General features: G+C 51.7%; 1 protein-coding gene and 3 long non-coding RNA genes across 5 annotated transcripts in view; 1 reads left to right on the forward strand and 3 right to left on the reverse strand.

The window, feature by feature from the left end:
- Positions 1-2,369, reverse strand: part of LOC130684025 (uncharacterized) — an 11,339-nt gene extending 8,970 nt beyond the window's left edge. The window contains exon 1 of the long non-coding RNA XR_008998122.1: positions 2,081-2,369. This is a non-coding gene — a long non-coding RNA (uncharacterized LOC130684025). The remainder of the gene's footprint in view (positions 1-2,080) is intronic.
- Positions 1,287-3,150, forward strand: LOC130684026 (uncharacterized). The gene is made up of 2 exons (XR_008998123.1): positions 1,287-1,882; positions 2,759-3,150. It is a non-coding gene; the product is annotated as an uncharacterized LOC130684026 (long non-coding RNA).
- A 13,220-nt stretch (positions 3,151-16,370) lies between these two features.
- LOC130684217 (uncharacterized) lies at positions 16,371-19,363 on the reverse strand. Its single transcript, XR_008998403.1, has 3 exons — positions 19,010-19,363; positions 16,682-16,845; positions 16,371-16,428 (listed from the first exon to the last, which is right to left on the reverse strand). It is a non-coding gene; the product is annotated as an uncharacterized LOC130684217 (long non-coding RNA).
- A 20,834-nt stretch (positions 19,364-40,197) lies between these two features.
- On the reverse strand, positions 40,198-50,807 carry ACKR3 (atypical chemokine receptor 3). 2 transcript variants are annotated; one of them, XM_036901076.2, is made up of 2 exons: positions 50,681-50,807; positions 40,198-42,283 (listed from the first exon to the last, which is right to left on the reverse strand). In XM_036901076.2, exon 2 carries the CDS (start codon positions 42,255-42,257, stop codon positions 41,169-41,171), a length of 1,089 nt encoding a protein of 362 aa, XP_036756971.1. In that variant the 5' UTR covers positions 42,258-42,283; positions 50,681-50,807; the 3' UTR covers positions 40,198-41,168. The 2 variants fall into 2 exon arrangements, with proteins under 2 accessions (XP_036756971.1, XP_036756972.1); XM_036901077.2 differs by lacking the exon at positions 50,681-50,807 and adding an exon at positions 47,383-48,260.
- Between the last annotated feature and the right edge of the window lie 20,011 nt (positions 50,808-70,818).

The raw sequence follows: 70,818 nt of genomic DNA on the forward strand, positions 1-70,818 counted from the left end.
AGTTAGGGCCACCCAAATTCAGGACCACCTCTTCTCCAGACCCTTCTAACTAAATCTACATAGGCCCCACTTCCAAATTAGGCCACTATCACAGGTACTAGGGGTTGAGAAATAGACATATTTCCCAGCTGGGGGAGATACTCTTCAACCAAGTTCAAGGGGCTTACCATGCCTACCCCGTTAGGGATGAGGACCTAGGGCAGAGAGCTCAGTAACTGTAGGAGTCCACAAGTGGCAAGAAGCAGAGCCTGCAGCCGCGGCATGTGCACACAGGGGTACCTGTGCTCTAGAGAAGAAGGGAGCCACATCTTAGATTTCTGACGACTCCCCACAGCAAAGGTGAATGCCCAGAAATGGCATTGTTTTGACCCTTCTGGAACCAGAGTGCTTGAGGAGACTGTCTGTCCACGGCACACAGGCCACCCACCCACAGAGCGGCCTGCAGCAGGCAGCTGCCCACCCAGGCTGGCTCTGTGACATTGGCACCAGCAACAATTGCCATGAAAGAGAGATGCATCTGTAACAAACGCACTCACTGGCTTTCTTCCATGAGTAAGCCAGGGTGCCTCCCATGCTAATTAACAGAGACTCACAGGCAAGATCTCTCCTTGGGCTCACAAGGCAGCCTTAATTTAGGAGGATTGATCATAAATCCTCATTGAATGCGAGTCATTCTGCAGCTTGTGGGGAATATGTCAGCTGTCACAAGCACCTGGGAGCTTCACTTTGCTGCCTCTGGGGAATTGGGCCTGACGCTTGGAGAAAAAGCAGAGGAACCAACCTCTGGAAAAATCATAGAAATCTGGGAAGAGACATCTGAGGTCTCCAGATCACTGAGCCAAGACAGACAGAATCACAATAGAAAATGTCACAGTAGCAGGGCAGATGCCTCAGTGCACCCTTGCCACTTACTTAGAGGAATAGGGAGGGGAGAGAGAGAAAAATACAGAAAAATTAACCTGCCAAATTTATAATCCTTCCCCTGTATTTCAGAGCTAGTAGGAGAATGATGGAGAAACCATTGCAAGGGGCACTCAGAAGCCGCCCTCCAGTCCCAGTACTGGACATGAGAACACGGCCAGAGGAATTCAGAGATGAGCTAAGTCATCAGTCCTGGCTGCTGCTAAGTCTGCGCCCTGACTCAGCTCACGGTGGGACACCAGAAAAACAGGTTTCCCTTCAAGGGAGCTGCCAAGCTTCCTTCAGACTTTAATCGACATCAGCTGAGGATTGCTTTCCTCCAGAATCAGGAGTAGCTCACCGCACATACTCGTGCAAGGGTCGGGCTGAATGGTGTCACACAGAACTTAGGGTTCAATTGAGGTGGTGCAGCTTCTTCTGCAAAGATGCTCAAGCCTGAAAAGGCAAAGGCCCTGACATGGGTCTTCAGAGTTTCGGAGTTAGCTTTACTCCCATTGAGTGAATGTTCCAGAATTTTAAAGACATGGTGATGATATCCATCCAGAACATCCGAATCATTGGTGCGGTTGCGTATTTGTGGATCTTGTTGGTTCTCCAACTCTGATGCCCCCTGGGATTCAGTCCTCTGGGCTCATCCTCCCTGACACTCTGTCTGGGTCTCCCTCACTCTGACATGTGCAGACCAGTGACCCCCAGATCCTCATCTCCACCCCAGGTCCACACACATCCTTCTCCAGCCCCATCTCGCCATCCTCTCATGCACACAGCATCCGGGACGTGCAAATCCACCCTGGTCCCCACCCACCAGGCTCTCGGGCCCCACACCTGTCCACCTGAGGCTCCCTGCCCCACCCTGCCTGCACTGCCTTCCTCCCCATCACCTGTCTGACTAACCTCATCCTTTACAAACCCCTTTGAACAACATTCTTGTGAAGTCTTCTCAACAACTCCAGCACCACAGGTAAGCTCCCCACCCCCCTCCCTACCCACCCCACACCAGGGTGCTGCACATCTCACACGCCACGCTCGCTTGTCATTGTTTCATGCATGCCTCCATCCCGTCTACACCGTGGCTCACAGGCCTGTCTTGTGCCGTTCCAAGTCCCTGGAGCCCACCACTCACCCCCGCTCAGGGACATATCGTGTGGACAGCAGGTACCTTTGACATGATGTGATGAGATGACTCTTCAGCTCTGTGGGCTCCTCCAAAACCCCCAGCCCCTGTCCATCAGTGAAAACAACAGACAAATCCAAATTGGGGGGCATCCTACAGGGCTCCTGAAGCTCCCTCCAAACGCAAAGATGAAAAGCACAGAGAGGATACCACAGTAAGTCTGAGCCCTTGCTGTGCAACCTGGACATGATTTCTGCACCATGGGGCCATCCTGGCTGCGAGGACTCTGATGCGTGGTGGAGACCAGGAGGTACTGTCACCCCACTACCTCCCGCCTCCCGCCGCAAGGCACGTGGTTCTTTTAATAGTGAGTCATGCAAGTCACTCCCCCATCTAAAAGCCCAGGGCTTTTCTGCCCTTGGAAAGAAGCCCAAAGTTTTCACCCTGGTCTGAAAGACTCTGCCTGGTCTGGCCCCGCCTCTGCCCCCAACTTCCTCCCACTCTGCTCCTCGTCTCCCCACAGGCTAGCCGCACAGGACTGCTTCCTGTCCCGCAGACACCCCAAACTCCGCGTGCGTTGGCCTGCCCTTCCCCCATCCCAAGATGCCCTCCCCTCCTGACTCTACAAGTCTCTCTTAAACACCCTGTCCTCGGAGCAGGCTGCCTGCACACCTCAGGCTTTTGCACACGTCAGCCATCCTTGCTTCTGATTTTTGCTTACAGGGTGCCTCCCCCACTGCACCGCCAGCCTCCTGAGAGTAAGGATTGCATGTGACCCTGGCAGACCCAGGGCCAAGCGCTCATTAGCACTTACCGAGTGGATGAAGGAATGATGTTGTGGATAGTCAGGCACCGTGGGAAGACGGTGCAGACTCTGGTGCCGGGTAGGGATGTGACACAGGGACACCCTTTTTGGAAAGTGTGTGTACTGCAGAGCCTTCTTCCCTGTAGAAGCACAGACACAGTGGCCACTTCATAAGGCTGCAAGGGTTACATAAGATAATGTTTTTGAAGAGCCAAGTGCGTGTCTGGCACGAAGATGCTCATGACCGCCTATTTTTTTAAAGGTATCGCGAAACAGCAGTGTATGTTATTTAAATCCTTTCCAGAACCAACTCCATGGCTATCATTCTTCCATATGTGCAAAAAGGCCTCAAGTTTTATCTCGACCCTAAGTCATAAAAACAGTCAGTTAAAAAAAATGTAAACTTAAACCTTTCCCACGTATCCTGAATTCCAAAAATATTCTCATATGTTTTGAAGCAAATGTTCCTGTTCCTGATGCTAGAAAAATGAAAGGTAAATGTTTGCCCAGGCAAGCTGCAGCCCAAAGAATAAAAAGAGAAAAGGAAACCGAACGGAGAATGAAAAGAAGAAAATAAACCCGTGCGGCTCAGCCCTCAATCCCGTCTTTGCTGTTAAACTTGCCCTGGTCAGACTTTTAAAAGAAAAAAAAAAATCCCTTTTTTTTGTGATAATTAGAACACTTACCCCCCAAAACATATAAAATGGTGGGGAAAACATAATTTATTGTAGTAAAGACAAATGTCTGTCAAGGAAAACAATACACAAAGAGGGGAAGAGAGACAGAAAACCTAAAACAATGGGCAGCCCTGGTGAGGGCTTGAAAAGGGACACTGGGCCTGGCACAGCCGTGCCCAGAAATAAAAGTAGAGTCACACAGCTATTTGCCCCAAGAAAGGGTACATAAAAGTGGTGAGAACATGGCCCTGCCCGGGGGATGTGTCACGGCTTTGTGCCGGGGTGCAGGAGACTCCGTGATGGATCATTGCTATGTGAGGGGGCATTGTGTGCGGCAATAAAGGGCCATCTGCTGAGTTCCCTCTCCTGAGGGTCGGGTCCTTACTGCTGCCCAGTACGTGCAGACCGAAGGCCCACTGTGGGCTGCTGTTAAACTTGCCCCACCAATAAGTGGGGCCAAAATTGAGCAAACCTGGGGTGCACCTGGGGAGCAGGAGAAAGGTTGGGGTTTCTCTCCTCAGGCTGCAGGCAAGGACAGGGAGCTCAGGGCCAAAGCATCTGACCCCTGGACTTAGGAACCAGGGCCCCTTGGACACACCACACTGCCTGACTTCTGAGCAAGGCTGGCTCAGGAAATTTCCAAAGATAGCGGTGCCGCCAGACAGTCTGACCTCGATCTCCTCAGAATGGTGGCTCTGGGCTCGGTTCTGAAACACCAGAAAACACACCCCTGCCAGGGGAAGAACAGTTCACCAATCCCAGCAGCCTGGACTCCAGAGAAGGCAGGCAGCATAGCGCCGGGCATGGAGCGCAGCCAACCCTGCTAGGCGCTGGAACAACTGCTCACTGGGGCAGCCTCAGCAGAGCAGGCCACGCTCCCGGCCAGAAACCCCTGCCTTCTGGGTCAGGCTGAGTGGTGTGGGTTGAATAGTGGCCCCGCAAAATATCTGGCCACATGGCAGAACTGTGACCGGATTTGGAAAAATGGGTCTTTGCAGATTAATAATCCTATTAAGGACCTGGAGATGAGGAATCACCCTGGATTATCTGGGTGGGCCCTACATCCAGTGACAAGGGTCCTCACACAGAACAGAAGATATGGAAGGGTGTTTTCTCTTGCCACGTGAGGATGGAGGCAGAGATTGATGGGTGCACCACGAGCCGAGGGGTGCCTGGAGCCACGAGAAGCTGGACGAGGCAGGAACAGAATCCCCTGGGACACCTTGAGAGGGAGCACAGCCCTGCCAACACCTTGATTGCAGGCTTCTGGGTTCCAGGACTGCCATAGAATAAATTTCTGCTGTTTTTAGCCACCCCCTCTGTGGCCATTTATCACAGAAGCCCCAGGGAACTACCGCTGCAACCAGAGTCTAACAGGTGTGAACTGCTGAGGTCACACAAAGGACACCCCAGGGCCCAGCCCACGGCCCCACCACTGGGGACCCAGGCCCATGGAAGACACACTGGTTTTGGGACGTCTGAACAGGAAGGAGACAGAGGCAGGCCCGCCCCCTCTGCCAGCCTCTACAGGCCAGAGGCAAGCATACAGGAGAAGCAGGCAGGTGAGAAGTGAGAGCAGTTATGACCACCACGCCCACCTCCCTTCTTTCCCACCAGGACCCCAGGGTGTGCAGCATCCCCCCACCCAGGACCCCAGGGTGGGGGCAAGGTGACAAGGGGAAGGGAGGCCACCCAAGGGGTCGGCCACAGACACGCACTGCGGTGCCTTACCTCACCTTCTCCATTAGGAAACACATCCCTTTCACACACCCCGAAAACTTGGTAGGTCGGGGTGGGGAGCCTCACCCACGTCCCCAGGCCAGCAAACACTCTGAACATCTCCATTCACGCTGGGAGCCCATGACCTACTGGATGCCGAGCATGGGAGAGCCATGGACACCCAGTGGGCAGCCCATTCCGGCCCCTGGGGGCTCCCAGAAGCACAGGAGGCTCCCTGCTAATGGCGGCCAGGGAACAATAAAACCAAACGGAGAATCATGCTCTCAGTCACACTGGCTTCCTGGAGAAGGTGACCCTGGAACTAAATCGTAAAGGATGAATAGGAATTAGGCACAATTAGTAAATGCAAAAGGTCGGTGGACAATGATGGGAGGAATTGAAAAGAATCTTATTTCCCAGCACTGTTTTCTTCTCTGGGTCACACTGGAAGAATCAGGATGAAGTTTACAGATTGCAAAGGGCTCTTCTGCACCCCCAGGTCCTAAGCCCAGTTTCCCCAGGCTCTCTCTCAGGGCCCCGCAGGCTGGCCTTGCTTCCCTCCCTCCCCAGCTGTCGTCCTGAGAGTCCAGCCCCTGTCCCCCCCACCCAACCTGCCCCACCTGTCCAGAGTATCATGGCCACAGGAAATGGCTCACTTCACATGGGAGGCTGTGCTGGGCTGGGCTCCGAGACTGTCTCAGGGGGACAGCAGCACAGGTGACACAATAAAGGAAAGGTGTGGAAACCTCTGGAAGGAGTTAAGTCAAACAGGTTTGTTTCTTACCTGACTTCTCGGAGTGCACTAAGGAGCATGGGGCCTCTTGGGAGGGGACAGAATGGGTACACTGGGCCACATAGGGCCCCTCAAAATTCATGTCCACCTGGAACTTCAAAACGTGATCCTATTTGGAAATAGTCTTTGCAAATGTAATTAGTTAAATTAAGACTTGGTCATATCAGATTGTGGTGGGCCTCACGGCCAGAAGAGGACAGAGACACAGGGACGGGCCATGTGACCACAGAGACTGGAGTCGTGCTGCCACAAGCCGAGAGAGGCCGGAAGCCCCCAGAAGCTGGGAGAGGCAGGGACGGGCCTCCACTAGAGTCCCAGGAGGGCGCAGGGACCTGCCAGCACCTGATTGCACAGTTCTGGCCAGAACTGTGAGAAAACAAGTTTCCGTTTTCTCAGCTGCCCGGTTCTTTGCTAGGGCAGCCCGGGAAAGCTAATACAACGGCCGACATCTGCCCACTCTGAACAGGGAAGCCTGGGCCCGGGGCACCTCCCAGCTCCAGGATTCCACCCACGCCCTCTGGGGTGCTCAGAGGGAGGGACCGCCACCTGACTCAGTCGCCCTTGTCACTTCCTGTCCTTGCGGCCTTGGGAAAGGCACCTGCCTGCCTCAGTTTCTCCATCTGCAACATGAAGTAATGGCACCCTATCACAGGCGATGACGATGAAGAAGGTCATGATGCGTAAGGCCTTGGGAGCAGTTCAGGGCCTACCCAGGCGGGACACCCATCACTGCCCACTGGCTGCTCCCTTCCCGTTCTCTGGCCCAGACGCTCCTGGCCGAGGACCCAGGGAATCCCAGGACATAAGAGCCACTGCCCACGTCTGGCTATCCCTCTGGCAGCCCTTCCTGCTGCTGGGCTCCGGGTGCCCTCCGCCCGGAAGAGTCACAGCCCCTCCCACATCGTCCTGTCCCCGCTGGGACCTTGAGCACTGATGGCGGCTCCATCTGCCCCCCACAAAGGTCACGTTCAGCACAGCCGTGCGGCTGGTGCTCTCTCCCAAGGTGCTGTGAGCGGCTCTCCCAGGCCCGCGCTCCTGCAGGCGATGAGTCCCCCTCAGCCTCCTCACTCCAGGGGCCCTGCAGCTACCCGCAGAGGCTGCGGGCTCAGCACTCACCTCCCGCGACTGAGGGGCCCCCAGGAGCAGGGCTCCAGCGAGGTGCCCGCTCAGCAGCTAGCACGGTGGGGCCAGGCGCTCACCCTCCCTCCAGCCTTCTTAGGGGGCCTGGCCCTCCAGAGAGAAATTCTGCTCTGAATCTCAGGGTCCCAGGGAGACACCTCGCACACACACACACACAGCCCAAACCCTCCCCAGTGTCGTCCCATCTCCCTGGGCCCGCATCCCGTAACCAGCTCTGGCGGCATCAGGAGGACGTGGTAAGAAAGCAAATGTTTCTTTTCACTAGTCTGGAGACTTCCGTCTCCTGGGTCCATCTGCTCGCGTATCTCCCCATTGGCAGGTGGCTTCTGGAGAGCCCGCAGCCACCAGCACAGCACACAAAGCCCCTGGGCAGAGCGGCTGCCCCCGAGGCCTTGGTCCCCCCAACAGCCCTTAGGCGAGCTCTTCCTCCCCCATACCTGCCCTCGGGGACCAGAGAAGCCCCCCCATGCTCAGTCCTGCCTCCGCCACAGAGAAGGGGAGTGGAGAGGTGCAGACACGCCAGGAGGAAGCGCAGCTGCTGGAGACGGGGAAGCAACTGGGGAGGGGGCAGAGGCCCAGGCAGGTCTGACCATGCCCCCCTCAGATGGCAGCATCTCAGCCAGGCCCAGGGCCACTCCCCCAATTCTTGCTTTGAAAGCCACTTCCCCTCCCCCTGCAGAGGGCTGTCCCCAACTCTAGGCCTTGCCTTACCCCATCCACCCCACCCCCAGAGCAAGGGGTTGCCTCCCAGGAGCCTCCACAGAGGCAGGTCCTTTGTCCTCAGCCTCCCCCTGGGCCCCCTGGGTGTCCCCAGCAAGCATGGACCCTGGATGCACCTTGCTTCCCAGACCCCAGCAGGTGGCACGCCTCTCTGGGAATCTGGCTCAGAGGTCCCGCCTTTCTGGACAAGCACTGTCAGCGGGTACTAAGGTGACTTTTCGGGTCTGACAGTGGAACCTCACATTACGCAGGGGGTAGGCCCCACTGCCCTGGGCACCCCCTTTTCTCTGAGACCCCCAGGCTGTCATAAAGGATGGGAAAGACTGAACAGGGTGGAGAAAGCATGTCTAGATAAAGGCTTGTGATCGGGACAGGAAAATAAAGTGAAACCCAATGAGAAAAGGTCACCCAGTGGCCCAGTCACCCAACTTTCAAACACACCAGCTCGCTGAAGGATATCCAGGATCCGTGGGGTCCATGGCCTCCAAAGTCTAGGACCCAACTAGTTCACACAGGCAGGAATCTGCCCCTTTGCTGAAGCTCCCGACCGGCCTGCAGCAAGCGCTGGGGGGTCCCCTCACTCTCCTGGTGACCCACTGGGTGCCTCCAGCTCGGCTCAGCTCGGCTCCCTCCTGGCTCACCAGGTGGTGACACTGCAGGGACGCGCTCAGCTTCTAAGATGCTTCCAGGGAACACCAGGGGCAGGAGAGAAACTTCCTTCCTGGCCTCACCCGCGGTGTTTCTCTCTGCCGATTAATTAGATCAACGGCTCCCTTTCTGGGACACCGGACTGAACTCAGAGAAAATCACCTCTGTGCATGCGGGGGCTTCGCGAGCACTGGGGTCGTATCCTCTGCAAGGGCAGCGGGCTGGCTCTACTGCCAAGCCCACGTGGTGAATGCCACAGCTGAGGCTCGGAGACGGGAAATCATTTCATCAAGATTTATCCCACAGGGGGCGGGCTTCACCCCTGGGGGTCCTGACTCCCCTTCCAGCACTTCATCATCCATTTAACCAATACCCATCGAGGGCCGACAGAAGCCAGGCCCTGCGTTAGGCTCGGGGGACACAGCAATGAGCAAACCAGGCAGAAGCTCCCGTCCTGGGCAGGGGCAGGGGGCAAGTGCAGGTCAGCCGTGGAGAAGAGGCGCAGGGCAGGCGCAGGGCAGCCAGGCGGGGTCCTGAAAGCCTTGCTCCTACACGGATACATTTCTTAGTAAAAGAAAACCTGTCCTGGATCCCCCAAGCCCCTACATCAAATTGCAATACGTAAAACTGATCCAGTGGATGTCCAGTTGAGATGGGAGTGGGGAAGATCCTCCCAGGGACCCCCCCTGTACCCCAGCCTGCCTCTCACCCCCCCCCCCCACCAAGGCCCCTCTTGGAGAACATTTAGGTCCATGGATCCCAGAGGGAAATTCAGTCCAATGGCTGGGACTCTTGCATCGCCCGCAGCTGGAGCACCCGCCCCGCCTGCCAGCCTCCGGGCCCCCATGTCCCTATCCACCTGTCGCATTGTCCATCAACCAGCGGTTCCTTTGTTTAAATATCTTTGCTGTCACCTTGCTGTCTGCAGGAGGAAGAGACTTAGGGCTTGTGTCACCAACTGCCTTGCTGCTTCCCCCTCAGCCCTGCCCTGCCCAGCAGGCTCCCTGAGGTGACCTGTGAACAAAGTTTTAGGCAGAGTTCAGAGGCTGCTCTCCCCCCCACAGGACCCAGCACCCCACCCATCACTTGCTTCCTCACCTGGAAAACCAAACCGCTGCTCCTCCTGCAAGATCCCCCCACATGCAGCCGTCGGAAGCTTGCATAACCTCCCAGGCTGACGTCACTCCATCCGCTGTGCCCCCGAGTCCCCTGCACGGAGCCGGGGAGGCCGTGTGCCCGCCTGTCGTCCCCGCTCCGGCCGGGAGAGGCCAAGCCCTTCTCATCTTTGTGTCCTCAGAAGACCCCTCAGGCACTGGATAAACAAATGAATGATGGACTCAGTGAAGAAAACCATAGTCTGGGGTCTCCTCTGCTAAGAGTAAGCAGTCTTACAGAGAGCTTATTTTGCACTGACTTGCAGGCTCTGAAAAATAAACAACTTTCTCGGAATTCCAAGGAACCAAATATCAAAGCCCTTTGGCAGGAAGCTGACGTGCATGTCACGGACCCGGCAGAGGAGTTTAAGGAGCTCTGGGTTTCGCTGCATCTGCTGCCTGGGCAAGCCTGGAAGCCCTCAGAACATTCTGCAGGGAAGTGGCATCATCTCTGCCCTCCCCAGTGCCCACTAGGGGGGCGCTGAACCTTTCATGCCACGTGTATTTTGCAAGCAAACATTATTACAAGTGAAGGGCTCCAGCAGTGCCAGTGAATAAACAGCACGGGCAAGCTGGCCCCCATGTGCTGGGCAGGGAAGCAGGAAAGATCATCGGGACGCAGCCCACCCTGTGGGTTTCCAGGTCCTGGAATCAGAGGCAAGTCTTGGGTCACACTGGGAAGCAGGGACACGCAGTTTTGCCTCAGAAATAGGAGAGATTGTCTGCTTTGCTTGTCAGCCTGGACGCAGTCCTTAGCCTGCGAGTGCTCAGGGCTCCGTAAGTGTCTCATCTGCTCCTCCAGAAAGGGGGACAAAACCCAAAGCCGTCATCCTCAGAGTGCTGCCTCTTGTGCAGCCGGCCCCCCATCAGGATCCCCATGACCCTAACCGTTCCTCTGGGTTCCGGGCAGCCCCTCGTGCAGCCCGTGCAGGAGGCGGCTGGAACCTCTGGCTCAGAGCGGGTGGCGGGCCAGCCTCTGGGGCCCGGGCCTGTCCTGCTGCATCTCGGCCCCCCCGGGGTCCTCAGGGCCCAGCAGACACTGGCCCCGGAAGACAGCTCGGCCCTTCCCACGGCAGGCGGCAGTGTCTCCATTTATGTGTTCATTTAGCCGTTCGTTCCAAGCTCATTTATTGAGCACCAACTGTATGCCAGGCACAGCCCTAGGCACTGAGGTCACTACAGCAAACAAGGCCAGACCCTGGTCTTTCTCCACCTCGGCCACCACCTTCTCCTTCCAGCTGTCCCCAAGCCCTGCCCTGGGCTGCTGGCCACCACGCGCTTGTGCGTCCCCTGAATTTGGTGCCTTCCCCCTTCTGCCTCCTTCACTAGCTCCACCTTCCTCCCTTCCCCCAGCTGGAGGCGCCTCCAATGACCCATTTCAGTCTTACTCTCTTACCTGGGGGTAAGCTAAAAAATGCCCATCGCTCCCAAGAGAGATGCCCACGTCCTGACCCCTGGGACCTGTGAATGGTTCCCCCAAGGCAAAGGGACTGGGGCCAAAGTGATTGAGATGGAGAGGTTTCATCCTGATTACCTTCCTGGGCCCTGAGTGTGATCACAAATGTCCTTAGGAGAAGGGAACAGAGGAGGGTCAGATGGCAGAAGGGAGATGGTGTGTGATGAGGAGGAGAGAGTGGAGGAGGGGCCCTGGGGTGGACAAGGGGCCGCCAGCCATGGAATGCAGGCAGCTCTGGAAACAGAAAAGGCAAGAAACACTCTCCCCAGAAGCCTGCAGAAGGAACCCACTCTGCCAACATCTTGACTTTGGCCTCATGAAACAGATGTCAGACTTCTGACCTCCAGGACATTGAGAGAATAAAGGTGTGTTGTTTGAACCCACTCCGTTCATGGTGACTTGTCACAGCAGCCCTAGGAAAGTGATGCACACCCATCCCTTTGAGTGGAGATCGCACGGGGCCATCGCGTCAGGCCTGCAAGGAGCACCCTGGGTCCTCTCTGACCTCTCCAGATTTATCGTATCAGTTCACTAACTGGGCAGATATGCAGCATGTCTGAGTCAGGCTGGTGCCCTGCCAGGAGAGCTGATGACAAGAATTGCCCAGGCACCTGGCCGGGTGGGGGTGCCTCCCTGCCACAAGGCTGCTTGCACACATCCAGTGACAGGGAGCTTAGCCTCATGCAAGGAAGCCCATTTTATCCTGAGACAGCTTTTGCTGTTAGAAAGTTCTTTCTCTGAATAGAACAGGACTCCTTAGAAATTACTTCTTCCAACCAGTTCTGAGAAAGTGAGCTGCCCAGAGAGGGACTCCGTGTTGCAGAGCCTGTTCCTGCATCTTCCCTCCACATCCTACACTTTTGTGAATAGAGTCTGCAGCTGATTCACTCACCCCGCGAATCCTTACACCATCCTGCCAGGTCCCTGGCCTCTCTACACACCTGCCGTCATTCAGACATACATGCCATGAACCTACGCACTTGGGTTTTTTGAGGCCAAATGAATTTTGTTTATAAAACTCTGTCTTTTTGGGTACAATCTAGTATCTGCCCCTGACTATGTCATCCAACCCACTTACACACTTCTCAGCTTAGGTCATCAGAAAACTATTTCTTCTAGTCTTTCATCAAAGTGAAAACTTCAACTCTAGCTCTGTGCGGATCACTCCAGGCCTGTGCGTCCTGATTCCCAGGCCTGAGGAAGGACCAGTGGACATGCATGCGGTGTCCTGCAATCAAATGCTCACCACCATCCTCATTATCTGGCTTCTCAAGGCAGTGCCAGCTTCTCACCAAGCAAGAAGTGGTTAATGCGTGTCCTCACCCTCATCTGTCTGGAGACCCAGACGTCAGCCCTCTGGCGTTTGCATTCCATGAGCTTAGGGTACCAGGCAAAACCCTCCCAGAAGGATTCCACAGAAGATGCATGGAGGCAAAGAGCATGCTAATCAGGACACTGGCCTCCAACAAAGGCTGGCGAAGCCTTCCTTATCAGGCCTGGAGCTGCTGTTGGCTGCCCAACACACTGCTGATCCTGCCAGCAGAAAACAGATATCTGTAACGGGGAGCTTGCCGTTTATGAGACAAGGAGTGTGACTAGGAAGCTGAGCTTGGGCGGGTGGAAGGAGGACCATCAGAACAGCGTTGGGGCTGACATTCCAGAGGGGGCCTGGGGTTCCAGACCCCAGAGACGCCCTCCCCACCCCATCCTCACGCCTTGGGCCTACGCTGTACTCTGCTCACAGCCTGGCACATGCAGGAATAAAGAGAGGAAGACAACCTTTATGTAAAAACTAGAATGAGTTCCCACAGTCCTCCAGCCCAGTCCTCTCGTTCACCAGAAATAACCATCGATGACCATTCATGGTTTTTTGAGGAACCTGTATGTACGCACGTAGAGTGCCACGGACACATGAAAGTGCCCTCGAAATATATATTTTGTTTGTTTACTTCTTTGCACACAAATATCCCAAAGGGTGTGCCCTGTTTGGTCAGCTGCTTTCTCCACAGTGCGGGTTGGCTTTCCTTCCATGTCCGTGCACATAATGGGGCTCACATGGCAGCAGAGCCCTCTGCTTGGGGACCCGCCTCAGTCTGTCCTGTGACGCCTGTGTCAGGAACACTATGGCTGTTCCCAGCTAGTTCCTGTCACTGAAGGCTCTTCCCTGATGTCTTCATTAACCTGCCACTACTGTCACGCCACCTGCTGCAAGTGGCCTCCCAGTAACTTGCCCTGATGTCCTCCCATTGTTCAGTCATGAGCCGTGAACTTACGCACTTGGGTTTTTTGAGGCCAAATCAATTTTGTTTATGAAACTGTCTTTTTGGATACAATCTAGTATCTGCCTCTGACTGTGTCATCCAACCCACTTACACACTTCTCAGCTTAGGTCATCAGAAAACTATTTCTTCTAGTCTTTCATCAAAGTGAAAACTTAACTCTAGCTCTGTGCGGATCACTCCAGGCCTGTGCGTCCTGATTCCCAGGCCTGAGGAAGGACCAGTGGACATGCCTTGGACCACATGTCACACACTCCGAGGTCCCCCCACCATGATGTGGCCAACACGGAGGCCTTGTGGAATGCCCTCTCCCTGGCCACTTAGCCATCCGCCAGGCCTGCCTCCCCCTCCTCCACATGCAGCCCCATGGAGACACCGCTGAAGCTGTCACCTGTCTTCCAGGCAGAGTTTGTGTCACTCCATCTCTGCAGGGCACTTTTGCACCCCAGCAGCTGGCATGGTGCCTGGGTATAGTAGGCATTCAGTGAATATTTGTTGAAAGGATGCAAGAACAAATGAAACGCATGCAAATGTGGCAAGCGTGGGTCCCTCTTGAGGTTCCTGCCCACCCCCAGGTGTTGCCCAGTTCCCTGCTGGACCTTCTCAGGTCCACATGCTGCATCCTGAGTCACTGGCAGCTCCCCTCAATGCCAGGGCCCCAGAGCGAGCCTGCCTCTCTGTGTCCCGTCAGGTGACGCACTTAGTGGTGCAGCAGGGAAGCAAAGGGGGATTTCTGAGCACCAACCCCTGTGTGCCAGGCTCTGAGGGGGAGCCTGTCAGTGAGGAACTGCCAGGTCCATCCATACTGGGCTGAACAGTGTCCTCCAAAAATTCATGTCCACCCAGAACCTGTGAATGTGACCTTATTTGCAAATAGCCTGTGCAGACACAGTCAAGTTAAATTGCAGCCATACTGGATTAGGCCGGGCTGTAAATACAATGTGGTTTCCATTGTGGACTGAAAGATTGTGTCCCCCTCCCGAAAATTCACCCATTGAAACCCTCATTCCCATGTGACAGTGTGTGCGGGCAGGGCCTTTGGGGGAGGTGATTCAGTCATGAGGGTGGAGCCCCATGAATGGGATCAGTGCCCTCCGTATAAGGGCCAGAGAGCTAGGCAGCTCGCTTTCTGCCACGTGAGGACACGAGGGACAGCTGGCCGTCCGCAGCTTGGAGGCGGGTGCCCCCCGACCCCAGCCCGCAGAGTGTGTGTTCCCCATCGGCCCCCCACCCCCACCCCGGTCTGTGTCACTTTGTTACAGCAGCCAAACCAAGACAAGCGGCCTCCTGATAAAAGGAGGAGGACACACAAGGGGGACGCCAGGTGGTGCTGGAGCCAGAGACAGAAGCGCTGCAGCTGCCAGCCAAGGGCCAGGAAGGACTGGCCGCCACCCCCAGAAGCTGGAAGAGCAGGGAAGGGCTTCTCCCCACAGGGTCCCGGGGCAGGTGGCCCTGTGCCTCCGTGATTTCAGGTCTGCGGCCCCCAGAACTGCGAGAGAACACCTTCTGCTGTGTCAAGCCGCCCCGTGTGAAGCGGCCCTAGGAGCGGAGCGGCCACCCTTCCCTCCTTCGTCTCCTCCTCCTTCCCCCATCAGGCGGTGAAGCCAGGAACCTGGTCACACAAGATCCCCTGCTCACAAGACTGATATGCACCCTCGGGAGAGGCAGGAAGACACAGAGCTACGCCACTGGCAGACCCAGCACAGAAGGAAGGCGCCGGCCCTCCTAGTCGGGGAGCCATCTCTGCTCTGCGGCTGCCACCGCCCACCCCCACCACGTTGCTCTTTATTTGCTGTTTATGTCACTCTTGCTTGGGCACAGGGATGTTTGCGGGGTATCTGGACACCTTCACAGGTTCCATCCCCACCCCACGCCCTCCAGGCCTCTGCTGGGGGTGGAGGCTCCGCCTGAGCAGGATGGGTGGGGACAGGGGGCTTCAGGAAGGTAGCAGGGGGTACACGCTACATTGCGCCCTCAGACTTCACTTGTAAAACACAAATTCAAAGATAAATGATTAAGGATTTCAAGACGGCTACCCCAGAGCATTAAACCCAAATACAGGGCACTTCTGAGCGCAGGGCAGTCACACACCCAGGGGACCAGCCCCGGTCAGACCAACCCAAGGCCACTCAGAGGAAGGACATAAAACATTTATTTTTAGGCTGTGGGGTGCCCGGGCTCTGCAATTTAAAATCCTTACCTCCCATATGCACTAGGCCGTGGAAAGGGTGCTGTGATCATTGCCTTCTCCCAGATGAGGACCCTGAGGCCTGCGGCACAGTAGGGTGAGCCCAGGGCACACCCTGAGTGCCCTTCTTGGGTGCTGGCCTTGTCTTTCCTTCTGACAGTCAAGGCTCTGCCAGCAGGCAGCCCACACAGCTGATGGAGAAGTGGTTGAGTTCCAGAGGATGTATGGGGCAATTTACACCAAGACACAATAAATCCAAAAACCACTGAAGCCTGAATAAAAAGACAAGAGTCTGAGAATAAGGTGTGGGAGGCGAATATTTCTACCAGAACCCCTAAGCTAGGATGAACAACCTCCATCACAGCACCAGACTCAGCTCCAAGCCTTCCTGCAGCTGCAACAGAGGATATGGTGATCACACAGCCCTGCTGTCTCCGTGAGACAGGGACCCTGGGCTTAGACAGAGCAGGGTGAGGGCCTCTGGACAAAACAAAGCAAGATAATCCATTGCAGGATTTGCTTTAGCCTGCTGGGGGACCCAGCTTGTTTTTCTGACTTTACGCAGTCAGGTGCTGCTTTTCTTCCTCCAGCCCTAAACAAATGATTTGCAACCTGGGCAACGTAGCAAGCAAGCCCAAAACAACCTAGTAAACACAGGTAGGATGCCATCTTGAAAATTAGATTGCATTTTAAAACCCAATTTGTTAAAAAGTAACTTTCTGAACATACTTGTTAACAGACAATAACTGAGCCCACCTTGGGAGCAAAGCAGGCAGTCTTGAGTGACAGGCTCCCAGCCCAGGAAGCTGCTATCCTGGGAGGAAATCAGAGCAATAAAATTCTTGTAAATAACCAGGAAGACTAATAAGAAATTTAATGTCTCTTCAAAGATAAACATTTTGGGACCACTTAGCAGGTGTACATCCCTAGCCCTTCCCCTCTCAACTGCCCATAAAACCCCTAGACAACCCACCACCCCGGGACTCTCTTGTCCCCTCCTGGCTTGACCCAGGAGCTCTGTCCTCTCACTTTCTCTCTAAATAAAAGCCTCTGCCTGGCTCTCCTACCTTGAGTGTTCGCGAAGTTCATTCTTCGACTCCACGAACAAGAACCCCAGCATCATCAGCACAGGGAGGGAGCCGGGGCAGAGCACTCCCACGAGCAGCTGCAGAAAGAGCGTGCTCCGCGCCTTCACGGGGTGGACACCCGGGAGCGTGAAGGACTGCTAGAACTGGGGGATAGCAGCCTTACAGAAACATGCAGATGCTCCAAATCTGGCTGCTTCATAACATTATGCTTTGTGTAGAACTGAAGCCACCATGTAAAGGTGATTGTGGGATGGGGGAGAGTGACTACATGGAAATCAGTCCCAACCAGACCCAGTGCTTTCATTGTACGCCCTGAGGATCCTGTTGGGCTTTTAGAAGGACCTGCAAGGGAGTGGGCCCCGCTCTGCTGGCCCGGACAGTGCATAGGTCTGTGGACAGAGGCCTAGAGGCGCCAGCGGTCAGCATGTGCAGGTTACATGGGGTGGTGTGTCCCTGCCACCCCCCAGTAGACCCCTGCACACACCACCTCCACACACAAAACCTATTTTAAGTAAAACAAGTGGTTAAAAGTAGTCAAAGTAAGATTCTCTTCTTTAAAAGGAGGATTTTTTAGTTGGGATAAAGGTAGGTTGCTAAGAGCACCCCTTCCTGGGCCACGCACACCGTGCCCTGGGCAGGCCGTGTGACCAACCCTGATCTTGGAGAGACTCCCAGGAGGGGAAAGCACACCTGGTGGGTGGGGCCCTGCAGTCGGGAGTGGAGAAGTAGGAGTGCAGTCACAGGGGGGGACAGGGACCCTGCAGGTGTCCAGTTACCTCGGCCCTGGCTCGATGGGCTCCAGGGCTAAGCAGGAGGCACCAGGGGCAGGCCAAGAGCAGTTCCTGCAGCCGGACCAGCAGGCTGTTCCCAGCCCCCACAGAGCCCCTACGTGCCCACGGGCAAACCCAGCCCTGCCCCCTACGTGGGGACCATCCAGGAGAAGGGCTCGGTGAGCAGACTGAGGAGGCAACAAGCACCCCACCCAGTGCTGGAAGCGTGTCCCCCAAGACCTCACATCCCCCCTCCACCCCAGCTCGGCTTGCCCACCGCTACCTGCTCCCACGCACCCCACGGTACAGGGGGAGCTCTGGGTCCTGGGGAGAAGGCAGCGGGCCATAGGAGGCTCTTCTTGGGATCCATCTCAGCCCGGTGCTGCCTGATGCCTGCCCAGGATCCCGCGGCCCCTGCAGGGAGGAGCTGCCCCCCACCCCACCCCACCCCACCCCACCCCACGCCTTGGTGACCTTAGCTCAGGGAAGGCCGGTGGGGAACCTTAGACCATGGGTACACATGGGGCTGCATTTCCTTCGATCCCACTGTGCCATGGGCAAGGGGGGACGTGATATCTTAGGTTTCATAGCAAAAACCAATCATTATCCCAAACTATCATTTAAAAGGATTTAAAAGAAAGCTTGAACTTTAGCAAATAAATATCATTTGTAGTTTCCACTGAGTAAACTGGTCACCTCACCTCTGCTGGGCACCCTTTTCCACTCCCTTCCCTCAACATGCATGTCCTGAGAGCCCAGCACCACGTGAACCTGCCAAGGCTGGTGGGGAGGCCACGGGGCACGGCCCCTGCCCTCAGGGCCCTGGAGGCCCGGTGCAGGGGGACCGCAGCACGTCCGGCAGCAGAGCTCAGCCCCGTGTGTTTCCAGGACTAGACTCCAGCACGCTCAGCAGGCAATGGCCAAGCTGTCTGATCCCCAGCCTCTATCCCCGCATTTGACCCAAGGGGAGACACCCCGAAACCTCAGGGTTCTTCAGTGCCTGACCCCGAGAACCTAGACGGCCATGAGGTTCCCTCTCAGGGCCACCCCGCTGAGCAGCAGCGCTTCTGTGCAGGCGGTAAAAAGGATTTCAAGCTATGCTTGCAGAACTTAGGCGGGGGAGAGTGCCAGGGCAGATAAGCCCCTCCTGCCACCCCCACCAAAGGTGTTAGAGGGGCCACCCCATCACTCCTGACCTAAGGTATTTCCACTCAGCCGGCTTCGGGCCCCCTGCTTGGCCCAAGAGAACGAGCCAACCTCTTAGGACGTCCTCTAGCTCAGGTATCTAATGTGGTGGCCTCCCCGGGCAGCCCCCGTCCCTCCTGAGACCCTGCTGGGTCTGAGCACGCAGGCTCTCCCAGGGCACAGCTCCCCTGAGATTGTTAACAAAACAACTTCAGACATAATTAGTTCGCTCAAGCGGTCTACCACAAGGACCAGGCTAGACAGGTTTGGGCTGATTAGTCATTGTTACTGAAGCTGAAGGTAATTAGTTATGTGATTTTGAGCCGTGGAATTGTAATTCCACTGAGCTTACATCACGAGACCGAAGCAGGAGCCAGGATCACTTTCCAAGGGCTAATAGGAATCACTAAATGTCTGTGTGCACCCCACGTGTCTGAACCAAGTCCAGGGCCCAAAGGCTCACTGTCAACTTGACAGTATTCTAAGAAAGAATTTGGGGAGCCGGAACACATGAGGATTTCTTTATTGAAAACCCCGATGCCCGCCCCGGGACTGAAAGCACTCGGCCTGGGTGGTCCGCGCTCCACGGGCTGGCTTCTCCCACTCTCTGCCCCGCTGAGGCTCTCCGGCTGCAGCTGTCTTGGTCACTCTGTGCCTGAAGTATGGCTTTCCTCCTGGTTTCTTTGCTGTCACAACTGACGCTCCGTGGAGCTTTCCTTCCCATGCACTATTGCAGCTGCCATAGCTTTTGTCACGGTGACCTGCACGGAGCCGCCTGACCTCATCTTCCTAAATCTGTCCCTTAACATCATAGGTGGTCAGCGGATTCCACGTGCTTACCGTTTGGGTATGTTCTGTTTGCAAAAACGTGGTCTGGCCCTGGGCACTAATTTCAAAAATAAATGCATATGACTAACTCCCAAATTCCTGAACAGCCTGGACATGCGTCTTGGACAATGGAATCCAGCCACCTGTACTCGACTCGCTTTGTGGGCTCAGCAGGTAGCACCATCGTGGTGCAGGGCCGGGCGCCCATTCCTTTGTGGTGGTCTAGGGACATAGTATACGACCCTTGAGGAAGAGTGCCTGGCTGTGAATAAAGGCTGTGTAAGTCTCCACTTTCATCAGCCAGTCACACACCATCTCTTTCTAATTTCACCCCACATCACATCAGAAAGAAAATCCAGCCCACTTGGCTGTAAAGAAAAGGACTTAGAAACTCACGTTCTGATGCTAAGGGCACTGTGGATAAAATAAGAGTTCCTGTGGCTGGGATTCTCACCTGGCCCTGGTTGACTAGCTCACTGCACACCTGTGAGCAATACATGGCTATTGACTCTATAAAAAGTGCTCCGCCCAGTGCTCTGGGCATGACATGGCGGCAGGGCTGCAAGGCTGCAGGAGAGCAGGGCAGAGGCTGGGGTGGTGGCAGCGCCGAGGATAGAGGCCCAGAGGCAAGGGGAGAGACCAGCTTGCTGCCTGCAGACTTGCTCTGAGAGAATGGGATTTTAGTGACTGACCTGCCACCTGGAAATAAAGTTGGGTATAACCCTTCTACCCCAAGAACATTTTGCTGTCAATTTCTTTGGTCACATTGAATCCATAGCGAACTTGCCCGGGGCTGAAACCATTAGCAAGACAGGCCCCCCCTCCAAACCCCACCCCAGCACGTTGCTATGAGAGATCACAGGGACACAGTCTTGCAAGGTGGACGATGACTGGCAAGCCCCGTCACACCCCGGGGACCCCACAAGTTTGGGCTGTTGTCTTGAGGGACCTGCAGGAGCAGGCACAGTACCTTCTCCCACATCTCAGAATTCTAGCTCCACGGCCTGGGATCACACGTCCTTCCCACCTGCGTTCGGGACTCGTCTTCTCTTGTTTAGTGATATCTTACTAAGGAGCTGTCATCTAACAGCTGTGTTTTATTTGAATCTAGCTCTACACAAACAAATGGAGAACAAATGGTTTACTTATTTATCATTTGGCTTACTTTCCCATCTCTTTCTACAACAAATCTAAAATACATTACAAATATACATGATTACTAGTTAAAAAAAAAATACCAAGCAGAAATGAGAAAGTAAATGAGTCCGGTGAGATGAGAAAGGGATTATTATAACGTGGCTCTGGGTCTGGCCCTTGAAGGTAGCAGTTTGAACCCATGGACTTCATCCCCCTGTATCCTTAAGATTTCTCATTGAATTCTCTTTCAAAATTGGAGATAAATTCTGTAGCTGAGCTGGAAAATACTGTTTGTGTCACCATAGGTAAAAAGATAACAAGGGCTTCCCATGGATATGTCGCTGATGGGACGAGAACCCCATGTCACACCGAGGGAGTGACAGATTCATACTGTGCAGGAGCGCAGGTCAGAAGACATCACTGCACATATTTTTGGGAAATGCAGTCTACCACAGTGCTGTGGACTATTCTACCACCACCTGCAGCAGTATTTCAAGTAAAGAAGTAGTTCAAATAAGCAGTATGGAGATACAATTGTTTATTATTCATTCATATGTTGAAATAAAATTAATGGGGGGGTCACTGGGTGATTTTTCATGATAAAACATAAGCAGAAGGGAACCCCTTGATCAGTGGATGTTAAAAGCACAAGTACAGAGGCTGATAGCTTGACACGGTCTTAGACAGGAGGGGGTTCCATGGATTTTGCACCAGGTTCTCTGGCAGTCCCTGGGGGCTGCCTGGTAGAGGAGGGGAGGAGGGAAGCCTTGTCCTCCTGACTTCTACCTTACCCAGAGCAGCTCCAATTTTCTTTTTTTCTCTGTGTTTCATTTCACCTGAACGAAAGGGTACATAATTCAAAAATGTTCATTAGCACCACTGACTTAATCTGCCTTCTTTACAGATGAGAAAACTGAGACTGGCCCCCGTGGGACGTGCCTGAAAACAGAGCAGGACTGGGGGACGCAGACTGTACCCCCCTGGCCTGGGATCCCTGCTGGAACGGAGGGCGGCCACCAGGCATCTGAACCCCCTTGTGATCAGCATCAGTCAGGTCATCTGTTGCTGGGCCAGTGCCATGACTCTGGGTGATGGGGTGGTTTTATTATAACAAAATATTAAATGTGTTCCAGCCTGGCCGTCACACAATGCAGGCAGACCCGACATGTTCTCCTGGGACTTGATGAGGGAAGGAGACTTTAGGTCACCTGAGATTATTCCGAGAGCGAACCAACAAGCCTAGGACACAGCATAGCGCTTGGGACAGGTTGATTCTCAGAGGCCTTTCATTTCTGCTGGAAGACTTGCTAAATCACGTCGAGACCCAAAAATGTCAGTGACGTCTATTACTGAAGCGTATGATTTTCTTCCACTGGTTAAAACCTGGGTTTTTATCCCATTCAGCTTGCAGAAATGTCAGCACATGCACCGTGTGAGCCCAGCGAGGCCGACAAACGTGTCAGGGCGGGTTCACGGCCCCCGTATTTCAGAGCTCCCATCTGGAATTCATTAGAGGGCGATACTATTAAGCTTCTAGCCAAGGAAAAAAGGAACGTATTCATTGGAAATGTGAAGGTGTTCGAATGTCAGCAGCCAGGCCTGCCTCTAGGGACGAAGTTTTTTTTGAAAGAAATGTTCTTGCGGCAATCGGTCTGTTTTCCTGGTGATTTCACCCTGTTTCCACATTGTCGTCATCGAACCTCACTTCAAAGATGATGTGGATGCGTAACAGTTCTTACCATGGGTAGGGCACCCCACCTCTCCCCGTAAGCCCAGGCTCTGCCACCGTCACCCCAGCCCCGTGGGATAAGCAGGGCACCTTTTGGCAGGTCAGACAGGTCAGCGGACTTGGCACAGGGCACCCAGCCGAGAAGTGGCAGACCTGGTCCTAGAAAGCTGACCCCGTCTCCTAGCCCAGTGCACCGTCCCGGGCACCCCCTCCACAGGCCCTGGGTCCTGGATTCCTTTGGTATGGACTGAATGGCGTTCCCCAAAATTCATATGTTGAAACCCTAAACCTCCAGTGTGACTGCGCCTGGAGGCAGGGCCTCTAGGGAGGTCCCTGAGGTTCAATGGGGGCTTGAGGAGAGGACTGTGACTTTATACGAAGAGGAAGAGACACCGGAGAGGATCTCTCGCTCTCGCTCCATCTCTCTCTGTCTCTCTCTCCCCCTCTCTATCTCTTCCCACATACATAAGAGAAGCCATGGAGGACAGAGAGAAAAAGTGACCGTCTGCAGGCCAGGAAGCCAGCTGTCAGCTGAAATCAAATTGGCCAGCACCCTGATCTTGAACTCCTGGCTTCCAGATGGTGAGAAAAAGGAAGCCAGGGTGTGGGGCCTTTTTTAAGAACGCAAACAGGAGTGTAGGCCGTGAGTGCCATGAGACGGGGGAGGGCCTGTGGCCTTCTCTGCTTTGTGGAGCTGCCTGCGACGGGGCCTGAAGGCAGGAGAGTTAGTGAAGCCTGGGCCCAGCGCTCCAGACCTGAGGGTGGAGGCCACGAAAGGGAGGCCCAGCCAGGGTGGAAGGCAATGAACCCACTCCTGCCAAGGGAAGGGTGAGCTGGAGGTCTCAGGGTTACTCAGGGACTCCGTGCTGAGACTAGCAAGGCCTGCAGGTCAGACACAATCTCAGAAGGGACCCGGGGTCACGGGTAGAGCTGGTAACCTGAAGCCCTCCTGGACAATCAGGCCCAGAACAGCTGCCCTGCATACCAGTGCCAGAGCCAGCCACACAGGAGCACGTGGGGACACCACTGGTGGTCTGCGAGGAGGCTGAAGACCAGTGGACATGGGGCAAGGGTGGGAGGTCTGACCTGTCAGGGCAAAGCAAGTTTGCAAGCTCATGAAGCATCTGCTGAGCCCCAGCCGAGCACAAGGACTGCCAGAGAAAGGTGTCCAGACAGCAATGGGGAACCCAGGAATCTGGGTCTCATATGAGAAGAATCGACTCCTTTGACCCATAGACAGCATTTGGTGTCAACATATGATGAGATCATCTGTTGTAAGCGAATTGTGCCCTCATCCAAAGCCATACGTGGGAGCCCTGACCTCTTGTACCTCCGAATGTGACCATATTTGGAGATGGGCCTGTAAAGAGTACACAAGTGCCAATGAGGCCATCTGAGTGGAGGGTCCCATGGCCAATGTGACAGGTGTCCTCAGAGGAAGAAAATGGACCCACAGAGGGATACCAGGTATGCACACACATGGGGACTGCGTGAGGACAGTGAGAAGAGGGTGCTCAGCACCAAGAACTAGGCCTCAGGGAGAGCCAGCAGATGCCCTGGTCTGACGTCAGCCTCCAGGTCAGGAGGACGTTAATGTCTGTGTTTCAGCCCAGGCTGCGGTGCTTTGTTATGGCAGCTGGAGCAGAGGGCTGTGTTCCCCAAGGACGCCCCAGGGATTCTGCAGAACAGGCTGCAGGTATGCAGGGAGGCAGCAAGTGCTGATGCAGGCAACAGAGATGGGCAGAATGGCAGGGGGCAGCAGGCAGTCCCCAGGGCCGCCCCACTGAGCAGAGCTCACCGGGGAGGAGAATTCATGCAGCCACTCACGAGCGAAAAGCAGGGGCTGTTTCCAGAGCATGTATGGACAGCCAGGCCAATGGGAGGGCAGACCATGGACATGGCGAGAGCAAACAGCCCTCCTAGAGGCTTGCGGTGAAGGACAGAAATGACAAGGTGGCAGGGAGCGGGGCACCAAGCAGGGCAGATTTAAACATTTTGTTTGCTCTTGTTTTCGGTAAAGCGGATGTATATCGTGTGAGAAATACTGGAGTGCTTCCGTGGAAGGGGGACTAGGGCCTGGCTGGACCGGAACGTACCCTGCAACAGCCAGCAGAAGACACAGGCACACTCAGTGGGGAACGCGGAGAGGATTCACAGAGAGAATTTACTGACAGAACTGAGGGTGGCATTGAGGAAACTAAAAGGATGCGGAGACACCCAGGGACAAGGTTGTTAAACACTCAGACCCAGCAGAGGAGAGAAGGGAGCGAGGGTGCCCCGTCAGGCGACATGGGCTCCAGGGAAGCCAGGGCACCCTCAGCAGCAGCCCCGAGGGCACAGTGCTGCCGAAGCCCCAGCGTGCTGCAGGGAGGCACGGGAAGAAAGACTCGGTGTCTCTGTTCTTTCATGTCTCATCTCCTCCTGGAAGCTCCTGTGGACAATCCCAACCAAGGACCAGAATGTACAGCAGAGGGGCCAGGCCGGGGTCGGGGGTGATGTCCTGGGGTGCAGAACAGGAGGGATCATGGATTTGGGAGATGTGACATGGGTGAGCTGTGTCCTCCCAAAAGGCTAAGGTGAAGCCCTAACCTGCAGGGCCTCCAAAGGTGGGCTTATTTAGAAATAGGGTCTTGGCAGGTGTGATCGGCTGCCAAGATGAGGCCATACTGGGCCCTAACCGGCAGACCCTAATTCTTGTGTCCTTGTTAAAAAGACAGCTGGGGGAGGCCCGACATACAGGCAGGACCCGGTGTCCAGACAGAGGATGAGAGGGATGCATCTACAAGCCCAGGGACACCAAGGACTGCCACCCAACAGGGAAGCTAACAGAAAGCCTGGGACAGATCGTCCCCTGCAGCCCTGTGGGCACCTTGGGTGGAGGCTTCTAGCCTCTGGAAATTTGAAACAATAAATGTCTGTTGTTTTCGAGTACCCATTTGCGGTGCTTTGCTACAGCAGCCCTAGGAATCTAACACAGGGACATGAACAGGAGAGCTGGCGCATTCAGGGGACAGCGATGGTGTCCTGATGGGGCTGGGGGGTCGGGAGCAGGAGGATATCCTTAGGCTTCCTGGGAAGAAGGAAGGTGGACTGTGGTGTGTGCAGCACAGGGCTGGGTGGAAAATTAAGGGCATGCCGTTCCTTCGTCCCCTGCTTTCTCCAGGGTGTGACAGGCAGGGTGGTCTGCCGTGAGTTAGGGGTGAGGGCTACAGTCGGGAGGAATCTGAAGGACATATTGCCAAGCACCCGGGGGACCCGCCGTCCGCATGGTTGGCCCCATTGTACACAGCCTCGTGATTGTCCTCCAGCAGCAGCTAGTCTGGTGGAGGACGGGATGCAGGCTGGGGACTTGCAGGGTGGATACTGTGGAGCAACACAGCCCACTAGTACTTTCTCTAACTCTGCACTGTCCCATGAGAGAGCCACCAGCCACCCTCAACTGCTGGACACTTCAAGTGAGGCTGGTGCAACCAACCGACTGAATTTGTTTTATTTTCATTAACTTAGGTTTCAATAACCACAGGTTTTTCCCAGCCACCATACTGGATCTGGCATGCAGTAGAGGTGGTAAGGGAGGCTGGGCCAGTCTGAGCCAAAGGCCACACTCAGACGGCTGGGAACATGAGGTCAGAGGCCAAGTTAGGGGCTCATCCACATAAAGGAATGGTCTGGAATCATCAGATTCCCCCCTTTAGTTTAGTTGCCTAGAAGCTGGTGGGTAATGCCCTGGGCATTTTTAGGGGAGAGAGCTGTGTCGAGGCGTGACCCCTGGAAGCAGGGTCATTCTCTGACATCCTCCTTCTTTTCTCAATCGACAGGACTGTGCGCCCTCCGAGTACCTTGTGCTTCTATTCTGTGGGAGCAGCTAACTGAAACTTTTTAAATCTTCCCAGATGCCCTGACAAGATGTGTCCTAGGAAAGTTGCAAGCATGGTCTTTTTCGTGGTGCTTTATCACATCATTGGATCCTTCTTCCAACATTTTAAAGAAAGTCCTTAGGGGGGATAAGATGCCTGTTGATTAATTAAGCTCTGTAACAAGCCATCTGCCCTCCCCTGGGCCTTATTAAGGTACAGTTATTCCATAAAAGAGACCCTAAAGGAATTGCAGTGTGTGGAGAAAAATATTTAATCACCCTTGTATCATCTGCTAAATATATCACTGGTTTTCTTGACAACAAAATGCATTTTTGGAAATTTGGCAGGTTTCCTCCATGCCCGTGCTCACCCCTCCATAAATTCTTGAGATCTTTAGATGAAGGAGCCATGCTTCCATGCGCATCACAGAAAAACCAGGTGGGAGGCAGTCTCCAGGTGGAGAGGGCCCAACCCAGATCTCAGAACATCCACTTCGGTCCTCTTCCACAACATAATGTCACCTCTTGAGCACCACAGACCCAGGGTAAAGTCAAAATACCATCAATTCATCCCACTTCTCAAAGTTCTGTAAAGTTTCCACTATTGTATATGTTTAGATGCAAGAAGGAAAGAAAAAAAAGGAATGATTTAGAATGGTCTTGTAAGTAGCTGCACAAATGTATTCTAAGTATAGAAGATAAATAGATGTTCAGAAATCTATAGTCATGTCAGTAATGGAAAGATTTGCACAGTGACGCCTATTAGCTGACAAGCAGTCCCTTTAAGAGAGTGGCAGTGGGGCCACAGGGCCTGAGCGTGGGGTGCTCTGTTCCCCAGATGCTGACAACTGGTCACCATCAATCTCGAAGTGTGAGGAGCCCAGGGGCCTGCCATGTGTTTTTGATGATAAAACTCACAGCATTAATGAGAACTTACCTGGCCCAGTGCTTCTCCTGGACTGATGAAGTAAGTCTGAAATATGTGCTAGCCTTCTGTTCAGGGCAGCTGTGGCCTGTCAGGGCCTCTCAGAGCCACGCCAGGCAGCTGGGCCACAGGGCACAGTCCCCTCTGTGGACAGCTACCTGTCCCGTCTGTACACAATCCCTTAGCACTGTAGCTTGGGGACCTGTTTTCCATTTATTCAAACATAATTTTAAAAAAATTCATTCAGAGAGCCCTGATTAAACACTGGTGCTTCAGAAGTAAGAGACTTCATTCTAATGTGGTTATGACATCATTTGGGAATTTGGAAAAACAACTTTTTTTTTCAAAATCTATGAAGTTAGCCTTACGTCTTAAGGTGCGGATGTTGTCTCAGTAAGATGAGTCTCCCCAGGTGATGTTTTCGGAGGCGAAGGAGCTGGCCCACCGGCGCACAGGTGACCAGAACAGCAACATGTTTCTCTAGCCAAACAGTTCATGAGGTTTCTCTTACTAAGGCAACATCCAAAACTCACCTTTGGCTCCTGCTGGTAAAAATCAACTTTAGCTGCAGCATGGAGAGCTGGGTTTAATGATAATGGAGTCATTCTAGATAGAGTTTTTGGTAGCATAGCTGAAGTCTTTCATGGGCTACAGAGCTGGACAAAAGTCAGTAACTCTGGCTTGTGAGTTTTGTTCTCAGTAGTAAAAGGGAACCATTCAGAATAATAATTCATGTTTCCCTCTTCTTCTGAAAGTCACATACCAGTTGCTGGGGTGGAGGTGGCCGTGGGGGGACCAGCCTGAGGTCGGTCTGGAAGCTTCCCAGTCAAACATCTGGAGCTACGTCCCATCACGCAGGGTCCCAGCACGTGGGGAGGCACATTGACAGCTCGGGTTTGGTTGCGATGACGGATACTATTTACAGATCACTCCAGCTCAGCCCCCAGCACAAACCCCGACTGCTCCCCGCAGAAACACTGCAGGTCATTAGAGAAGAGCCTGCTTCCCTGGGGCTGTCGCTGGTGAGCCTTGGCATGATTTATGTTGTTTGGTTTTCATTAAGGAACCCGCAGATAGTTGCTTTCAAAAACCTGGCCTGCCCTGAGAATAGATGTGGTAAGTCTTGGCCAAATTTATGAGAAGTCCCTGAAAGTGCATAAATCAGTCAGCGGGGCCCGAGTGAGTGAAGTCTCTTTGTTCCCTCAAAGGGCATGGGTCTCATTCATTCATTCCTCAATCCAGCTCAGCTCCTCCTGTGTCGTGGGCACACGTGAGGACCTAAGGATGCCAAGGTGAGGAGGACAGCCTCCTTCTTAATGGTTTTGCTGCCCTCCTCCCAGCAACTGTTAGATATTTTTAAAATATCAAGGTGGAGAACATGTCAAATGAAACAAAACCCAGACCCACTCGCTTACATGTCAGGGTGCTCACAGGTGGACATCGTTCCTAATCTTAGCTGGCCCTTCTCTGATGCACCTGAAACTGAGGACCAAGCTGTAAAGCATGAGGAGGGCTGGGCTCAGGGACAGACAGTGTGGACAGCTGCCCTAGTGGAGCAAGTGGGGTAGATTCTGATTATGGGCCCAAGGAATTCCACTTCCTCCAGGAAGCCCTCAGGGACTGCATGGCAAGCTGGAGCCTCTTCCCTTTGCCTGGCTGGTATTCCACAAACTGAGCTAACTGACCATAGGGAGTGCTGCTTGATCATACTTACTCAGGTCCTGGCTAAGACAGAGGGTGATATGAATTGTGTCATCATAGGTGGGGCTGAGAATTTGTTTTTTATTTTCCCTACTGCTACCAAATTTTAAAAATATGCGAATTCCTCAAATATTATGCATGTAGCCTCAGGGTGGGGTTTTAGAAACTAATCTAGAGGGCTAATTAAAATGGAGAGGAGCTTCACATTTGAAATGGAAAATCCAACAACCTCTAGCAAATCTCCGTAGGAACAGTGATGACTTGGAAAGACTGTTTCACAGAAAGGACCAAGAGGGCTGAGTGTGACCAGCTGCATCCGGATAAAGTTAAATATGCCAAGTTGGCCGATGGTAAAATGGAGCTGATTCATTGATTTGATAGCCCTTCTCTGAGCCCCTCCTCTGGGCAGGTCCTGAGGCTGGCACAGGCCATGCCCAACCGTTTCCAAGCCCGCCCATCACGGGCTTGCTCACACATCCTACCAGCTGTCCCTTCACGAGAATGTCAAACACTGGGGCAAGACTGGGAAGGAAGGCTTGCGGGCAAGGGGAGAGGGGACAAGGGTGCCATGCCCAGCGGCAGGGCCATCCCACACCCGCCTCAGCTCTCAACATACACTCTGAGATGAGCACTCAGCTGGAGTCCATATTCTAGAGCAGTCAAGGCTCAGAGAGGCTGAGTCACTTGTCCAGAGCAAGAATCTGGACCTGGATCTGTCTGACGGCTGGGCCCCAGGGCCGTCTCTGAAGCAGAATATACTAGAGTGAGAAAGTAGCAAAGCTGGCAGCCAGAGGACGCTGGCCCTGGGAGGGCAGGCCGCGCCTGCTTCCGGAGCCAGGCCGCAAGCCGAGTGGTCCCTCAGGGAGATCCCGGGTCGGGTGGGCCTGGCTCACTGAGATCCTGCGGGCACAGGCGTCACAGATCCAACATCCCTTTGCTGATCCGAGCTTGAAGGATCCAGAGCAATGGGTCCCAGGCTACACGTGGCCCAGCCTGAAGGCAGTGACCCAAGGTGGATGGGGCACATTTCATGCAGCTGAACCCAGACCTGACCCCAGCGAGCACTATCTTCTCAGTCCTGGCCACTTTCTTGGAGCTGAATTAAAATCCAAATAGGTCCTCTCTGTCTGCATGTTTCCTCATTGAGAGAAGCGTTGCCAGGAAGAGCAGTCATTCCCCCACATTCATTCAAGTCTTATCAAGTCAGTGAGCCTCTGGGAGGCCTGCTGTGTCACCAGACACCGTACTAGCGCCCAGAGCTGCAGAGGCGCAGAAGCTGCCGCCCCAAGGGGCCCTGCTCTTGGGACATGACTGAATGGGAAACCAACCACAGAGAAATACACAAAACACTGTTTGCTGAACATCCAAGTTTATGGGTGTCTGGCCAATGGGTTTCAGCCCCAGGCAGGTTCACTATGGATTCAATGTGACCGAATAAAGGACAGTAGAACATTCTTGGGGTGAAAGGGTTATACCCAACTTTATTTCCACGGTGGCAGGTCAATCACTAGAATCCTGTCCAGTCAGAGTGAGTCTGCAGGCAGCAAGCCGGTCTCTGCCTGCACAGCCGTCTCAGGCTCTGTCCTCTGCTCTGCTCTCCTGCAGCCTTGCAGCCCTGCCACCGTGTCACCCAGAGCACTGGGCGGAGCTCTTTATAGAGACGCAATAAGGACTTATTGCCCACACGTGTGTAGTGAGCCAGCCAACCAGGGCCAGTGAAAATCCTGGCCACAGGAACCTTCACTTTATCCACAATGGGCATTTTCCAGATTAAGTAACCAAAAGTCAGCCCTGGAGGAGAGTAAATAGCTCAGTACAGAAATGACCATCTGCTAAAGCAAAGCCCACTTTATGATTAAAGATGCCGCAGAAAACTTGGCCCCCTCTCAATAAAAGAGCTTCACAAAGTAGTGCAGCCTCCAATTGGCCTCCCCTACAGAAAATACCCAGTTTCAGAGATTTGGGGATTTTACACCAAAAGCAAGTCCTGTGGTTAGCAGTTTCTGCATTGCTAGGCTATGGTATCTTTACAGCAAAGATCCAGCTCCTAAGAATAAGCTTTCTGTCCGTCTGGTGATCAGTGTTATTTTTATGCACTGTCAGGAAACAGAATGAAACTGTGAGTTTAACAACCTCAAAGCAGCCTTCAAAGACCGAATCAAGCTATCAGAAAGAAGAGAGGGGAGCAGGAACCTTGAAGTAAAAGTCAGTGTGCTTTGCTCAGTGTTAAACCTCCCTCTTCATCTTTCCTTCCTTTTGAGCAGAACCCCAAAGGCCTGACTTTCTATTTTCAGATAATACTTCTGGCCTGCAATCGCATTTGGCCTTTGGATAACTTCTGACTTGGGCAACTTCTGTAAAATAAACCCATACTTCATCAGGTGTATCTGCTCTTGAAATCAAAGACTCAAGAATCTTTGCTCAAATCTGTCGCTCAGAAAAGAGGGAAGAAAAAATAAAACTCTCCTGTAAATTGGGTTTGGGTTTCCGGCTGTGCTGGGCCTGGCTCTGGGCAGCGGGGCTGGTGGTCCCAGAAAGCCCACTGGGTCCCTCATGTAGTCTGCCTGGACCGATTCCTTTTTCTCAGGGCAGCCTCGGGGCATGGCCTCAGGACCAGCCAGTCTTAGGTTCGGATTCAGACCGTGTGCCCTTACACAGCCTGCGCCACTTCCTTTATGCAGGAAGCACAAGTGACAGTCACACCTCCCTCCAAAGCCCAGATCGAGGTTAAATGAGATGATGCTGTGAAGGGCTCAGCCCCGTGCAGGGCACCTGGAGGGCAGTCTCCTGGCTGCCAGGGGGCCGCCCCCCGCATTCACTGACGCAGCAGCCAAGGTGCCCACAGCTCGAGCAACGTGCCAGAAGTTCCCGCTTTTGCACACCAAGAATGCAGTCGCTTTTTTCTTTTAATTGTGTGGGCCCGATACTAGCTTATAAGTCAAAACACGTGGAGCTATTTCTTTCACTTCCATAAAGAGAAAACAAAATCCATCTACTGTTTAGCATCTTGCGATTTAGATATCCGAGCAGGAAACCATTTGCTATTGTGGGAAGATGGAGTCCAAAGGCGCCTCCTGCTAAGATGAGCATCTGTGGACTCCAACACTCTACCTGTCCTCATATCTGAGAATCTCCATAGGTCATCACGTGTGAGACCGCTGTTAACCATTTAACCCAATCGTGTTCCTGCTTCTCTGTGTTTGTTATATCACTAAAATCCCTCTAAAGGCAACATAATGTGCAAAGAGCTTGAAGCTTAGAGTTCAGAGCTCTGAGTCTTGTTCATTTATTTATTCAACAGCTATGCACTGAGCCACGGGCACAGAGCCAGGCTGGGTGCTGGACACTGACTGTGCTGGGACAATCTGACTCCTGTTTCAGGTCGCTCATGTCTAGTTAGGGAGACAGGATGTGAAGCGTGCAGGTCAAAGCTCTACAGGAGCCCAGAGACACAAATAATTTCTACAGACTCTACCTACCCTATCTTGAGTACATACATTCAGCAGACATTATATACACTGTATAGTCTGAATACCTTTTCTGGTTTACTCCTCAAAACAAGCCCATGAAGTAGATACCACTCATATCCCCCTATAATAGACATGGAAAACAAGCTCTGAGACATTATGTCACTTTTCCAAAGTCACAGAGGGAAGGGGAGTAAAGCCCAGATCCACTAAAATCCAAGTCCAAGTTCGTAACAGTCTTTCTGCACGTTGTTTGTCTCACCTACAACTTCTGAGTCCAGGCACCACCCACGTCCTTTTCTTGGTTGTCTGCATTTGAAACCCCTGAGGCACCATGATATTGTGGCTGGGGAGTTTAAAATAGTGCATATATGCAAAGTATTATTAGTAAACCACTGAGTTTTCTCTACGAGGAAATACTCGGGGAGCTAGCAAGACTTGCAGATTCCTCTGTGCAGCCAAGTTTAACCGCATGGGTTCCTAAGAGGCACAGGGAGCCCCCGGCCTCCTCCCATCTCTGCGGTTGGGTGGGGTGGGGGAAGGGGTGACCCCTGCCCAAGGATGAAACTGTAGGATGGTTTCATTAGGCGAGATCTGATTTGGGGGCCATCCCGCTCTCGCCACGCCTTCCCTCTGCTCAAGCTCACCTACTGGGGGTGTTCACAGGCCTAATTGCCTTGCCATCTGCTAAGAGGAACTTTATGGATCCATTCTAATTGCTGGCCTTGGGCTCTTCCTAAAGGGGTTTTAAATGGGCCTACACACTTCTCAGTCATCTCCCATGACTTGATTTTTCCACGTTAGGTTGAACACATTTCACAGGGTAGCTGGAGACGCAGTGAGAGCATTTGCCTGGATATTGTACAAGCCACGGATGGATGGAGGTTCATGGAGGAAACCATTTTTCCTCCTGCTGCTTCCCAAAGGAGAGCTGCTGATCAGGAGCCCGGGTAAGGGCCTGGCGGGGGGCTTGCCTTCCCACCCAGACAGCAGTGCCGCCACTCAGGGGAAGTCCCCTCCTCGCCCGCCGTCCTTTCCAACCCCCGAAAGGCGTGCTTACTTTGTCAGGGTTCTCCCCCAAAATGATGCTCACCCACAGAGTGGGTCTGGGACGGATTTGTCCCCCACCGACCTCTGTCCTCTGTTTGCCTCTGGAATGTTCAGATTTAAATCAAAACCAAGAAAACCCCTGACTGTGTGGTTCTGTGGCCCCTAAGCTGATTCCATGGTCCTGTGAGCCCACGTTCTAAACCTGAGTGATAATAAGAACCACCTGGTAAGTGTTAGAAAGTGTGGATTGTGGGGTCCACCCTGAAGCTCCTCAACCCCAGCCTTCAGGAATGGACCCCAGGAATGCTTTTGTTTCAAAGGCTTCCCAGGGAATCTCCTCATTGCCGGGCCTGGAAACCCTGCCACGTTCAGTATTAGCACCGAGGCTAGACCAGCTTTGCGGGCCAGAAACACGTGTTCTATAAGGATGGGCTCCGCAGTCCACAAAACCACAAGGACTTTACTTTTTCTTTACTCCAGGACTTCTGAAGCCTCAGACGTGCCCAGGATGCATGTGAAGCCCTCATGACACCGCGCAGCTCTCCTAAGCTCGTTTGACCCCTGAAGCTCCTTCTCAAGGAGCACTCCCGGGACCGTGCGCCGGGCACCCCTGGAGAGATTCTGCTGGGGCCCAGCCGGGCGGGCATCCCCTTCATCCTCCATCCTTGGTGCTAATTAACATCTGTGTCGTTGGAACCAGCCAGACCTCCTCGGAGCTTAGCTCAGCTGAAATCCGTTACCCCAAAAACAGTCTGAACTCAGCTAAGACACTTCCCCTCTGTATGTCTGTCTCTTCCCCATCAAACAGTGCTGACCCGAACCCCACAGTCTAACATCTGTAACCAGAAGAATCTAGAATATGCAGACAATGAGCCCTGGGCTTTTAGGCTCAGGCATAAAGCAGAGCCGACGAGGCACAGGGAGCAGAGCCAGAGCAGGCAGGGAGGACAACCCGGTAAGCCAGCCTCGGGGCGAGCCACCTGCGGCCACACCTAATCACTCACTGGCCACTCGTGCCTGACCGGGTGAATTCCGCACCCAGGAGTCACCCCCTTCCTTAGGCTGCAGGGCTTCCCTCTCCAGGATCCTGTTAGACGGCTGCCGTGAGGGCCGGGTGACGTCTGCGGGTGCCATTGCCTCTGGTTACCAGCCAGTAGGATGTCAACTCCTGTGGGCTCAAGAGGGGATCCTTGGGGTCTCGGGGTTCTGCATGAGCAGCAATAGAAATGATGTGGGGTTTTGTCCACGCTAGTGACGAGCACTGGAATTTACTCATGAGAAAAATAGATGCCCAGGAACAGGAGTGATGGTTGGGAACCACGGAGGCCCGCCCACCCTGACCCCCGCGGGAGACTTTGTCAGGGTCGGGAAAGGAGTCCTTGCCTCCCCGAGGCCCACCCAGGAGCCCACGCCAGTCGCTTAGCAGAGAGAACGGAGGGTGGGGACCTCGGCAGAGGCGCTGACAGCGCTGCCAAGCCATTCTAAGGCGGCCCGGAGATCAGCGCCCGGGAGGGCTGACCGCACACACTCGGGGGGTGACACACGCGGGAGGTGACACACCCGGGAGGTGACACACCCGGGGCCCGTCCAGCCGGAGGCCGCGGAGCGGGGCCCTCGGCTCCCACACTCCCTGGCCTTGGCCATGGGACTTCCTAGGCAGCTCCAGGCCTCTTTACAGCGGGAACCCCAGTGCCCGAGGGCAACAGCTTGAGGGGCGGGGTCAAGCTTCTGGTGGGCAAGAGCACAGACCGGGAGGGCGACAGGAAGGGGTGCGGGCGTGGGGCTGGGAGCGGGTGGAGGCTCTCTGCTCCTCCTGCTGCCTGGCTGGTGCTGGGATTGTGTTTTGCATGTAAGCAGGTGGTCAAGAGCTCCTTAACGCAAGCCCCTACGTGTGGAGGGAGGAGAACGCACTGGAACACAGGGCTGGCTAGGGGGGCGCCTCTGAAGCATGGCCTCTTCCTCCTCCAGGTGCCGCTGCAGAAACCCAGCAGCGTGGTCAGCCTGCAGCAGGTGCCACCTGGCTGGCCACGGAGAGGAGGCCAGGCTCATGGGGGGCTCGCCTCTTCCTTAGGAAACGCAGGTCCAGAAGCACATTCTGCAGCCAAGGAGAGCCGAGTGCTGGCCCCATAGCCTTTCTGTGTGCCCCCAGCTCCCTTGTGCCGAAGCTCCATTTCCTGTCTTCAGGGTGGGGTGGTCATTAGGACCTCTGATTTCCACCTAGAAATACGCTCCCATCATGCAGTGATGGATGACATCAGTAGTCATTAATGTCTGGACACCTCTTAGAGGCTTTCACTTTTCCTTAAAACACTGACTTTTAATGGTGATAGCATCCCAGAGACTGCCCCGAGGCCTGCCGCCACCCGCCCCGGGCCCCGGGCCTGCCCGCTGGAGTCCCGGCTGTCCTCAGGCCACCATGGGGAGACCCTTCTCTGTAAGCCTTTCGTGATTCCTCCCTGAAGGATCTCTCCCTCGGAAAGGGCCACCAGGATCCTTCCTGCCATGCTTCCCTGTAATGATTTCTCTGCATCTCCTTGTCCATGCCCCCTTCCAGGCTGGGAGCTTATCAAAAGAATAAACAAAACTCCAGCCATCGCTGATATTTTAAAGACAAGCACAAGCACAGTGCCTGGCACACAGTGGGTGCTCAATACAGCCTGCCCGACCTGTGATTGAACGAACAAATGCATGGATGGATGAATAAATTAATGGGAGCAAGTGCGGAATAAATCGCAGAGAAAGACATTCATCGGGTGCTCAGCTGGGCAACGGATGATTTTTCATTTACACTTCACACTCTGCACGAAATTTAAATTCTCATTACAGCCCTGCATAAAACACAATCCTCACTTCTAACAACGGCCCCGAGGAACGCAATGGTGGGGAAACCTTTAATGTGTTCTTCCTATTGATTACAGCTCTGAGGAAGGGATGAAAAGATTCGCTTCAAACACTTCCATGTGAAAGGCTAAAAGGAAGCAAATCCAGGCTGGTTCAGCAAAGCCCGGGGCCCTTTCAGAAGGACTGCGGCCACCGACTCGACATGTTTGCGCCTCGCCCCATGACATGTTGCCGTGCCAACATACATTCTGAGTCACCCAAGCAGATTTAATGCCATCGCCACAGTGACTCGCTCTTTGCTTTTTCTTCTAAAAATTGTTAGAGGGAAGATGCTGACCTACCTAAGAAATGATTTTAATCAGTTTAGTTCCGGAAATAACTATGGAAATTCAGATTTTTCCATTCTGTTGCTTCTGAACATTGTATTGTTACAAATGGCTGAGGAAGCCACGGCTCCCCTGCACCCCAACCCGTCAGGAGAAATGACATGATTGGCAGCCGTTCGGAGTCCCACATGCAGAGGTCTGAGGCAATAAGCATATGAAAAGCCAACAGAAATGAAGCTTTTGAAAATAAGAAAAATGCCCAAGTTGTCCGTCACTCTGACATACCATAGATAACCATGCCCTCCCTCACTCCGAGGCCTCCCCCACGGCCACTGGTCTCAGTCCTTGGGAAGCAGGACCCTGGGAAACAGAGATCACATGCGCGGTGACCTTCAGCAAGGGACAGGTGACCATAAACCCATCCATAGACTTCAAAGGCACCTGAGAAGCATGAGGCCACACCAGAAGATGTGACACACAGATCTGCCTCGGCATACAATATGGTTGTATCCTGGTAAACCCACTGTAAGCTGAAAATATCCTAAGTCAAAATGCATTTAATACACCTAACCTACCACATCATAGCTTAGCTTAGCCCACTTGAAATGTGCTCAGAACACTACAGGTGGGCAAAGGGCAAAATCATCTCATGCAAAACTGATTTTGTAATAACGTGTTGAATAACTTGTGTAATGTATTGAACAGTGTACTGAAAGTGAAAACTATCAGAGTGGTTATCGGTGTGCGTGTATCACTTGTCAATCATCGTGATCACGTGGCCAACTAGAAGCCGTGCTCACTGTTCTGCCCAGCATCCCGAGAGAGGATCCCCAGCCTGGGGAGACACCCAAATTCACAACACCAAGTACTGTTTCTCCTGAATGCAAGTCACTGTTGCACCACCACCAAGTCAAAAAATTGTAAATGGAACCAAGGTCAGTCAGTTGACTATCTGTATTTCAATAATTAAGACTAGGAAGCAGCATGCTTGAGAAAGCTTCAGAAATTTGCAGGACCGTTGTGTGGCTGCCCGTGGGTTCAAGGGCTCCCTCACCCCTTCATCTGTTCACTCCACCGTATCCAGCAGCAAGTAACAAACCATAAATCCTCCTGACTTCCGAGGTGACCTGTTCATGGAGGCGGAGTAGTGATTATACGGAGACAAAACTGACATTCACGGAAGAAACACCGGGAAGTCACCAAGCTCCGGAGTCACAGAACAGATCTGTCACCCCAGTGTTCTGCCACTGTCCTGTCACTAACCCTATTCTTTCTGGGGCCTTTTAAACTGAGTATCATAAATATTACATTGAACTTTAAAACCTCCAAGTGCACTTACAATTTTACTAAAGTTTGATTTGAGCACATCCTTTATGTGAACTGTTAATGAACCAAATCCATGTAGTTGAAATATTTAGGCAAAATGAGAATAATGATGTGGGTCCTGCACGTACACTGACGGCATGTCTTGCCCTGCCTGTCAGCCACAGTCCTTCTGCGGAGCTGAGGGCAAGAACGGGAAGCTAACCCCTGGACGGGAGTTGGGGGCTCCAGACAGCCTTCCTGGGCTCCCCAAATGCCCTCATTTGCTAAATCACTAACAGCTTTATTACCACCTCTTGAAGCTGGCATTTTCAAAGACCTTTCCATCAAAAGGAGGCCAAAAGACTGAACCTCATAGGGCAGAATGTCAGGCTCTCTGGCCTCTGAATTTGAGGACGACTGGGGGCTTCTGCCCAGCCTTTCTTTCCCCACCCCCATGCCCACCTCATATCTCAAACCGGCACACAGCTCCTGCCCACTCAATGTTCACATCCACAGGGAAGACACATAATTTTTTTTAATAGTAACTGATGATCCCCTGAGATGTTCCAGACCCTTGACCTGTGACTCTATCATCCCACCTGCAGCCCCACAGGCCAGCACTAGTCCTGGGAAGGATGTTCCAGCCATGGTCACAGGATGTTCCAGCCACGGTCACAGGATGTCCAGCCAAGGTCACAGGAAAGGCTTATGGGTGTGGGTAACTGGGGATGAATCAGAGAAGCTCCGAGGCTGGGGAAAGAAGGGGATTTCTAGAGGCAGGGAGACTTTCTGCATCCCTGAGATGTGGCTTATGCCCCAGAGACCCCCAGAGGTAGAGGGCTCCATGTCCCAAGCTCTGGGGAGAAGGGAAATCACCCCAAAGCAAAAGCACTACGCGGCACGTCTAGATCCAGCTCAGCCTTTGCCCCCCCATCGCTCCACACCTCGGTGCAGGAGGAAGCCACCTGGTGACTCTCATGGGCTAAGAGTTGTAAGGAAACAGAAAAATGCCAGGGGTGGTCTGTGGAGCACTGCGGTACCCCAGGTCCAGCGTGGCAGGGAACAGCAGAAGAGACCCTTGAATGGGGTGACAAGAAGACCAGCCCGAGGACAGGGCAGGCTGGCAACGGGCGTCTCAGTGGATGCCAGTGGGAACAGACTGGCATCAAGGACGAACCCCCACCTCTTCCCCACATGACCTCCCCCAGCACTTACCCAAAATTCCAGAGTGATCCCTGGGAGCAAAGAGAACATCTCTGAATTGACTTGAGATGAGGCCTTAATTTAAGTTTAATTACCTTTTATGTCCTGTCTACAGCACCACTGAGCTTGTGGATGCAGTGTATGCCCCCACCTTGAATTTACTACTTGGTGAGGATGTTTGCTTTCTAACTGAAACCACCAGAAAACTCAGTGGAAACTTGCAATCCCTTTCTATTGTCAGGAACACGTATCTGGGGCAGAATTTCCCAACTTCATTTTGCCCTTCTTCTATGTCTTTGCTCATGCTATCCTTGCCTATAGTTATGTTGGTATCCCAGTAGCTACATTATTGTTATCCAGCCTGAAACCTACCTGGAACAAGGCTAGGCACTTCTATACCCGAGAGCATGTATGGGCATCAAGTAGATACTTAGAGTAATTCATAGCCCTGGTTTCAAAACTCTCAGCCATAAAACCCTCTGAGGAAGTAGGAGCCCTCTCACAACAATACCATGGGCCTGGGGGCTGCTGGGGCTGCCCACTGTGAGTCTATGGGTGAGCCAGCATGCATGGGGTGCCCTCCTATGTGGCAGCATCCCCCAGACTCAGAGGTGAGACTGGAGCTCCTGGTCTGGCTCTGCCTTTGTGTTGGCTAAGAGTTCTCTGGGCAAATCGGTCCCATCAGAGACGGAGCTGTTAGGGGCAGCCCTGGGAGCCAAGTCCTTCTCTGAGCTCCTGCCCAGATGCAGTTGCCTGAGGCAGTCCCACCATCCCTGTGGCTGCTCCTAGAGCCAGTGAAGGCACAGCAGGATCGGCCATCTAAGAGTGCCGCAACTACTGCTGAGGTGGGTTTCTTCGGTAATGCCTGGGCCAGCAATCCACTCACTGCGTGGCCTCAAGAAGGTCATTGACGGGTTAGCTTTTAAATGAAGAGTTTGTGCTGTACACAGAAAATGAAAGCAGGACTCTAACCACAGAACCTGAGCAGGGAAGGCTCAAGGCTGCGACATGCGGCCCTGGGGGCATAAAAGGGGCCCTGAACACTGCAGGGCTGACAGCAGGTGCAAACTTCCTGCACCACGTCGTCCTCACAGCTCCACCTGTGAACCATCTCCCCTCCCTCAAACACACTGCATGAAGTTAAAAAAACAGAACACTCAAGCACACAGATGTTTTTCCTTTCACATCATTTTATCCAAGTGAACCCCTTGGGTTTTGCCTTTATAGTAGTTACTTTATAAAAAAAAAAAATTACTTAGGTTGACCTGTAGATGTAGGATACATCCATACGGTATTATCATACATGCCACCTAAATGCCAAACATACATTTAAAACTGAAACCAAAATGTCTTTTTAGGAAAAAAAAAAAAATCTTTGTTAAAAAAAATAACTTACAAATGGAGAGAGCACTCTGAAATAAGACTCTCCGTTTGTGCACAGCATTGCAGCCTGGAAGAGTTTTGCTTGGTTTTGTTCTTTTTCAAAGTAACTTTACAATACAGTATCACAGACTGCGTTACAGAGCGGTTTTCATTCCTTATGCCACACCGGTAACAAAGCACCATACAGATATAAAACTATGGTAAATAAAACATTTCAGCCAAGACTGGCATATATTTATATATTTATATATATAATTTCAAAACAGCTAACAATTATGTCATCCTTAGTCAAACCGGAATCAGACTAATCTTAAAACTACGACACTCTGAATATATGTCAGCATTATACCTCCCATACCATATTTAAAATATATTTAGACTTTCAGATACATTTATAAGGTACACCAATAGTGAGAAAATAAAGTCTTAACATTTAAATACAAATCACCTTATAAAACCTTCAGGGAACACAAAGTCCTATTTTACAGAAGTGCAGGCAAGAGCCTGTCCTGTAGGCGGCTTTGACAAGTAGCACTGGCCGCGCAGCACAGCCCTGCAAGATGAACACTGCCAGAACCCACAGCTGCACGACAGCCACATCGGCACAACAAAAAAGGGAGAAAGGACGCAGTGACACGTGTTCCCCTCTTGACGCCACTCAGGCATCAAGCTTCAAAGCCCCCTCACTTTCCGCTGGGGAGTGATGCAGCCCAGCACCCCTCTGAGCCGAAGCCCACACCTGGCCACTCTGCAGAGCACCTCATTTGGTGCTTTGCTCCAAAGCGGAGTACTCTGTTTCCGACACTCTGGAGGCATCTATGAGCTTGGTGAGACCTGTCTTGGCCGAGTACTTAAAGATAAAGGCCTTCATCAGCTCGTATCTGTAGTTGCGGTTGATAAAGCTGTACAGCACAGGGTTGACGCAGCAGTGCACCAGGGACAGGCACTGTGTCACGTGCAGGGCCGTGAAGAGGACGTTCTCCAGCTGGCAGGTGAAGGGGATGTAGTGGAGGATGGAGAAGATGTCCAGGAGCACCACCACGTGGTAGGGGAGCCAGCAAACCAGGAAGACCACCACGTAGGAGAAGATGATCTTCCGGCTGCTCTGCTTCTCCTGGTCAGCGGACGCGGAGATGGCTCGGGCCAGCAGGAAGTAGAAGATGGCAATGATGGAGAAAGGGATGGCAAAGCCCAAGATGACAGAGACTAGCTCCATGCTGATCAGCCACTCCTTGACGCTGTGCTCGGGGTAGAAGGACCTGCAGTAGGTCTCGTTGTTGGACGCAGACGTGACGGTCTTCAGGTAGTAGGTGTCGGGCAGGGACACACAGAAGGCCAGCAGCCACACCAGGACACAGACAGCGCGGCGGACCATCTTCTTCCTGTGGCTGGACGTGTTGGTGAAGTAGGTGATGGAGAGGTAGCGATCCACACTCATGCACGTGAGGAAGAAGATGCTGCCGAAGAGGTTGATGGAGAAGATGAGGTGAGTGACCTTGCATGTGAGCTCTCCCATGGGCCACTGGTTATGCTGCACCAGGCTGACCACCCAGACTGGGATGGTGACGACCACCCACAGGTCGGCTATGGCCAGGTTCAAGATGTAGCAGTGCGTGTCATAGCCAGTGGTCTTGGCCCGGATGTTCACCCAGACCACCACGGAATTGGCGATCATGCCGATCACAAAGATGAAAATGTAAATAAAGGAGAGTGTGTACAGCAGAGCGCTTTTGCTGGGCATGGCCGGGCAGAGCACTGTGTCCACCGCGATGCAGTCGCTGCCATTGCACGGCCAGCTCATGTCGGAGAAGTTCCCTGGCTCTGAGTAGTCAAAGAGATGCAAATCCATGGTGTGGAGAGCAGTGATCCAATCGCCTATGTGGAAATCAAACAAAAAGAGAAGGAAGAGGAAATATTTACATTTCAGTCAAAGTGCCTTTCCAGTGCCCCCATAGGCTCAGCTGTTTTGCTTTAGCTCTGTGGGGGCTTTGCAAAGAAAGGAGAAAAGAAAACAGCCAGAGCAGAAGCCTGCACAACAAAATAAAACACAGCCAGAATCTAAGTCCATGTGGTGCTCAAAGAGGTAAACAGGGTTTGCTTTCTCTCTCTTTTCATGGCTGTGTTCTCAAGACATTGCCAGCCTGGCTGTGCCCAGATCAGGGTGTGAAATCAGCAGTCCAGGGGCCAGAGAAACATCAGGCAGCTGACCCACAGCCACAGTCATGCCGATGGCCCGCTCATCCTTAGCACGGGACAGTGGAGCCCTTCTACCTATGTCCCCAGAGAATGGCGAGTTGATCTGCTCCTGGTTCTGTAGAGCAAGTCTCCTGCTCTGGTGTCTTCAGGAGAGTATTTCAGATTCTCTTCGAAATTTGCATCAGAAATGTGACTCAGTGCTTTTTATCTTTCCGCAAAATTTGCATGTAAACCTAGGTCTTAGGTTTGCACTGTGCAGTCCTGACGCCCACTCAGCGTATATGCAACGCCCTGCAGCTCGACTGGGCCCCAAACCTGCAGAACCTGCGTTTGCCATGTGATCTCAACCAAGGGTGACCATCCAGCTGTCTCAAGCTGTGGGCCATCACCTCATCCTATTTATCTAACTGCTTCAAGAGCAACTTGTACCGAGACTCGAAGCACAAAAATCACCCCCTGCTGCATTTCTGGAGGGGCTGACGATTTGCTCAACTATTTTCCCTGCTGACCTGACGGGAGGCCAGCCCTCTGAACTGTCACCATCTTAACATCAACAGAGAAACCAGCTCCTAATTATCTCTGTGCCTGGAAATAATTTCTCCACAAACACGCCCGCTACGAAAGCTTCCAGGGGAGGTCTCCTGCGGACCTGTCCTCCGGTGGGCCCTGAAGCCCCTCCACCAGTCAGCCCTGGGTGGGCATCCCCACTGCATGACTACGGGGAGGGAGTGTAAAATGAAACTGCTCCTTCCAAGGTGCCCTGTTGAGAGTTCTCCTGTAAAGGATGGTGGCCGTTCTTCCTTCTCAGCTGTCACAGGTAATGACTGACCACAGTCAAGCGTACTTTCCAAGCTCATTCAAGTCAACTCCAGGTCACATGAGAACTCTCTGGAGGACGGGAAACTGCCCCGCAGGTCAGTGCCCAGGTGGCTACACTAACAGTACACAGGGCCAGCAGGGAACAGCGTCCATCCCAAAGTCAGGCCTTCGTGGGTTGGAATCCCAACTCCTCGCTCCTTAGTGTTTAACCTGAGCCTAGTTAACCGGCCTCCTGCTGCTTTCTTGGGACACCGGCTCGTGTCTCGGAGTTATCCAGCAGTTAAAGGGCCCAATATAGCCTCGTTTAATTCTTGCCCCACATCTAAAACTGACTCTTGCTGGCCAAGCACTGAGTGTCTCCTCCGTGGAGAGCGATGCAGGAGCTAGCACAAAGGTGGGCAGTGTGGCATGTGCGCCCTCCGGCTACAAGAGCAGAATCCCTGAGAGGTGAGGCACTCTGCCCCCTCCTGGGACCCACTCCTTCGCCCCAAAACACAGCAGACGACCTACTCCGGAGTCCCAGTTAACAAGGGGTTGCAGCTGGCTTCTGGGCTGACTTCTCCGTGGTTTGTAAGGGGCCACTGGTTCCCCTCCCAGTGATCTAACGAGGCCTCAGTGTCCCCCACTTAGGGCCATGCCTGGGCCACCCAGCTTCTTCTGGGGGACCCCAGGGACAGAGGCTGTAGAGGTCAAGAGTAGGAAGAAAAGCACAGAGAAAGGTGGTCAGACAGTGCAGTACCAAAGCCTCCAAAAACTTAAACGGGGAGCTCGAGGGGAGACAAAAAACCACACAATAGCTCAATCTCTGTCCTTTCAGTATCTTTCATGCATTTGGTTTTAGAAACAAATTTTCTAGAAAATAGCATCTTATTTGACAAAAACAGTGTGCCAGGTTATGTTAAATGTGGTCTGCAGCAACAGCGGGCTGCCCAGTGCATGTCCAGGGGTCCGGCGCCAGGCAGGCCCATCTGTCTCACGCCACCACACTGGTAACGTGGGGCTACCGCCAGGGAACACCATCTTCCTACATCACTGGCCTAGAGTTTAGCAAATCTCAGAGCCCCCAGGAGGAGCAAAGGCAAACTATGACATGTCTACCCCAGGCCCCTGGTTTCCAAAGATCTGGCAAAAGACCTCCAGCAAAATCTGAGGGTGGAGGGAGTGAGGGAGCCTATAATGAACTTGTGGGGCCCCAGGTGAGAATCTCAGCTCCCCTCCAGCAAAAGCAGGGGATTACCTCATCCAGCCACACAGAGTTGACTGTGTTCTGTACCACTCAGGAAGGAGCTGGCCCCTGGCCCCACGCTCCCCTCTGCACAGGAATGCCTCTCATTGGCTGGGAGGCAGCCCCTGGGTGATGGCCACCAACCTGGGGACACTCCCTCCTCCTGCTTGGACCAGTCACCCTCTGCTGGAATAAACCAGCAATTCCACTCCTGCTTGCTCACAGCCAGAGCTTAGGAGAAACTTCTGGGCGTTAAACAAGCCTGCCCAGTGCCTGCCTCCTGGTGGACACACAGGCAGAAGAGTGGAGACCCCCTCAGACACTGAAGTTACAGGCATCTGCATGGATTCCCCATGGAAAGAAAAACAGGGGGCTTAGACTAAAAGATTTCTAGTTGATTGTTCCTGTTGGTTTTACAAATTCATGTATTTCTTCCCTCAAAACATTCACCTTCCCAACTGTATACACAAGAATGTTTACTGAAGCACTATTTATACATGAGAAAAAAATGGGGACAACATAAATGTCTATCGGTAGAGGAGTGGTTCAATGAACTATGGTGCATTCAGTGTCTGGAATATAGCAGGACTGTGAAGAGAGAGGGCAGCCTGCTTTTAGGAACATGGTAAATTCTAACAGACTGTTCGGTGAAAAGCAATGTGTAGATGCTCACATAGCAGGATCTCACTTACATAAAAAAAAAAGTATGTATTTTGTATGTAAGTAAATGTGCACAACAGCAAAGAAAAAATATCTGCACTAAGTATAGAACACTGGGGCAGGAGAGAAGGATGAGGGGATAGAGAAGAATTGTAGATTTTACTGTATAAATGTCTCTATTATTTGAAATTTGTCATCAAGAATTATGTAAATGTTAAAAGAGGCAGGAATGTGCCCCAGAATGACCACAGTTCAGGTTCTATTTCTCCAGACCACAGAGACCCAGCTGAGAACCAGAGCAGCTGCCATTGCTGTTCCTCCCCGTTCCCCACACGAGCACTTTCTAGACACCCCGTGGCCAGACTCAGAGAGCGTCACACCTCCACCACGCCATGAAGTGGACCTCATCCCGCCTGGGGAGGCCCCAGGGCCTGTTCTGTCCTCCCCACCGGCCTGGGGTCTGCAAAGGCGCTCATCTGCCACTCGCCTTCCCAAGTGCTGGCAGGGGCCCTGTCTGTCAACTGCAGGACTCTTCTAGAAGATGGGCTTCTCGTTTCCCATCTTATTGCTCATCCCCCAAGTATCCTTGACAACAAGGGAGCCACAGCAGGTGGCCTGAGGTGTCCCACTGCATCTGAATCGTCCACCTGAGCTACCTCACAAGCTGGAGGGGGGGGGGTAAAGCCAGAATCAGAAGTCTCTGAGTTTGGGGTCCCCTGGGGTGGCGGGGTGGCCTGCAATACCGATGCCCTCCTACTGGCCAAGCCACTCCCTCCATGACACAGACTGCCAAGTGTCCGGGTTTCTGGCTGCTGTGAACCAGCCTGCCCTCCCTATGTTTGTAGTTTCCGATCACAGACCCTGAGCCCGTCCTGCCCCAAATAATGAAATTGTCTGCTCCTCCTGCGTCTGCCTCCACCCAGGCCACCATCTCCCTGCTGTGTCATTGTGTTGTGCACATTTCTCCACCTCCTCCCTATGCCAGCCTGGCACCCCGACAATGTCTTCTTCATCCATGTATAGCCACAGCCAGAAAAGTCACCTGGCACAAAACAGGTGCTCAGTGAACCGAGAGTCAGTGAGCCGACATTCCCTGGGCTCCACTGCGGCCGGGGGTCTGAGGCCATCCCTGGAATGGGAGTCCGGGCCAGACTTCTCTGAACTCCTTGGGGAGCTGAGATAAACACCACCCCTTTTCATACCCCCAGATGTTTATAGAGTCTCTTCCATGAGGGGCATGCTCTGGGCATAAGAAGCTGGAATCACCACACCCGGGCCCAAGACCTCAAGCCCTGACTGGGGAGGGGAGGAACAGGGAGGCTGGCAGGCCCCCCTGGGCGAGAGAGTGAGGGATTTCCGCTCAGGTGGCTTCTTGGGGCCTTCAAAACAGGGGGTAGTGACAGGCCATGAAGAGGGTCACTGAAATCCGGCTGAGGCCGGGGGCCCACGAAGGAAAGCCGGTGGAAAGGGTGAGCGTGCGAGAGTCGGGCCGGACCTCGCGGTGCAGGAGCCACAGGGGTCTGGCGCCAGGGAGCGGCTCCGGGGCAGGAACGGCTTTGGAGGGTGGAGGTGACACAAACTGTGTGGAAGGCTTGCGGTGGGTGCTCTGGTCACGGGGTACAGAGCAGATTCGAGGTGGGCTGCCACGAGGCGGAAGGCATGCCCAGCCCCAGGGCCATGGGATCCACCAGCCGGGCAGGGCCACGCCCCTGCTGGGACACTGAGGGGCCCTCAGGAACCTCGGGGCTCTTTGGGTCCTCCGCCCACAGCTGACGTTTAGTGGCTTTCTGCAACTCGGGACCTGTGCCTCCCCAGACGGTGTTGCCCGGAGCGACTCAGTGTGGTTCAGACACGGCCCCCAGTGAGGCCTCTCTCACTGCTGCACATGGGGCAACTGACGCCAGGACAGCAGGAGGGTCCGACCCCTCTCACTCTGTGGCTAGTAACTGCCCTCTCCACACTCCCCACTCTTCCAGAGACTCTGTCCCGTGGGAGTCACGCTCTGGCTTCTTTGTGAAAGTCCCACCCCTTCTACTGGGCTGAAGTGCAGTTCAGATAAGGAGAGTCTACACACCCCTGGAGAATCAGGGGGCAGCAGCACGTCACTGGAGGTTGGTTTTCATTCGTTTGTCTTTTGTTTTCCACCAATCCTGCATTAAATCTGAGGCAGGTCCAGGGAGCTGTGCCCAGCCAGGCCCCCCGTGGCCATCCGCTAGAGCTGGAAGCAGAGTGGAAACCGGTCTGTCCCCCATGCCAAGCAAACAGAAAACAATCCTGTCGTGACCGAACATTCATGGCAACCCTGACTGCTCCTATCTTATGAAAGGAACTGCTCTGCATCCTTTGAGAACATAGAAAATACTAAATAAAGGGGGAGAGGAAAAGAGAGGGCACAGTCCTGGTTCAGATGCAGGCCACTTACTCCCGGCTCCTAGGGCATAGCTCCTGTTCACATGTGGGGCATCCTCATCCGCTACGTTTGGGGGGGAAAATGAACCCCCCTGAAGAAACCTGAGCCAGTCCATTGTACTGAGCTGGCCGATGGGGAAGCAGTGCTGTCCCCAGAAGACAGAACCTGAGATCCCCACATCACAAAGGCTGCTGTCTGGGTCGGCCGGGTGTAACCAGAGCCCTCCTTCCCACCCAGCTTAGGACCCGGATGAGGCAGTGGGAGGTCAGCCAGGCTGAGAGCTACTCACCATGCTCTTGGCCAGACGCAGTGGAGTTCCCAAGGGACGGCTACCCAATCCTGGACTCGTCCAATAAAATTGAGAGAAGACCCCCATATAAAGGTATCTGTCACACTAAGAATATTCAAAGATGCTCGCTGGCTGGCTGGCAGAGCCCTCCACATGCACTGTCCCCGTGAGCTCACAGCTCCTTCTTCTGTCCCTTAGCCACCAGCAGTCCAAGGCCACCTGAGATAGTCTCAGCCCCTCCACCCTTTGAGCACTAGGAACAAAACCCAGGGTTAGCTTCCAAACCTACCTGTGGCTCAGGAAAATTTTCAGAGTAGAAATATGCAATTCCCTCATCATTTTAATAATGAAGATGTGATGGTTTTTTTCCCTGACTTTAAATTAGTTGGTCATTATGTAACAAATGCATCAAATACTCCCTGCAGAATACCATCAAGCATTCCAAATTGGAGAGCCCCCCTTTTTCCCTTTTTTTTCTTCTTGCTTGCTTCTTTTTATTTATTAGAAAATATATGTCCCAGAGATATGACTGTCTGGACTTAAGAAACACTGGACATGACACCATCTTTGGTTTCTTTCTAAATTATCCCTACAAGTGTCTGACTCAACTGAGAGGTGTTCTAATACGACTTTTGTTCCTAGGAGTAAAACTAAATTCCTCAGCTGCCTGGCTTAAAAGTACAAATACTTTCTAGCCCCAAATCCCATTCATGCTCTGCATGATCACTGAGAAAAGTCTGAAGTCCTAAAATCCTTAATGTCTTTTTCCGCTCCTCCATTATTTTTAGGGTTTATAGAGGGACTGTCTTTTGGTCTCAGGTTTGAGTCACTCCAATGAACTCCCTCATGCCTCCTAGCACACAGGAGGCTCTCTGCCTAGGACTGCACAAAAAGCCACTGTTCCTGATGAAGTAGGGTTTTTTTGTTTGGTTTTTTTTTTTTTTCATCATCCAGAAAGCCTATACTTGGCCTGTTCTGGGCCTGATTAGAAACCATAATACCTTCTCAATTCTCTCAGGATGTGCTGTTAATACGAGATAAACTCACCGCCAGAGTCCTGACTTAGTTAAGTGTAGGCAGGTTACCTTGGCTATACTTTCTGCAACTTTTTACAAACTATGATTGCAATGCACATCCCTTTAAAAATCAGATAGGCAGCAAAATACTGGCATTTCTCCATTTGTTTTCTTTTGCTGTTCTACCCCCATCCCATGCAGCTGCCCCCCACCCCTCTTCCAGAGGCTGTGGCATGGAGCTCAGCAGTCGTGTGCACAGTCTAGTGCTTATGGCAGAGACAGAGGGAAAAAAAAGAACAAATTGTTTCCAAGCTGGGGCTCCCGTGTGCAACTTTGTTTTAGAAAAAGGCTTTGCATCTGCGGAAGCTCCCGAGCTGATGAAAGCAGGACAAGCAGTTTATCCATTAAAATCTATAGAATGTGAAGCACAAGACTGCAGTAACCTCCGCTTTCTTTTCTAAGCCAGCCTATTTGATCTCTGCATTTTCCTGGAATAAATAAAGGGCCACAAAGGCAGCATCTGTGTTTAAAAAGAAAAGACAAAGTTACCACATTGAAACTCTGCAGAATGAAGTTTCAGGGGATGTCAGTGTATCAAAACTCTATCTGAGGCTGTATGTCAGTTTCAAAAAAGCTGAAAGCCATTTCAGGGGGCCCTCTTCCACTTCTGAAAAAAGTAATGATCCCGTTGTGAGCAAATGAATTGAGAGAGAGACAGAGAGAAAGAGAGAAGAGAGAGGGAGACAGCCCGTCTGACTTTTACAACCTCTCATTCTATCTGAAAGTTACAAGTCTTGGCTAACTTCCCACCCTTGACATCCCCACTAAGTTCTTGCTCTCCATCACCCCTTGAATCTTTGTACACCTAACAAAATTGAATAAAATCCATGTGTTACCTGAAGGGTATACCTACATTACAAAATCCTAGACTTGTGTGTGTGCCTTTTGCTTTTCCCAGTTGAAGTTGTATCCTTCTGAGAGAACAATACTCAAATTAGATTAGCAAGGATGCAATCAAGAGACAAGCAGACCCAGCAGTATTTAACATTCACCCTTATAGCTTCCGGGCTTACCGATCTGCTAATCCCCCAACGCTCAGAATGCAAATGCAATCTGGATTCACAAAGATTCTCAGCAGTTTTCTGCTTCACTGAAGGATGCCCCTTAACAGAGTGTACATCTTTCTGGAATTACGTATTTACGGCCAATTCCACTTCCCAACTGATACACTAGAAGTGAAACAGGTAAGCAATGGTGCCAAGCTGCTCCCTGCCAACTCTGAGCAAGCAGAATGGACAGTCTGCATTCTTGCAAAGTTCTCCGCTTACTCGAGCTGCAATACCCACAGCAGCAAATAAACACCAGATTCCTAAATCCAACAAACACACGGAGAGTTCTTCCACAAGTGACTTAAGAAAACTGCCCTTGTAACTTTCAGCAGCGAAGGTGCTGCCCCCCAGTTAGAAGGCGCACTCTGTGCCGCAGCCACGCATCGGGCAGCCTGGGCTTTCCCACACCAGACCCGCAGGCTCTCAGCACCCATCACGGCGATTAAACAGAAGGCCCCAGAAAAAGGCCACTTAGCCCAGAGCAGAACCTGCCTGCCGTGCCCCCTTCCTCTCCAAGCAGGGCTGCTGACGGAGCCCAGTTTCCTTACCTCGGGCTGGGCTCCGGCTCGGCTGCCTCCCGGCCGCTGCGCTCCCTGCCTGGGGCTGTGCAGTTTGGAGGACTGAGCTCTCGGGTTGCAGACTCGCATTATATACACTGCGGGAAGGCGCCTCTAGGTGGCAGCTTTGCAACCCGCATCTCCCTCCCTCCCCGCCCCCATCACACACGCATGCAAGCACACACTCATGCATGCACGCCCGCACGCACGCACGCGCGCACACACCCCTCTTGTAAACCCCAGTCTGTCGTTTCCTGCAAAGCTCCCTCACACAAGCGCACTTTTTGAAAACCCCAGCCTTCCTTCATTTGCAAAGTCCAATGAAGCCACAAGGCCCAGACCTCCTGGGGCAAAATGTGTCCTCAGACAAAAAACTTAACTGCAAAGATACCCTAGTGTATTGCGAAATCATCATTTATCTGGTCTCAGGTAAATCTTTAATAATCCCATTAACACCAGGAGTGCCTTTGAATGCTTCTTAGCTCTAGGGAAGACTTTGTTCCCAGGACAGATTGCTCCGACCTTCCGAACTTTGGTGTTGATTTATGAGTCCTGGGTTTTCTTTGTTAATTCTTCGAAAACAGAACTCACAATTTTGGCATGAGCAATTGATCAGTACCATTCATATATACCCCAAAAGTGGGGGAAAGACCTTTAGTAATAGATTTTATCCACTTTAATTTGTGGAAAACTTTAGGTCTAAAGTCCTTGAATCTAACCAAAATTGTGTTCTGAAGTGCCACCCATCCAGCGCGAGGCACCCAGTAGGTGTATAATAAATGTCTTATGAGAATGTCTTTATCTTAAGTGAGCTTAGCACACTATATATTAATATTATTGAAATCGACATTCTAATCTAGACGTGAATAGCTGAAGTGTATAGCCAAAGAACACCAACCGTACAAAAACGACCCAAACTTTCCCTTTCAAAACCACGCTGCTTTTTTTTTTTTGCTAACCATGCTCGGTGAGCTTCCCCCCTCCAACGTGGATGTTTCGTTTTTGCTTTGTTTTCAGCTTCTGGGGGTTCCTGAGGGCGGCTGACGTCACGTGTGCGGGGCACCCACGAGTTCCCACTTTTTCCCTAACTAAAACTTTTTGAGATTCTTTTTACAGTCCTACTAAAAATAACGGCAGGCAGTCAATTGCTGAGTGCAGGGGACCAGAGGCCAAGCTCTCCCGCGGCCGCAGCGCCGCGGGGCGCAGAGCCCTTCGCAGGAGACTCGCCCCACTGGGCGCACGCTCCAAGCTCTCCTCCAAGCCACCCCTCCCTGGGGCGCGAGGGCACCCTGCCCCGGGGATCCGGAGGGTCTTCCACCAGGGCCCAGACCGTCCCGCCGGTTGCAGCCGCCGTCCTTAAGAACTGGTACCGTCCCTCGAGTCGCCTGGGCACCCGAGACCCCAGGTCCCCGCACCCGAAAAGACAGCTGCGGTGACACGCCCTGCAGGCAGCTCCGGGCACACACTCCCAGGATCGGGGGTGAGAGGGCATACGAATACTTTTTCCTAATGTTTTTTGGTGCTGCTTTCTTCTTGTGAGCGAGCCTGTGTCTGAGCCTGATGGAAAAGTACCTGCAGGCGGGCGACAGTCTCCCTCCGTGACACCCACGCACAGGCTTGTAAGGAAATAAAATATTTCTGCGACCTTTACAAACTCTTTGCTTTGGGGAACGCATTTCTCCTACGGCAGGCGTGGGTGCAAGACTGAAACAGACGGGGTTGAATTCGCCGCGAGAGAAGCATGCTTTCTTTAAAAGAACACACGCGCTGAGGGGAACCTGCCGCAGGATGCAGTTGCTAAAGTGGGGGGAGGAAAACGCGGGGTCGTAAAAACAGCCCTCTCGGTTCAGCAGGGACGCTGTGCACTCCGGGGCGCGCCGGGTAGGCCTGCAGCCCCACCGCCTCTCATCCCAGCCCTGCCTGCGTGTCCCCACCCACCCCGTCCTGGGACAAATGAGAGGGAAAGTAGTGACGTTTTGCAAGGCAACAGATTCCATCGCCCCAGGCCCTAAAATGTCTCCTGGAACGTTTGGAAGTCTGCCCGTTTGGAAGCTTGGTAGGAATGAGTTTGGTTACCCCAGTAGGGAGCTCGGAAAAACAGGACGGGGCAGCTGTTCCATTCCCTGCTGACTCAGAACTCAGTTCCTTTCAAGTCTTGCTAGTCCAGAGTACTTACTGTAACCGGCCCGAAGGGCTTTTCAGTGGAGCTTCCTGCTCCTTCCCTGACTACATCTGCACCTGGGCTTTGAGACTCCAGGGAGCAGGCCCTCCCCTCTGAGATCTGATTTGCCTGCAGAGGTGGTGGCCTGGGTCAGCCTCCTGCCTGAAGCCCCAGCTCCCTTGAGGAGTGCTAGGTTCCTGGAGGGGAGGCGGGGGCGGGCACGGTGTGCCCTCCCGGTGAGCACTGTCAGATTGAGTCACCTGCATTCTGGCAGCTGCAAGTGCCAGACATGCTCAGCTGCACCTCTGGCCTGAGGGCTGCAGACAGATGCTGCCCAGAGCAGGGCTTCCCTCCAAAACCCAGAACATCACCAGAATTAGAGATCCCCGGAGTGGCGCCCCTGGAGGAGGCTTCACTGGCTCGTGGTATGGCCTGCAGGAGTCATCTCAGTGAGGACTGGCCATTCCGCCCTGAGGAACAGATGCCCCTTCTGTGGGGAAGGACCTAGGACTAAAGATAGGGCCCTGTCCCCAAGGGGTGGGGTCCCCAGCCTGCGCTCTGTCCAGACAGGTCCAATTTGGGGCCCTGACTTAGTTACACACGATGCCTCTTTAGGCAGCTTAGCTGTTTTGAATATGAGCTTCCTGTCTTTAAAATAATTAAAAAACTTCTCTTCTTCCAGGTGCTTCTCAGGATGAAAGGAGAAGGTTCATGTTAGAGGCAACTCACAGGTCCCAGAAGAACTACTTCCCTTCCCCCTTCCCCCTTCCATCCTTGGCCCCCGTCAAATTCCAGTGAGGTGGAGCATTTTTTAAGGAACACAACAGATACATAACCCATGGCTTGAAACATTTTATGAACTCTGATAAAGTTTGGAAAGGTTTCATAATAATAGCAAAATCTGAGCATTTGCTTTTTGCCAGTCTCTCTGCTGTTTTGCCCACTTTCTTTCATTTAATCTTCACAGTAACCATAAAAGGTGGCACTATTTTTGTCCCACTTTTGTAACTGATGAAACTAAGGTCTAAGGGTAATGCTGGTGAACAGAGGTGGGGTCCAAACCCAGGCCTGCCTGACTTCAGAGCACTTGCTATTATCTGGTTCCACAGGAAGACGTGCTTTTAAAAGAAAAGAGAAAAGCCATTGGAAAGCATGTATCATACTCTCTTAAGTTGGGTTCCCTAAAAGCAGACCCTTGGATGAGAATTCAGGGGCACCTGGCCTATTAAAGAAGTGCTCCCAGAGAAGAAAGGGGAAAAGACAGCTGCAGATACGACTCCAGCTGAGTCTCAGCTGCAGCCTGATGGCTTGTGCCTCTCTGAAGCCCAAATCACACCCTGAATTTACCCAACCCAGGCAAGGGAACCGCTTTCATACTCCCTTCAAACATCCTGCAGCCACTGATCAGGGCTGCTGGGTGGTGCTGGGGGTGGGTAGAAATGTAAATCCCCAGATACTTCCTGTTCCCAGCCTGGGGAGCAAAGCAGCTCCAGTGACCTGAGGGCAGCCACTCACTGATTTGCTGCAGTCACAAGCCTGGGCAGTAAGCGCACCTTACATGTGGCAGGGAGACCCCCAGAAATAGAAGGGGGTCGAGGGATCTGAGAGCAGGACCACCACAGTCCACTGTGCTAGGCATCTATGCATCTATTACACCATTTTTGACCCAAATAAGAGAATACTCTGTGATTAGTACTCAGACCAACTTGTTTCTGCCTCAGGACCTTTGCACCTGTTGACCAAGAAAAGAGGCAGAATTGAAATAAAATGAAAGCATTTGTTTAGGGTCTCAGAATTGCAATTCGGGAGCGTAGACTCAGGTAGCAACCCAAACTGTGTCGTCCTAATGAACAAAGGTCAGGGGGTTTTAAAGACAAAAGGGAACGCCAGAATTCATTATTTACAAAGAATTTCGATTGGTGTTGGCAGCAGAAAATTAATCTTGGCTTAATATACTTGGTTGCTATGGCAACACTAAGCAAAGTCTGTTACCATAGTAAATTGCAGGTGTTCAGGCTGAGTCCTTGGAATACTTGTAGTTTGGCCCAGTTCAAAGTTCACAGTTTCATCCCGTGAGAACGTGCATCTCCTTAATGGCCTCCTGGCTCTGTTTTAAAACCCCTTGACATAAGCGGCCCCACTTCATTTCACCTTTCACAGTCCTGACATTTTCTGTTGCAGGAATGTTCTCCCCAAAGATGGTTATGATTAAATGTGATTTCTTTAGAAAAACCTTTCCTGCTCTGGCCCAAGCAGCCTTCCATCCCAGGTGTTCACTCATTACTTAGATTCTTCCATAACCCTTGCACCACCCAGAGGTATCAGTTTGCTGTTCATCTTCTGTTCACTAGAGTATAAATTCCTTGAGGGCAAGAATGTCGCCATTTTGTTCAGAGCTGTGTCCCCACTGTCACAGTCCTGGGGGCATGGTTAGTGCTCACAAACATAACTGAATAAATTCAGACGAATCTCACTTTGGAATCAGGTCTTTATCTTCCCCATATTTCACTCACTTTCTGCCTCGTAGAAATGGGGCGGGGTGGGGGATGAGAGCTAGGAAAGGACACAGGTTAAATGTTTTAGGAAGACTTAAAACATTTATCTTGCAAATAGGCAACGATGCGCATGGGTCTTTCCCACAAAGGGAACTCCAGATGACGGAGACTATGAAAAGTGCGCAGTTTCCTCAGTCACTGGAAACATACCAACTAAAATCACAATGTTATACACCTGGACACCAGAAAGGCTAAAATGAAAATGATTAAACGTTAGCAAGGATGTGGAACCACTAGAATCCTCACACACCAATGTTTCTCAAAATGTAGGTGGAAAACCCAGCGTCCTTTCTGCTTTTTAAATTTCCGATGCGTTGCAGACCAAAACATGGTCCCACTGCGCATGACTGGGGCGGAGCTTCCTCCACGGGAGTCTCATCGGACAAGTCGGCGCACTGAGAGACCCGGCTGCTGGCCATGCAGCTGCACGCCACAGCATCATCGCACTGCTGCAACAGTTTCTCGATGCTCACTCCCCATCTCTGAACTTACCTCCTTATAGACTGGTAGCAGGTAGCTCACCGCCCACTCTTTGAGGGACACTGCTGTGCCCAGATGGTGGAGGTGTACATTGGCACAACCACTTCGGCAGTGCTTCCTAAAGCTAAATAGACATATACCCTATAACCCAGCAATTTCATTTGCAAGGTACAACTTACTGCTCCAAGAAAAACACACAAGAATGTTTACAGCAGGACTGTTTATAAAAACCCCAAGCCAGAAATAACCCAGCATTAGCAGAGAAGAAATAACACAGACCAATCTCCCTTACAACATAGACATAAAAATCCTTTTAGAAAAAGCAAATCAATTATAACAATATATATCATATCCTTGAAATGCAAGACTGGTTTAACAGTTGAAAATATATTTAATTCACTGAATTAATGAAATAAAGCATTTGAAAAAATTCAAAATCAACTAACAAGAACACTTAGCAATCTTAAAATTGGCAAGACCACTTTGGCAAAACTTAACTAAAATTGAACGTACACATACCCTATGACTCATTGCAAAATACAGTGTATTGCTCCAATAGAAACACATAAGGCATACACTTTGATTTGATTAATCCCTTGATTTGATATAGAACATGTATGAATTTAATATATGACATGCATGAATACTTGGTGGAAACATACCTAACAGAGAAAAACTGAACACTTCTAAAATCGAGAACATAGCAAGCATACCCATTTTCTCCATGTCCTTTCAACACTGTACTGGTGTGAAACTGTGATGGTGTAATGTGCTGGCATTGGCTGATGCCAATAGGGAAGAATAAAAGGAATAAAAGCATATGGATCGGAAAGAAAGATGTAAAACCTCGTTTATAAGCAGTTGACATTACATATAAAATCCTGGTGGATGTACAAAAAAGCAACTTCAAGAACTCATTGGTGAATTGAGAAAGGCTGCAGAATACAGTCAGTATACAATAGTCAATTGTGTTTCTACAAATCAGCAGCAAACAATAAGAAAATAAAATTTGGAAATTCCCTTATAGAGCATCAAAACCCACAAAATACATAGGAATAGATTCAACAAAAGACACATGAGATGGCTACAAAACAGTCCTGAGAGAAATTAAGGAAGACCAAAATAAACGGAGGGGCGAAACATGTTCCAGTAAGCAGACAGGGAGACTCGATATTGTTGATACGTCAGTTCTCCCCAGATTGGTCTGTAGGCTCAATGCAGTCATAATCAAAACCCCAGAAGGTTCTTTTGTAGAATTTGGCAAGCTGATTTTTAAATTGTCACAGAAATTCCAAAGACTTCAAAATAGCTAAAACTACCTGGAAATGGAAGAATGTTGGAAGACTCACTTTGTGATTTCATGACTTAACAATAAAGCCATTGATAATCATTCTAGTGTGGTATTGGCATGACAAACAAATAGAACAAGTGAACAAAACATACAGTCCAAAAATAGATGCAGGCATGTACAGTCAATTGATATTCAACAAAGGCACTATAGCAATTAGCAAAGTTTAAGAACAATCGTATTACTATAGCATAGTAGAAATCAAATAATTGTTGTCTACAGGGATTGACTGGAAGGGAATTTTCTGGGATGATGACAATGTTCTCGATCTTGATTGGACTAGTGGTTACATGGGGGTATATATTTATCAAATCTCATCAGACTGTTAACATAAGAGCTGTACTTTTCATTGTATTTTACCTCAATTTACAAAAAGCAAGTTGATGATCATACACAGAAAGTGATTGCCATTTATTTAAAAATTCAATGCACTCAAAGAAAAGTACATATTGTCTGTGAAACTATACAGAAAGCCAATGTAGATATACACCAACTTGAAGATAGGGGTCACCTCTGGGGAGGGAGAGAGAAATAGGATAGAGCTAGATACATGAGAGTATCTACAGAGGATATTTTATTTCTTTAGACAAAATACCTTTGTTAGATCTTCTTGGTGTGCATGGGTATATTTTGTATTATTTGCTATTCTCAATGTTTGAAATTTTTCATTTTAGCTTTTAAATTTTAAGAAAAGGAAAAATAACTTGAATGGAAAGTTTTGAGTGAAGCATTTCTTTCTGCACTTTCACTTCATTGTAAAATTTGACACAGAAAAGACTGTTTTCTGATCTCTGACTGAGTCCAGGAAACTTCTTTTCCAAGAATGTATCAAAGCCCAGAAGGGCCTAATGAGATCCCAAGTGCATCAGGTCAAACCTAAGTCTTATCTTTCTGAAACTTTGGCAACAGTCTAAAGTGTTGTTATTTCACACTCCTCAAACCTTAACATACAGATTTCAGCTTAAAAGTCTAAAAATGATTCCGTTCAAAAATACCTAAACCTGAGGACAAACAAGAAATATCTGAGTATAACTAATAAAATTATTTTGGTTTATATGGGTTTTAAGATGCCAATATATGCTAATAGAGTTATTTATCTTCATTTCCACCTGTGTTTTTGAAAATACATCTAAAGAGCTTAAAACACCATGTGAAGTCAAATCAGTAAGGGAGACTCTCCCTCCCTCCCTCCCTCCCTTTCTCCTTTCCTTCCTTCCCTCTTATTTTCTCCTTCTTTATCCCAATGCAGCCACCCAAACCGGGAAGTCAACACTGACACACCCCTGCCTCCAAGTCCCAGCCCCCATTCGAGGTTTGCCAATTATCCCGAGGATGCCTTCTGTCCGGGAGGGACCCCCTGACCCCGTGCTGCGGTGAGTGGTTGCCTCTTCCATTTCTGGCACAGGTACTAAGTGTTTCCTTAACTTTTATAACCTTGAAACATTTGAAAATAATAAGTTGGTTATTTTGTAATTGTCCTTCCAGTTGGGTTTGTCTAGTGGTTCTTTATGATTAGACTGGAGTGAGGCATTTGGGGCAGTAATTTCACAGAAGGGCGGGTGTGTTCTTCCTGCCGCCCATCCAGTGGTGAAACATGTCAGGCTGTCCCGTCACTGATGGTGTTTACTTCAATGTCTTGATTAAGAGCTGTCTGTCAGGCATCTCCACTGTACCCCTCTTTTCTCCTACATAATTTTGAGCACAGATAACTTTGAATCTGTTGAATATCTCATTTTCACTCAAACCTTCAGTTTATTCATTTATTTATATCTGTATGAACTTGTGGTTTTCTTCTTATTCAATTATAATCCATTATTCTTATTATTTATTTTGAAGACCAGATTGTCCCTGATTTGGTCAGTGGGAGTTGGGCTTATGTGTCCTTTTAATATGTCCCCTTAATTCTTTGAATGTTCCCTTGTTTCCTGGCACAAGAGGATAGCCTAGTTTCATCTTGCACTTTCTGTAACCCAGCCTGGATTTGACCTTCCAAGGGGCCTCAGTGGGCAATGGTATTTAGAAGCCAAGGTCTGGGTGCCAAGCATGGTTACGAATAATATGGTGTTGCAACTCCCAGGCCGTCGCTGTGGTCAGAGCCAAGACACATATATGTATTCCTGTACATACACACATGTACATTATATATACACATATATATGTTTATGTATTAATTGTATATATACACACAATTTTATATATAAATTGTATACAAGTATGAACAACTGGTTCATACCAACATCTCTAATTCCAACCCAATAGACAGGTTTTGTTCAATGGTTCTCCTTTTCCGTATCTCCACATCTCCCCTCCCCACAGTGATGGTCCCAGACTCCATTATCCTTACTGTAGTCATTTATTTGATCATTCCCCTTTTATTAGTTTCCTATTGTTACTGTAACAAATCACCACAAACTTCGTGGCTTAAGAAGGCACAAACTTACTTTCTTAAAATTCTGGACATCCTCTGTCTAAAATCAGTGTGCTGGAAGGGCTTCCTTCCTCCTGGGGGCTCTGGGGGTGCTCCTCGAAAGGGGACAGCCTTGCCTTTTCCAGCCTCTGGAGACTTGGGCCTGTTGTAGACTTGGGCCCCTTCCTCACATCACTCCAGCCTCTCCTTCCGCACCCACATCTTCTCTGACTCCGACCTCCCACATGCCTCCTACAGGGGCCTTGTGAGGACTTTTGAAGTCCCTCTCAAACCTGGCATTCGGTGAATCCCTACTGTGTGATGATCAATTTATTACCTCTCAGCTCCAAGTTCACCACTGATGCCTGTTCTTTGAAAACAGGTATGAGCCCCTCAAATATTTTTCATTTGCTGGTTGGTGTGATGCTCGGCTTTGTCAGTGGAGGGGCCCCAGGGGCCTGGCAGGAGGAGCGACTGCCTCCTTGCTTGGGTGTGCCAGCTCCAGAGGGCCCGGTCCCGATGGCACACGGTGGCCAACGGCAGCCTGCAGCTTTCCCCAGCACCCCGGGTGGTTAGGTAACAGCAACCTGGGTGGGTTTTTTGCACAAACCCTGGGTAGCCTCTGATGAGACATTTCTGCATAAACAGCTCTCCCTGGTACTCCAGAGGTCAGAGTCCTGATAAGTCCCAACAGTGAGTCACCATAGCAGCATCTCTGGCATCCCGGGACCCCTGGCTGTGCCCTCTTCAGTGAGGTCGGGCCTCAGCCCTGCTCCCTGCATCTGCCAATCCCTTCTTCTTTAGAGTTCTGCTTACTTCCTATGAGCCACTCTCTCCTTGCTCGGTGATAGTTAACACTCTCTGCCTCCCTGTTGCGGTTACCGTGTGGCTTCTCTCTCCTGTCTGGCGCCTGCTGTATAGCCCACCTTGCTCCTCACGATGTCTCTCCTGCTCCCTGCCATCCAGAATCCATCACCCCTCTTGGATTCGAGAGCATTTACATGGCACAGGCCTTAGCCTCACTTCATGTTATTTAGGCAGAATGCACCAAGGATTAAATAACCGTCCAGGGTAAGGAATGTGCCCTAACACCTGTTTTCCCAGAATGGAGGAAGGGAGAGGGGACAGTAACACAACCACCTGGGCACTCTCCAAACTAACTTTTCTCCTTGAGATTCAGTTCCACCAGAGACTAAGTCCAGCTAGGACTCCCAGCCATGGCTCGGAGCTGCTCCTGGGGACACTGTGTCCTGCCCCCCAGAAACAAGAACACCTTGAGCCTCTGTCCCAGACCCTAACTGGTGGTGGTGCAGAGACCAGGTATGAAAGAATTTTCTGAACAAGGCCCCACACAAATGGAATAACAATATAGGACAAATTTCCAAAAATGACTGGAACAAGTTGAGATGAAATAATTAAAATGCTACCAAAGGAAGCACTTTCTCTAAAGCCTATAATCATCTGAGACATTTCCCTCCCTTCCTTCACTGTACTGGCTGCTCACAAACCAAACCGGCCTCACTCCGTGGGCCCAGTGCAGCTGCTCACAGCTGCTCAGAGCACAGGCCTCCTGGGGCCTTCCTGGCGGTGCAGAGTCGTGTCCCTCAGGCCCTGGCGGCGGCGTGTGGTGGGCTGGCCCGTGTGGGTCCTCTCAGCCATGTGCAGGGGACAAGGAGCTGCTTACCCATCCCAGGGGTTCACCTGGGACACTTCTCTTTCGGTGCCTTAACTACTGGACCTGCGATCCTGTTCTGAGCAGCCGGGTCCTGTTCCAGCGCAGCCCATCTTCTCCTTGTCTGAGACCCACAGGCATCGGTTGTCTCTGTTCTGGCTCCTCTTTACTGGCTTCTCTGTGTCTCGGGCTTTCCCACCTCAGGCAGAGCTCTCGTTACAGGGCTGCAGGCATAGACAGGCCCACATGCCACCAGGGGCTACCTTCACATCAGGGGGCACGTGGGGTGCAGAGACCTCCCACTTGCCCCTCAGCCTCCTCCTTGTCTCTGCCTGGGTGGCCGCCCCGGTGGATGCGTCTACAGGCTCCGGGCACCCTGGCTTCCTGGGGCATCTGGCGGTGCAGAAGGACGGGATGTCACCCTGCATCCCACCCTCCCCAGGGTGCCTGGCAGAGCCACCAGAAAGGCGGCTCCATCCCTTCCATGGGGGGGTCCCAGCCAGGGGGCCTGGAGCCGACCCAAGGTAGGTGGCTGCCTTTAAGAAATAGAATACGAAATAGTGAAGAGAAAATTCCCGTGCCACCCACACCCCCAACGGCGGGGAACCGAGCCAGGGGGCCACTCGGAATGAGAATGGGAAGAGAAATGGGGTCGTCGGACGGAGGTGAGACGTGTGACTTCTGCAGACGTCCCACAGGGTCCGCAGTCCGAGGCCCTGAATGCGCAGTGGGGGCCTCCCCGGGCCTGGGGGGCGCCTCAGGCCGGCAAGAAGGGCCACCGACTTTGCCGTGACCCTCCGCTCCGGCCCTGCCCGGGTCACCCCGCTCTCCAGGCTCCCCACACTCACGTCCCGGTACACGTGTCCTTTGGAGACAACACCCCCCACGGTCACCCCTTTATGATGGCGTCACCAAGGCTTAGGTTTTCAGCCATTGGTAATTATGTCCAAATAAAATACCCCCCACCTAAAGAGGAGCTGTTTGGGGTCACAGCCCACAGTGATGACCACTTATACAAAGAGTACAATGGAGGAGAAAGACGGGAAGAAAACCCCAAAACCCCAAAGCTGGCCTGCTGCTGGCGGTGGGACCAGAGCTGATGTTCCCTTAGTTCTGATTTAGCTCATTTCCTCAACTGCTCACCACGCAAAACAGAGACACGTTAAATGAGCTGTAGATGGAAACAGGGAGGTGGAAATGACCCTCTCTCTCTGCCCAGCTCCTCCCCCACTGCCGCCCTCCCACCCTCGGAGGACACTCACACACTCACAGCCTCGCCTTCCAGGAAGGTCCCCTCCCGCCTCACACCTCCTTTCAAGGTTTCACTAGGCACATTTGCATCTTAAAGGGTAAACGCCACTTTGCTGTGGGAAATCCCCTTGGACTTCCTGACAAAAATGTAAATACTCTGCATCAGGGTATTGGACAGGAAGCCCAGCAGAAAGTTCCACCAAGGGATGAGAACAATTTCAGTTACTGAAATGGAGACAGAAAGAAGAGCATTTGACAATAAAGAGCAAGGCCAGGGTCCAAATACCACAGGTGGGACCAGCAGCCAGAAGGGCCAAACGGTTCTGGGCTCCCTGATCAGCTTGGACAGGCCGGGTTAGCTCAGAGACAGGCTGGCACCCAGCCGCCCCCCAGCCCCCAGCCCCAGGGATCAGAGGACCCAGGGCAGAGGCTGCAGGCAGGCAGAGGTCGTGCAGGTCTGCCCTGAAACATGAGTCGATGCAGGGTGGCTCTGCACCTGAGAAGGACATCACGCAGTCAGTCCAAGGCTTGTTGTTGGTTACAGATGTTCCAGTTTGCCTTTAAGACGCCATCAGCCTGTGGATTGAGGTGAGCGGAGAGGACAGGTGAACAGTGCCCCTGCGATCTGTTTTATTGTTGGGTCGGTTAGGAGATGAGTTGGCCTGTGCCTGGGTCCCCTTCTCCCACAGGGTCATGCCCTTGGGGAGGGAAGTTTGCAGGAGGGCCCTAATGCTGGCCCACAACAGGGGCCCAGGTTCTGCAAGCCTCAGAATTTCATGGGGAAATACTTTCTGAGTTCCTGCTGGGAGGCCCGGAGCATACTTTCCTCCCTCAGGGGCAGGCACCTTCAGCCCCAAGTCATCGGTAGCTCCACTATCTATTCAGGTTCCCCAGAGCCTGAACAAGGGACTTCACCTGGCCAGGGGGGAGAGGCACTAGGGCTCTGGGGCAGGAGGGGGCATCCAGGCTGGGACCCCAGGGAGGGGCCCTGAATGATGCAAAGATTTGGGGAGCACCAGCCCTGCAGCCCCTCACTGTGTTACCCAGGCTCCTCAGACCAGCCTCCAGCAGGATGTGAGGTGCAGAGGTGCAGCACCCTGTGGCAGGAGGCCTGGCAGGCAGGTGCATCTACAGTGCTGAGGGGCAGGGGGCAGGCAGGTCAAGGTGGGAATTCTGGGGGAAGCAGACTCTGTCTCAAATCGAGGTCTGGGTATAAGGTAGAGTCTTAGCAATATGACTCCAGGTGCACGGAGCAGGGCTTTCCAGCCACGGTAGGGACGGGTGCAGGTCACTGAGCCACCCAGTGGGACAGCCAGGTGTGGATGACCATGACATGTCGAATGATTTTATTAACAATAAAAATAATGGCAGCAAATTAAATACTTATTGAATATCTACTGTTTACAGAGATTTTGCATTTACCTTTGAACCCTGGTAACAGCCCAGCTGAGAGTATTAATGCACCCACTTCACAGATGAGAGACCCAGAGAGGTTCGTGCCTTGCCCACAGCCCAGGCAGGCTATGGGTGTCACTCAGTCTCCGGGCTGGTTGTGGAGGCTGAGTCACTCGCTGCCAGAGGACCCACCTGGCCTGGAGCTGATCCGAGGCTGCACAGGGAGCCAAGCCTCACCCCGGGGAGCAGCAGCTGTCTGTGCCAACGAGGAGCAGGCACAGGGCACGGGCCTCATCCAAAGGTGATTTCACTGCCCTATGCCACAGGAATGTCAGCTCAAATGCACTGCTGGAAACTGAGGCGCTGTCCTTAACCCGGCTCAGTGGGCAGCACCCTGGCCTGGCAGATGCTCCAGCCCCAGCGTCTCCCTGGACCTCATGGGGCAAAGCTGTGCCCCAGGATTCCAGGCCCACAGGACCCTGACAGAGGCACAAGAAAGGGCGTTATGGATTTCTCCCCACACCCTACATTACTGTGCAGACTGGCCAGGGAAAGCCAGCCCCTCTCATGCCCGTGGCACAGGGAAGGACAGGGCACGAGGCAGGTTCCACCCTGCTGAGGTCTGGCTGCCTGCTGGAGAGCTAGAGTCCTTGATTCTCCACTTCCAGGGAGTACTTATCAAAAGGCTAGTGGCCATCCCTGTTGGACAGTGTTCCTTCTGCACCAGACAGTCCTGGCCAGTGTTGTCACACCACGGAAGTTTACACCAGGAATGCTAGAGAGGTGGACACTTCCTTGGTCACATTTGAGAAACCGGTGATTTGCAAACATCTACCTATCAGACTTCTGGAAATCTGGAATAAGTGGACTAAAACATGGTTCACAGCCAATTTTCTTCTACCAAACACAGACATGTTGTTCACGTCAGCGTGCAGCTCCCAGCCATGTGGTGGGCCTATGGTAATGTGCGCCTGCCGTGGCTCTGAGGCCACATCAGTCCCACAGCTGCAGAATGGATCAGGAGTGACTACAGACCACGGAGTGGCCCCCCAGCACTAGCTAGGACCCTGATCCTGTTCCCACGCCCAGACAAGCAGCCAAGAGAGGAAGGTGCTGCTGTGATGAATACCTTCTGCCCACGACAATCCAGGAGCGTGCCTCCCAAGTGACCTGTCCTAACAGCTGGGCAAGACACGGCATGAGAAGGGCCCTGGGGTGGGATGGGTGAGTCGGTGCGCTCTGTGTGGGGACCTGAGGACAAGAGCCTTCTGCTCAGCGAAGAGGCACACAGGGCACCTGGAGTTGCCCTCCTGTGGGGGCAGGGGCAGGGCACGTGCTCAGAAGGGTGAGTGAGCAGGGACCCACCCAGGCTTATGGACAGCCCTACAGGGACCCACCAGGGATGGCAAAGCACACCGGGCCAGTGACGGTGGGAGCACCGCCTTTCTATAGCACCCCCAGACCTGAAGGGCTGGGCAGAGGTTGAGAGAAGAGCCTGGAGCCCAGTGGAGCTAGAGCAGGACACCGTGGGCTCAGACAGAACTCTGTCAGATGGGGACGGGCTGCAGGAATGCCTTAACCTTTGAAAAGCATCGCAACCCAATTTATTGGAAAAAATAGAAGTTTACCTCATCTTAGATAAATGAAATTTATCAGTTTGTCATGAGTCCTTAATAACTCACTAAAGCAGTCTCAAATTTCCTTCCAAAGGTGAACTAAAGTAGCTAAAGGTTCTGTATAGAATTAAAAGACTAGTTTTTGACTAAAGACGCCTAAAGTTTTAAGAATAGCAAGAATAGCATGTGTGTGCCCTTGATGTTTGTCTTTAGAAAAATATATTCCAAAATGGTAATATGGCCTCTCTAGATACAAGTAAATGAGCTCTTAATTAGCTAGTTGGCAAGAAACTCACGCAGCAAGTGTAAGTCACAATTAAATAAATCCTGCCCTGTGCTGATATGAGTTTTTACTGGCTATTATGTCAGAAAAAGCCAACATCTGCAATGTTACTCAGATTCTCTTATCATGGGTCATGTGGAGCTCCCTTTCCAAGCTAAGAAATGACTCCTTTCGAGGTTTGCAATGTCTTCTTAGCTGTCCTCTAGCAGGATTGGTTTGCTCATAAAGATGGGACGAGGGACAGAGCTGCAAGGTTAAACCTCCACACACGGTACCACGTCTTCTGGGGAAGGTTAGTCAGGGAGAGGGGGAAGAATATTGCCCTCCTGGCCTTGGTCCTGGTTAGAGCAAAAAAAAATACTCCCTGAGAATTCATAATAACAGGTCAGAACTTTTGTGGGTTTGGGGGTCTGATTTCATCCCACCTTTGTGGTCCAAAAAAACTATATTGGCTGAGAATTTGGTTTAAAGGAGACCTTCCTACAGGAGGCAGGCTGAGGCAAACACGCGTGCTCCCTGGAAGAGTGCACTCTCCACCCAGGCCTCAAGGAGCTGCCTGAGATGAAGGGCACTGATCCTGAGTTCACAACCAAAATAAACTTGGAAAAATCACCAAACATGTGAGGAAGCGAGGTACCATGAACACTGAGTCAGCAGGAAAAGCAAACGGCAGGTTCAACCTGTAAAGACACAGATATTAGAATTATTGGATACAGACTAGAAAATAGGAATGTAGAAAAGTGTAAACACGGCAAATGGGAATGAGAACTGACAAGATATGGAAGGCCCAAGGGACGCCTAACATGTGTCTAACAGAAATTCCAGGAGAGACACGTAAAAATGGGGGTGACATAATAATTGGGGAAAATGGTCCCCAATTTTCCAGAAGTGATAAAAGACACAAATCCTCAGGTCTAGGAAGCTGAACCAATCTCAAGCACAATACATGCAAAGAGCTCAACACCCCAATACATTATGAAGAAATTTTAGAGCACTAAAGGCAAAAGCAGAGATGCTTAAAGCAGCCCTAGAGACAAGGCAGGTCACCACAGAAGAATGGCAGTTAGGCTGGAATCTGACTTTTTAGCCACAGAAGAATAGAAACCAGGAGTCAGTGGAAATATCTGTAACATGGTGAAAGAAAATAGAATTGCAAACCCATGATAATTATCTATTTAAAATGAGGGCAAAATAAAAACTTTTTGTAATTACGTACTATGACGTTCATCTGTTAAGTACGCATTTCAGTGCCTTTTAATGTATTTATAGAGTTGTACAACCATCTCCAAAATCCAACTGCAGAACATTTTCATCATCCCAAAGATGCATTTTATTTAAAAAATTAATTTCAAATACTCATTTCCAAAGGAGTATTTTGACAATAAAATATTGCATATTTATATTATCAAAAAAAAATTGGACTGTCAAAAATTGAGTTTTTTACCAACAAACCTTTCTTAAAGGAATATCTTTATAGCATATATTAAAAAAACAATATGTAAGAAGAAAGGGTGAGCAAAGAAAATAATAAACTTGTGAGTACATCTACACAAATTCTTGTCATGTATTTGTGGAGCTCATTCGTTATGGAGAAGGAATAGCATCCTCTTTTAGATAAACCTGGGGACAGACTGTCTCTTTTCAGAGCCTAAATAGTATCATTTAGGGCCAGAATTTTAATAACTATGCTTACATTTTTATAGTGTATGATTTGAAATATGTTAAAAAGAAAAAAAATAAGTATAATTTTTCTAAAGTGTCATTATCCCGGCATGGAGAAACGCTGGGCCATTTTTCTTTCTTTCCTCATACTTTCATATATTTTCCGTGTTTTCTAGAATCATCATCGTTGAGGCCTGAAATAATGGAAAGAGAGAGAGACATGCCCCATCATCATGACAGTGTGTGTCTGGGACAAGACACGTGGGATGCGACTAAGGGAGATGGAGCAAGCGGCCTCCACCAACTCCTGACTTCCAGGGTGTGAAACCACTAGGTGGATCCCCCTTCCAGGATCCTCCTGTGCAAAGCCAGGGAACTATGTGGCGTTTATTTACAGGGACAGTAGCCATCTTAAGCAGAAGCACATCTTCTCCCTGTAGGAAGCCAAAACATAGTGAGGTGCTCTCTCCACTGGGGTGGATTCAAAGCAAAGCAAGGCACTTAGGTGAGCCCCTGCCCACAGCCTAATGTCCTTCCCACTTCTGGACCAGCTCACACAGCGTCTCCTGTCTCAGGCTCCCTGTCCCCTGCACAGCGTCTGCATGGCCATCGCGGGCCTGCCCTTGGACCCAGGCTGCAGGCTGGCAACACCCCCTCTTCCTTGAGGGCCTGAGCACCCCCTGCAGATGGATGGGCACCTGCTCATCTCGCACTTGACTGACTGAAATCACAAAGGACTGTTGTACTCCCTCAAATCTCATCTGCCATGGTAACCACTCTGGTCTGGCACATTCTATTAAATTTGTGGTGGAAAAGCACGTGTGTAGTTAAGTCACACTGCCCTTGCACAGAGAGGGACTGGCTCAGAGAGATAGGGGCCATTTCTCTGTCCCCAGGAGTCAAGAGGTCTCAGGGGGTCGGCCCTCAGAAGCCGTCCTTCCAGAAGGAGCCACTGTGGGCACACCAGTTATTAAAGTACCCGGTTTACCTACCGTGAAGCAAGACACAATCTTCAATCACAAATTCAACACACCTCATCAGTTAGCTAGTTTCTCCTGAGACCAAGAAAATTTCTCTTGCAACAATAACACAATGCTTCACAATTCACAAAATGCTATTGTGCATTTTCTCCAGTGACACATGTAATGAAATCTCCAAAAAGGAAGCAAAACTCTTGCGGTCACAATATGGCTTTGTAGTCACGCTGAAAAATAACCCAGAGAGCAGCTTCTCCAGAACCTCATTTCCTTTCTCACATACTGTGAACTTGGGGCTTCTCCATTCTCCACACACTGTGGGGCTCACGCATGTGAAATTCCACAGCCACAGACTAGCCCATGCAAATAACTTAATAAATAAACATGACTTCTCTATCTAGTAAATGAAAGTATTTGGCTTGGACAACACAGGGGGCTCCCCCCATAAGAGCTGTGAAGTATATTCCCAGGGGTTTCATTTTACATCCACGGAGAGAAGAGATCCCATATTACATACCATGAAATCTTCGTGTTTTATAACCAAGTTGTAAAGCAGAGTCTTAAAAAGGCTGTTGTCCTGAGACCAAAGTCCATTCGGGATTCCCCAAGCCCTGCTCACTGGGGAAGACAAGTGTCCATGGTGGGGTGGGAGGTGTGGGGAGAAGATCAAGCCCAGCTGAACCTCCTGACATTTACTGATCTGAACAACACTCAAAAGAGAAATTGATTTGAGTCAGCTTGCCAGTTTTCCCATACTGCCGATTTGTCTGCACGAAGACCTCCCTGGAATCCCAATATTTCGTCCATCCTTGCTACTGTGTCTTAAACACCATCTTCAAGATATGTGCCTATGGCACCCTGGCTCCATGATCATGGGGTGTCAAATATCAAATAGCATCTTCCCTCTTTAATTACAGCACTGATGGAGGGTTCCAGGGGTCCCAGATATGTGCACAAATGCTAAGGAAATACCCCACACAAACAGTGAGTATTGGTAAGACTTTGAGATGGTGAGTAGAGTGGAAAGTGTGGAGGCTGTATTCTCAGGCAGGGTGCAAAAGAGGCTGTGAACACCAGCTGAGCGGGCATTTCAGAGCCATGAGTGATGCCTGCAGGCAGGAATCCCCATGCTTGTTTGGGTGATGGAGCCCCTGAAGGTCAGGGTGCATTTCTTACATCCTTCGATTGCAAGAAACAGAAGCCTTCTCAACCTCACTTAAGCTCCTAGAAGTGAAGGTGCCCCATGGAACCCGAAGGAGGCAGAGGCTGGCCTCCTGAGGGGTGGCAGTGAACAAGGGGTGCCAGCCCCTGAGAGATAGGCTTTGGGAGGTCACGTGTCTCCCCCCTCACCTCCTCTCTGCTCTGGTTGCCCACCACTACGTGTAGACCGGACTTCTCTTCCTTGGGATGAAAAAGAGTTGCCCTGTAAATAAGCCCAAGGGTCTCCAATTAAAGTAAAATAAAACCCATATTGTGTCTTCCGGGTTTCTGCCATGCTTTCTAAGTTTCATAAAACAACCAACTATATTTTGAGTCTGTACTTTCTTCCAAATCTAGCCCGATCTCTCTCCCAAACTTTAGACCCCTATTGACACTTTCCTTGATGTATGTCCAATTCCTGGACTACGCCATTCACCCTCCCCCTAAAATCCTCTCCTCCTCCTCTCTCCCCCTGCTCGGCTGCAAGACCACAACCATCAGTCACACAACCAGACACTGGACGGCCCCGTCACTCCCGTCCGTCCCCTGCACTCTCAGAGTCTGTGCAGTACCAGCTCCCATCAACCCAGTCTCCTGATTCTCACCTGCCCCAGCAAGACATTCCCAGATACAAGGAGCCCTGGGCTCCTGCGGTAGCCTCCCAAGGGCTCCCTGTCCCCAGACTTGGGGCCATCCCATCAGACAGGCCACCAAAGGAAGCCATCGAGTTGAGAAAGCTGCTCCTGTATGACCCGTAACACAAATGGACGGCCTGCCATTGTCTCTAGCAGCAGTGGGAACCTCTCTGAATCCTGGGCCCCTTCGTGTCCATATACAGCTATAAACCCTTTGACCTGGGGGGAAAGTGCGCATAACTACAGCCACTACAATGAACAAGCAAATTCGTGGATATAATAATGTGGCGACTTTATCTTGGGTTCCAGTGTCCCTTCAGATCTGCTCTGGGAGGCTGACCCTTTCCTGCCCCTGGACGGAGCTAAGTCATGTCCCAGCACCCTTCTGCTCACTTTCGGGCAATCGAAGTGCCCATAGCCATAGCAGCACGTAATTAAAATGTCCAGTGTAGTGACTTCCCTGAAATGTGTGATTTCACTCGTTCCC

The sequence above is a fragment of the Manis pentadactyla genome, chromosome 6 (genome assembly GCF_030020395.1).
Source record: "Manis pentadactyla isolate mManPen7 chromosome 6, mManPen7.hap1, whole genome shotgun sequence".
In the NCBI taxonomy this organism is placed as follows: domain Eukaryota; kingdom Metazoa; phylum Chordata; class Mammalia; order Pholidota; family Manidae; genus Manis; species Manis pentadactyla.

Excerpts from the sequence above, each read along its gene's own strand:
- ACKR3 (XM_036901076.2), bottom strand. The coding sequence starts at position 42,257 with ATGGATTTGCATCTCTTTGACTACTCAGAGCCAGGGAACTTCTCCGAC.